Below are 69,169 nucleotides of genomic sequence, written 5' to 3'. Positions count from 1 at the left end.
CAACAGTAGTGACATTGTAAATGCTATTATGAAATAAACAATATAACCATCTAAAAAAGAGGTTCCTTTTTTGGTGTTTCAAAAGGGTTACTTCAGCTTGGTTTGAAATTTGTACTGTTTCAGTCATTAATAAAGTTATGGCTTCTTGTGGGATGAAAAGAAAAATAACAAATGTTGATGAGAGTGTGCAGAAATTGGACCCCTTTGTTTTTCTTTTAACTAATAAAAGTCATACAAATACTTTGTTTTTATCCATTAAATTATAAGTTCCTTGAGTACTGGGACTGGGTCTTATATAAAATTTATCAATCACAAACTTTTTAACAGATTTAAAACTAATATTACTGTATGAAAATTAATCTCACCTAATCACATATGTATACATTTTGCAAGTAATCTGCCTTAGCAGAACCACCACAAACCTGTATTACTCAAACTAGATGTATGTAAGTCTTTTCACTCCCTGGTAGTGGGAGTACAATATTCTAGAGGACATTGTAGCAATACAGTGAGCAGCTGCTTTCTTGCTACTGCAGAGCCAGAGTTCCAGGACAACTGTGGTTGACATATATCTGTCTCCAAGTAGCCTGTCACAGCACTTAAACCACCGGTATGAGCTACATTGTCTATAGACTCACTCAGATCCAAGTAGGAGATTTTATCTTCCAGATTAAATGTCTGAAATACAGTTCACCAGCGAAGAATTTAGAGGAAGCTTGCGCAGCACAGAACTCAGAACTGTGATGACAAAAAAGCAGTCGGAACTTCTACCTCCAGACAACATGGAATAACAGGAACTAGATTTACCTTCTGCCTTCAACAACTAGAAAACAAACAACAGAATATTTAAAACAATGGTTTTCAGACACTAGACAATAGGCAACACAGGACTGTGATCCCTGAGAAGAGAGAAACAAACAATGTGAGCCCTATTTTCGCACTCTTACTGCCTAGAGGCAGCTTCCAGGCTGCAGTGCAGGGAAGGGGAAAGCAAACGTAGCCTAGAAGTCTCTCTGCAATCAGGAAGGCCAAGGTGGATAGCCTGCATGGCCGTGTGTTGGAGAGGAGGAAGATGCACAGAGAAAGAATTTTGGGCCCAGTCTACATGGCTCAGCAGTTGAACCAGGAGGTCACGGTTTAATTCCGGGTCAGGGCACATGCTGGGGTTGCAGACTCAATCTCCAGTAGGGAGTGTGCAGGAGGCAGCCTATCAGTGATTTTCTCTCATCATTGATGTTTCTCTCTCTTCCTCTCCCTTCCTCTCTGAAATCAATAAAAATACAATAAATAAAAAGAAAGAATTAATTTTGGAAATACGAATCTGCCAGAAGCCGTTCCATCCTTGCTGCTTGACACAGTCGCTGCAGGGAAGAAACACCTGCACAGCGTATGTCACAAGGGACCTGGCGTATATGGCATACTGTTCTCCCCTTCTTAGCGCTGAGATACCACTTCACTTGCCGTCGGATGGCTATAAGAAAAAAGGTCATAACCGAGGAACAACCAAGATGGCGGCAGGTAAACACCTGTACTTGCTGCCTCTCACAACCACATCAAAACTACAACTAAAACAAATAACACCCAGAACCATGGGAAAGCTGGCTGAGTGGAAGTTCTACAGCTAGAAGGAAAAAAAAAAGTGCATTAAGACTGGTAGGAGGTGTGGAGGCGCACACGAAAAACGGGCTGGCAACTGGGTGCGCTGTTGTCTTTTTCAATCAGGAGGTAGATACAAGCTCCCGATTGCCCTGAACTCCAGTTCTGGGTGAGACTCTGGGGACCCAGACTCATATGGGGAGAATCTGGACTGTCTGGCATCGGGCCAGAACATGAGGACGGCTTTCTCTCAGAGGTGCTCGCAGCGATCATTGTTCCTGCACGGGGCCGCGGACACAGAGACCCGGGGACCTCTCTGGGGCAGGACTGACTGGTAGACATTGCTGTTTGCTCCACCCTGGTGATTCCCTGAGACCCCGCCCCACCCAATTTACAGCCCCACCCAAGATGTGCGCAGCAGCTTTTGCATATGAATGGCTTGTCCTTTTGCAACCTAAAACATAACAAACTGCAGCTGGGTCAGAGAGCTCCAAAGCTTCCAAAAGAAGGCCTAAGGCCCAGCAGCAGCAGCCTGCATTGCTTCACACCTGGGCCTCATCTGGGCACCTCTAAACCCCAAACAAAGAGGAGGAATCTGCCGAAACCGGTTTGGCTCAGTGGATAGAGCGTCGGCCTGCGGACTGAGGGGTCCCAGGTTCTATTCCGGTCAAGGGCATGTACCTGGGTTGCGGGCATATCCCCAGTAGATGTGCAGGAGGCAGCTGATCGATGTTTCTCTCTCATCGATGTTTCTGACTATCTCTCTCCCTTCCTCTCTGTAAAAAATCAATAAAATATGTTTAAAAAAAAAAAAAGAGGAGGAATCTGCAGATCTCTCTGTAGCTCCTGCTGGGTGGCCTCAGGCAGTGGCTGACTTTGCACCTATTTGGAGATCCAAGAGCCAGTGCACACCCAATAGTCAGAGCGAGACCATATCAGATTACAACTCTTCACATCCATAAGTGACACACTCAAGGGACAGACTCAGTGAGTACCAAAGCTTCACTGAAGCAAGTCCTGCCCCATAAGGGTGTTTCCAGCACAGCACTTCTCCCATCGTAGACACAACTGGTCCTCACAGCCAATTGGCCTGAAGGTCAATTCCTCCCAGTGATACCAACAGCAATCAAGGCTTAACTACAAGATTGTGCATACAGCCCACAAAGGGGTGTGCCAAGAGTGTCCACCTCAGGTAATTGGGGAGGCTGAGCCACTGGGCCCTGTAGGGCACCTAGCACCCAAGACCACTCTATCAACACAGGGAAGCAGCCAAAATGCGGAGACAAAGAAACAGGTCACAATGAAAGAAATGGAGGAAAGCAAACTACTGAATATAGAGTTCAAAACCACGGTTATAAGGTTAGTCAAGAATCTTCTAGAAACCTCCGAGAAATTTAGTGAGACCCTCAAGGATATGAAAAAGAACCAATCAGAAATTAAGCATACACTGACTGAAATAAAGAATAATATACAGAGATCCAACAGCAGACTAGAGGATCCCAAAAATCAATTCAAAGACTTGAAATACAAAGAAGCAAAAAACACCCAACCAGAAAAGCAAAAGGAAAAAAGAATACAAAAATATGAAGATAGTGTAAGGAGCCTCTGGGATAACTTCAAGCATACCAATATCCAAATTATGGGAGTGCCAGAAGAAGAGAGAGAGCAAGATATTGAAAACCTATTTGAAGAAATAATGACAGAAAACTTCCTCTACCTGGTGAAAGAAATGGACTTACAAGTCCAGGAAGCGCAGAGAACCCCAAACAAGAGGAATCCAAAGAGGACCACACCAAGATACATCATAATCAAAATGCCAAGGGCAAAAGACAAAGAGTGAATCTTAAAAGCAGCAAGAGAAAAACAGTTAGTTACCTAAAGGGAGTACCCATACGACTGTCAGCTGATTTCTCAACAGAAACTCTGCAGGCCAGAAGGGAGTGGCAAGAAATATTCAAAGTGATGAATAGCAAGAACCTACAACCAAGATTACTCTACCCAGCAAAGCTATCATTTAGAATTGAAGGTCAGATAAAGAGCTTCACAGACAAGAAAAAGCTAAAGGAGTTCATCACCACCAAACCAGTATTATATGAAATGCTGAAGGGTATTCTTTAAGAAGAGGAAGAAGAAAAAGGAAAGATAAAAATTATGAACAACAAAGTGACAGCAAATACATATCTATCAACAAGTGAATCTAAAAATCAAGTGAAGCCGAAACCGGTTTGGCTCGGTGGATAGAGTGTCAGCCTGCAGACTGAGGGGTCCCGGGTTCGATTCTGGTCAAGGGCATGTACCTTGGTTGCAGGCACATCCCCAGTAGGGGGTGTGCAGGAGGCAGCTGACCGATGTTTTTCTCTCATCGATGTTTCTAACTCGATATATATCCCTCTCCCTTCCTGTCTGTAAAAAATCAATAAAATATATTTAAAACAAATAAAATAAAATAAAATAAATCAAGTGAATAAAAAATCTGATGAACAGAATAAACTTGTTTAATAGAATACAATCAGGAGCATAGAAAGGGAGTGGACTGACAATTCTCGGGGGGAAGGGGGTGTGGGGGGTCGGGAAGAGACTGCACAAAAATCGTACATCTATGGACGAGGACAGTGTGTGGGGGATAAGGGCATGGGTTGGGGTGGGTACTGGATGGAGGGGAGCTATGGGGGGAAAAAGAGGAACAACTGTAATAATCTGAACAATAAGGATTTATTTTTTAAAAATGGTAATTACACATGAAGTGCTATATTATGTGGAGATAGACTTATACTTAAAAATGCATTTTATAAACTCCAGAACAACAACTAAAGAAATAAAGATATAGCCCTAACCTGTTTGGCTCAGTGGATAGAGTGTTGGCCTGCAGACTGAGAGGTCTCAGGTTCGATTCCAGAAAGGGCATGTACCTTGGTTGCGGGCACATCCCCAGTAGCGGGTGTGCAGGAGGCGGCTGATCGATGTTTCTCTCTCATCGATGTTTCTAACTCTCTATCCCTCTCCCTTCCTCTCTGCAAAAAATCAGTAAAATAAAAAAAAGAAATAAAGGTGTAATTAATATGCCAATAGTAGAGACAAAATGAACCATGAAAAACATTTAATACAAAGGAAAGCAGGAAAAGAAGAAAAAAGGAACAAACTATGTATGCTGTTAGGGAGATTCTAGACTTACCAGGGTGATCACTGCATAAGGTATCTAAATGTCTAATCACTTTGCTGTACACCTGAAACTAATATAATATTGTATGTCAACTGTTTAAAAAATCATGTTTTTCCCTGGCTGGGTAGTTCAATTGGTTAGATATTCATCCCCATACGCTAAGGTTGCAGGTTCAGTCCCCTGTCAGGGCACATACAAGAAGCAACCAATGAAGGCATAAATAAGTGGAACAACAAAGCAATGTTTCTCCCTCTTTCTTTCTCTCCATTCCTCTAAAATCAATAAATGAATGAATAAAAATAATTTTAAAAATCATGTTTTTCTCCTTTGTTACTTGGTGATTATATCAAATGGATTTTCCCCCCAGAGTTCAGCTTTTTATTGAATGTGTTACAAAAGAGTTTTAGTCAAAAAGACCAAAGCCTATGTCATCATCAGACTCCTCAGATTCTTTCTTTCTTTCCTTCTACATTCCTCTCCTCAGCTGGGGCAGCAGGTGGAGAGGGCAGGACTTCCTGCTGGGGCAATGCCACCTGCTGGGACAGGTTCACCAGCCCCTACATTGCAGAGGAGGCTCCCAATGTTGGCATTGGCCAAACGTTTTGCAAACAAGCCTGGCCCGAAAAGTTCAACACTTACACCAGCTGCTTTATTGAGGGCATTGATCTTATCCTCTGTCACCGTCACCTCTTCGTCAGGCAGGATAAAGGCCAAGTAGATGTAGGTGAGCTCCGAGATGGAAGCCATCGTGTGGGCAAGTGCTGGGCGGGCACTGCCGGGAGCGGTGCTAGTTGCTGGATAAAGTGAGGATTTCACCCCAACATGGTCTTAGCTTCCTCCGAAGGACGGAGCACTTTAGCCGCAGCTAGAGAGAGGGGCTCAAATGGATTTTGAATGTTAAACAGCTTGTGTCTCTTATAAGCACCATGGAAGTGGGTTTGCTTTTTTGTTTTTTTTATATACAGTCTGATAGTCTTTTTTATTGAAGTGCTTAGACCATTTACATTTAATGTAACTACTGATTTTATAGATGGGCTTAAAACTACCACTTTACTATTTTCAATTTTTTCCACCTGTTCTTTGTTCCTCCTTTCTCATTTGCTTTTGGATTAATAAAGTAATTTTCGCTCCACTTTTTTCCTCCTGTTTGACTTTTTAGTTGTACTTTATTTTAAATATTTTTATTGATTTCAGAGAGGAAGGGAGAGGGAGTGATAGAAACATCAACACTGAGAAAGAATCATTGATCGGCTGCTTCCTGCACGCCCCTTACGAGGCATTGAGCCCACAGCCCGGGCATGTGCCCTTGACCAGAATCGAACCCTGGACCTTTCAGTCCGCAGGCCAACGCTCTATCCACTGAGCCAATCGGCTAGGGCTGTACTTTCTTTTATTATGCGTCTAGTGATTACTTCAAAGATTATAATATGCATCATTACAAGAGCTTACCTGCCTTTATCCCACTTCAATAGTCAATGTTGCCTGGCCAGTTTGGCTCAGTGGTTTAAGCATCAACCTATGGCCTTAACCAGTTTGGCTCAGTGGATAGTGTCAGCCTGTGGACTGAGAGGTCCCAGGTTCGATTCCGGTCGATGGTATGTACCTTGGTTGCGGGCACACTCCCAGTAGGAGGTGTGCAGGAGGTAGCTGATCGATGTTTCTCTCTCATGGATGTTTCTAACTCTCTATCCCTCTCCCTTCCTCTCTGTAAAAAATCAATAAAATATATTTTTACTGGTGCAGCCACTGTGGAGAACAGTATGGAGTTTCCTCAAAAAACTAAAAATGGAACTCCCATTTGACCCAGTGATCCCTCTTCTAGGAATATATCCCAAGAAACTAGAAACACCAATTAGAAAGGATATGTGCACCCCTATGTTCATAGCAGCACAATTCACCATAGCTAAGATCTGGAAACAGCCTAAGTGCCCATCAGCAGATGAGTGGATTAGAAAACTGTAGTACATCTACACAATGGAATACTACACTGCAGTAAAAAAGGAGTTCTTACCATTTGCAACAGCATGGATGGAACTGGAGAGCATTATGCTAAGTGAAATAAGCCAGTCAGAGAAAGATAAATACCACATGATCTCACTCATTTATGGAATATAATGGACAACATAAACTGATGAACAAAAACAGATCCAGAGACAGAGAAGCATCGATCAGACCGTCAAATCTCAGAGGGAAGGTAGGGGGGGTAAGGGGAAGAGATCAACCAAAGGACTTATTTGCAAGCATATAGGCCTAACCAATGGACACAGACAACAGGGGGGTGAGGGCATGAGTGGGAGGGATAGCAGGTAACGTGGGGATGACACATATGTAATAACTTAATCAATAAAAAAAAAAGCATCAACCTATGAACCAGGAGGTCAGGGTTCGATTCCCAGCCAGGGCACATGCCTGAAACCCAAATCTCCAATGGGGGGGGGGGGGCTTGTGTGAGGCAGCTGATTAATGATTCTCTCTCATCATTGATTTTTTAAAAATGTTTTTATCAATTTTTAGATGGAGAGGAAGGGAGAGGAAGAGAGAGAAATATTGATGAGACACATCAACCAGCTGCCTCCTGCACACCCCCGTCCCACCCGGAGATTGAGCCCACATCCTGGGCACGTGTCCTGACCAGGAATTGAACTGTGAGCTCCTGGTTCATAGGTCAACACTCAACCACTGAGCCATGCCAGCTGGAAAAGACCACAATTTTGAAAACATGATTTTTGGCACTTACTAAGAAATCTGCATGCAGGAAGCGGTGAGAGGAACTCCCACCTGTCAGAAGCTGGGCAACTATTTCACCTCACTTCTTTTGTGTGTGTTTTTTACATTTTTTAAAATGTTATTTTACTGTTTAAATATTACAAATAGTAGTACATATGTCTCCTTTTTTTCCCCATTGACCTCCCCCCCCCGCCTCCCATACCCGCTGGCACATGCCCTCATCCCAACCCCCCTCACCTCAGTTCTTAACACATGTTTCTGTGAGTTCTCATACCAAAGTCAACTCAAGACCTGTTGCCTCCCCGATCTTTCCAGAAATCATTTGTCCTTACAAGCAAATTTCAAAAGATTTAAAAGTGATGGCACTATGTATTTGAAAATGGAAGGAGATACTAAGAGTAATTAACATAAAATACACACTTAAAAAATGCTCCAAATGTACATTTTAACAATAAGTGGAATAGGGAGGACAACCAAGATGGCGGCATAGGTAAACACCTGAACTTGCTGCCGTGCACAACTACATTAAAACTACAACTAAAAGACAAAACAAATATCATCCAGAACCACGGGAAGGCTGGCTGAGTGGAAATTCTACAACTAGAAGGAAAGAGAAAAGTGCATTGAGTCCAGTAGGAGGTGCAGAAGTGTGGAAGTTTGGAGGTACGGAGGCACACATGAAGGGGCAGGCAACTGGGTACACTGTTGTCTTTTTCAATTAGGAGGGAGATACAAGCTCCCAACTACTCTGAACTCCAGTTCTGGGCGAGAATCTGGGGACCCAGACTCATACGAAAAGAAACTGGACTGTCTGGCATCGGGCCAGAACACGAGGGTGGCTTTCTCACAGAGGTGCTCGCAGCGTTCATTGTTCCTGCACAGGGCCGCGGGACACAGAGACCCTGGGACCTCTCCAAGGGAGAGCAGATTGGCAGCCATTGCAGTTTGCTTCAACCTGGTGATTCCTTGAGATCCTGCCCCACCCAATTTACAACCCCACCCAAGCTGTGTGCAGAGACTTTTGCATACAAATGGCCTCACCTTTCTCCGCCTAAAAACCTGTCAAACTGCAGCTGGGTCAGAGAATCCCAGAGCTTCCAAAGGAAGGCCTAAGGCCTGGCAGCAGCAGCAGCCTGCATTGCTTCACACCTGGGCCTCATCTGGGCACCTCCAAACCCCAAACAAAGAGGAGGAATCTGCAGATCTCTCTGTAGCTCCTACTGGGTGGCCTCAGGCAGTGGCTGACTTTGCACCTCTTTGGAGATCCAAGAGCCAGTGTACTCAGTGATCAGGGTGAGACCATCCAGATTACAACTCTTCACATCCATAAGGGACACACTTAGGGGGCAGACTCAGTGAGCACCAAAACCCCACTGAAACAAGTCCTGCCATATAAGGGTGTTTCCAGCACAGCAGTTCTCCCATTGTAGACACAACTGGTCCTCACAGCCAATTGGCCTGGAGGTCACTTCCTCCCAGTGATACCAACAGCAATCAAGGCTTAACTACAACAAGACTGTGCACACAGCCCACAAAGGGGTGCACCAAGAGTGTCCACCTCAGGTAGTTGGGGAGGCTGAGCCACTGGGCCCTGTAGGACATCTAGCACCCAAGACCACTCTATCAACACAGGGAAGCAGCCACAATGTGGAGACAAAGAAACAGGTCACAAATTAAAGAAATGGAGGAAAACAAACTACTGAATATAGAGTTCAAAACCACAGTTATAAGATTATTCAAGAATCTTCTAGAAACCTCCGAGAAATATAGTGAGACCCTCAAGGATATGAAAAAGGACCAATCTGAAATTAAGCATACACTGACTGAAATAAAGAATAATATACAGAGATCCAACAGCAGACTAGAGGATCAAGTCAAAGATTTGAAATACAAAGAAGCAAAAAACACCCAACCAGAAAAGCAAAAGGAAAAAAGAATACAAAAATATGATGATAGTGTAAGGAGCCTCTGGGACAACTTCAAGTGTACCAACATCCAAATTATAGGGGTGCCAGAAGAAGAGAGAGGAAGATATTGAAAACCTATTTGAAGAAATAATGACAGAAAACTTCCCCTACCTGGTGAAAAAAGTAGACTTACAAGTCCAGGAAGTGCAGAGAACCCCAAACAAGAGGAATCCAAAGAGGACCACACCAAGATACATCATAATCAAAATGCCAAGGGCAAAAGACAAAGAGTGAATCTTAAAAGCAGCAAGAGAAAAACAGTTAGTTACCTACAAGGGAGTACCCATACGGCTGTCGCTCATTTCTCAACAGAAACTCTGCAGGCAAGAAGGGAGTGGCAAGAAATATTCAAAGTGATGAATAGCAAGAACCTACAACCAAGATTACTCTACCCAGCAAAGCTATCATTTAGAATTGAAGGTCAGATAAAGAGCTTCACAGATAAGAAAAAGCTAAAGGAGTTCATCACCCCCAAACCAGTATTATATGAAATGCTGAAGGGTATTCTTTAAGAAGAGGAAGAAGAAGGAAAAGGTAAAGATAAAAATTATGAACAACCAAGTGACAGCAAATACATATCAACAAGTGAATCTAAAAATCAAGTGAATAAAAAATCTGAGGAACAGAATAAACTGGTGAAAAGAATACAATCAGGGGCATAGAAATGGAGTGGACTGACAATTCTCGGGGGGAAGGTGGTGTGGGGGGTGTGGGAAGAGACTGGACAAAAATCGTACACCTATGGACGAGGACAGTCGGGGGTTAAGGTTATGGGGGGTGGGGGGGGACCGGGTAAAGAGGAGCTATGGGGGGAAAAAGAGGAACAACTGTAATAATCTGAACAATAAAAATTTATTTTTTAAAAAAGGCTTTTAGCCGAAACTGGTTTGCTCAGTGGATAGAGCATCAGCCTGCGGACTGAAAGGTCCCAGGTTCGATTCCGGTCAAGGGCATGTGCCTTGGTTGCGGGCATATCCCCAGTGGCGGATGTGCAGGAGGCAGCTGATTGATGTTTCTCTCTCAACGATGTTTCTGGCTCTCTATCTCTCTCCCTTCCTCTCTGTAAAAAATCAATAAAATTTATAAAAAATTAAAAAAAAGCTTTTATACATGCTATTCCATCTAGCTGGAAAAAACGCACAGGTCTACTCCTTCATCCTCACCACCTTCACCTAAGTAATTCTCACCTTCAAGTCTCACTCAGTAAAGATTTTTATTACTGCAGTGACCATGTCCTGACTTGCCTGGGATAGTCTGTTTACCTCTGTTCATCTTAGCCTAATTACTAACAGCTCTCCCTTTCACTCTCAAAAGCATCCCAGTCTAAATGATAAATTACATGGTTACCCTACCCATGAGGAAGTCCTACCATAACATGAGTCAGTTCCCATGTTACATATTCTCATAGCTCTTTGTACTTTGCCTTCATTGCACTGAAGTTTATATTTCCACTTTATTTCTGAGGATTAATATCTTTGCCCCACATTAGACTAGGTAAACTTTGATCATTGGAACTGTTGTTTTTTTATTCACTCATGATTATGTCTTCAAAGTCTCTGACACAAAATCACATATTATGTACCTGGCACATAGTAAGCACTTATATTTGCTGAATGTATGAATGCGTGTCTGGCAGGCTAATAATTATTGAAATATTGTACTCCTCCCACCGTCCAACCCACTTCCAAGGTGGAAGCCTGGTGTTTATTCTCAATCCTGAGCTCCAAAGGGGATTATGCTGGGAGAGGAGGGGAGAAAGGGAAGATGGAAAAGTGTCCTGGCCTCTGAGCATCCAGACCTAGGAAGGCTCAGGTCTGCAGTGGGGACCTGTGGCTGACCCCCCTGGTGGGAACTCCAGGGCCCTGTAGAACCTGAGAGGAAAGTTGGAGGTTCCATGGTGAACACCCTCTACAAGCCAAGCTCTCATAATCAGAAGGGCCTTTCTCCACTCCAGAACAAGGGTCCTCAAATGAGGGCCTATGTCTTAATTCACCTCATGGCTTGTATCCAAAAACTCGTGGCAGATTCTCTGGGTTTGTTGAATGTAACCGGAATAATGACAATGTAAGGCTTTTTAACTGGTCTAGTTCAGCTCCTTGCAGCGGGCAAAAGCCCCACCTACTGGCCTGCTAAGAAACTGCAGACAACTTAAGCAGGCTCTGCAGTGTGCAGGTGTAAACTCAAGTGATCAGCAGGAACTTTGCTTTCCTGACAGCTGTATTAGCACCAGGAACATTGCATTGGACTATCAATCCCCTAAAGTACCCAGGGGGACAAAATAAAGTACTAATCCCTGCCTTGGCCATGGGTATTGAATCTTCATTGAGTCAGACTTAGCATTACCTTGCCCCTACCTTCTACACACCCTCTTGATCCATCCTAAAAAGGCCTCTTCTCCCACTGAAAAATGTCCTCTTCCTCGCATGGTAAGTGAAGCTGTTCCTCTCCTCAGGATCCTGAACCAAGGTCAGGATTTTCTTGCTTGTCCCCTTTGCGGTGCTAGGTGCTACTCTGGCCCTTGGTGACAGGACTCAGCACACTACACAGAACTGTTCCCATGTCCAACTTCCCCCTTTAGACACTGAGCTCTCTTGGAGCTCTATGGCTGGTACATAGGCAGGCTGATTTTCAGACAGAGACCTGGATTCTTGTCTCCATGTGCCACTAAATTGCAGTTAGCAACCCTAAGCAAATCGCTTTATACTCAGCTATTCCCAGTTCTCAACTAGGTATAATTTGCCTCCAGGGAATATTTGGCAATATCTGCAGCACTTTGGGTATCCACGCTGGGGGATGCTGCTCCACATACAACACACAGGGAAATCCTCCACAAATAAGAATGATCTGGCCCAAAATGGAAATATCGAGGTTGAGAAACCCTGATTTAGTTAATATCCCCCTAAAAAAAGTTGGGTTGCAGTCAGAATATAACCTGTGCAGCACAAAACTATGAGTTGTAGGACAGTATCCTGCTTTGTGGGCATTTTGAGATAGAGAGGCATGAGCCATCAGGTGTGTGACTCTGAAAAAAATCTGTGGATTTCAGCAATAGTGCCAGTACCCATTAGTGGTAGGTGGGAATTTCAGATCCCTCATAAAACTAAAGTTTCTAATAAACAAGATCGATTCTGCATACCAATCCTTGGCATCATGAATAAAGATATTAAACAAATGACAAAAAAAAATTGTCACTAACTCTGTTCCGATTTGAGTCACTGATGAAATGGCATGTTGCACATCACAAGGACACCAAAAAAAGTCATTTCCAAAATCCTCTTTTATTATCCAAGTGATAGTCATGGAGTGCTTACAACGTGCCAGGGACCGTGCTAAATGCTCTAAATTCTCCGTCCTTACAACCCTTCAGAGTAGTCAGATTTTACAGATGAGATAATACTCTCATTTTAAATATGAGAAAGCCAACTCGGAAACGTTAAGTAATTTCCTAGTAAATGCTGTTAGACAATTTGCTAAACTGCTTCATTTGTGTAACACATTAGCTGCATATATGTAGCAGTTTCAGGCCTAAGGGGAAAGGAGATCTGTTAAGTTAAAAAAGCAAACAAGACTGGGAAAGGTGTTTATAAAATGCAAAAGAAAAAAAATAAGCCATAGCTTTAAACAATAAGCAGTACACTTACAAATTATTCATCTAAGTAGAAAAGTTAATGCATATATATTGTATTTCATTTTAAGATATTTATACAGACTTAACAAGGACTTTTGTTAATGGAACCATGAGAGGAAAGAAAAAATATTTTTCAGATACTCTTAGATCAGTGGATTTCAACACTGATTGCTTGTTAGAATCACCTGGGAGCTAACAGGCCTCACCAGAGTACACCAGCATCTGACTCAACCAGTCTGGGAATGGGCCCCTGGATGGCTACCAGTGTTCTTAGAAGTACCCCAGATGACTCTAATTTTCAGCCGATGTTATGAAATCAGATTTATACCAAGGGGTAGCAAACTTTGTCTGTAAAGGACCATATAGTAAATATTGTAGGCTTCGTGGGTCACATGAAGTTTGTCATATTCTTTTTTTTTTAAGCCCTTTAAGTCATACACAAACAAGCCGTGGGCTGGATCTGGCCCATAGGCCATTTTGCCAACCCCAATTTAGACTCCACACTGGCTGGACTACTGCCTGGAGAAGGCACCAAGAGACAAGGTATGGCTAACCCCAAGAAGACTCTAGCGAACTCTAGCGAAGGTCTGGACCCCAGCCCTTTAACTGGCACCCAAGTTGTTTTGGTGTGAATAGGAGGTAGGAGAGCTTTGGACTCACAATAAAACTCCATGACACATTAGAAACCAACCAGTTTATTATTTTGTAGTAAGATGTATAACTTTACCATGCAGACTGAAACACCTATGTCGGCATGAACAGTGCGTTTCCTACCTAGAGGCAGTTACATGGAAAACCAGGTTATTATCAGGTTATTTGGAGAGTATGGAATCCAAAAAAGGGGAGGTTAATTTCAGGACCTATACCTTGCCCAGGAAACAAGCACACCTTCTCACCACAGGGGCAGCCCAGTCTCCAGTTTGTTGACTCTGGCTGAGCACTGGCAGCATGACCTGCAGCTTTACCATCAGCCAGCTTAGCTTACCATAGCGCTGCTCACTGGTTTTTATCGTTCCCTCCACGGTTACGGACAGTTAAGGTTCTGAAAGGGGCACATCACTTGCTCCCATGTAGCAACTACAAGACACATTAATCCTATTCGGATGCTCTCCCAAACCCACTCTATTCAAGTTTTACCAGATAATATGCATTGTAAAGGTGCTTCCCATTTTCATTAGCACATACGTAGGTGACCTATAAATTTACCTAATGTAATCTAATTCCTACTGAGGATTGAGGTTATTTTTCTTCTTTCACTTTCTTGATCAATGATTTCCAACCACACAGGAGTTACTGAAACTAATTTTGTGTCAGTATTGCTACTAAGATAGACATACCAAGTGATATGTACTTTCCAGATTAAATTAATGTTATTTTGTTCTCTAAAATATAAAAAAGTCAGATGATGCAGTTTTCAATTTAGTACTCAACACTGTTAAAGGTCAAGTCATCAAAACAAGTCTTTTGAACAATAGAAAAGTTTATGCTTTCAAATTAAAAAACAGGTATTGCAAATATTCCGTAATAGTGATAAAACTACAGAAAACAAAATATTCAGACTGACTCACAGCATTCACACACCATAATTTTGCCTGTAACAAAACAGTTAATTTTATCCCCCAAAGTAGCTACGTCCATGCTGGCTGAAAACGTCAGTTTTAGACCGCATGAATGAGGAAGAACTACATAGTGCATGCTTAACAGACATATACATTAACCATTCTCAACTGCCCCTCACCAGGGCTGAGTGATAGGAGGGATGAAATGTGGACATGTGCACTCACATAGGCAGAATTCTCCAATTATAAAAATTCACACGTAACCTTTACTATGTCTTGGGCAATAGCTTTTATCTATGGGAACACACCTCTGAAAATCACAACAAAAATCAATAGGAAATGATTCAATAGAAAATATACAAATTTCTCAGCATGAGGACTTCCACAGAACAGGGAGAAGGGGATGACAACTAAAACTAATTTTTATTTAAAAAGAACACTCCCCTTACCTTGTCCTTGCTACTCAACACTCACAAACAAGTCTGTACAAAACTACGAACACAGAAAAGGACCAGAGGATGTTCCGATACAATGTCTTCGGACCTAGTCTAGGCTGCTGTCCTCACCAATACCTCCCCTAAGAGAGCTGAGAGCTCCTAGGTCCACCGGGGAAAGGAAGTAGTCTTGGGTCATCACCCCTGCTTTGCTAGGATCACCGCAGGTCACTCGCTGTCAAACTTAATTGAATTAACCTGGACAGAGATGGAGCCTCCCCTGTAACTGCCCCGCTTCTTCTTGGTCTTCTCATGCCGGAAGGATTTGCCTTTGGTGAACTTCAGGACCTGATTGGCTCGTTCCCCCCAGTCTCCGGCTGCACCGCGCTGGTGAGTAGAGAGAGGTGGTCAACACATAGGACACCAGGGCCCTGTCACGTTCTTGTCCCTTCTCAAGGCAACCTGAACCCAGGGAGTTTCCCACCAATCTGAAGCAAAACTGTCCTCTCTTCCACCCAACACTGCTCAAGAATGGTGACTCCCTCTCCTCACCTTGGCATCAAAGGAGTTGTCTGCCACTCGAGCATCCACCTCAATTTCCTCCTCCCTGATCCTTCGGAATGGGGATGATGCCCTTTTTTCTGCCTGGATAAGAATGAAGTACCAAATTAAAGACCGAGTGGTCAGGTGACAGAAAAGCCCTCCTAAGCTACACACATGTGCACCTTTGCCAGGACAGGCAGAGAGCTATCAAAACGATCCCAGATTCTTCTTTCTACTCTTGAAAGGCTAGCTCCCCATTCTCACTTCTGAAATAGAATACCCCACCCCCCCTTTCTTCTTTGTCCAAATATGGCTTATATACCCAATGTTGCCTCAGTCTTTGAAATTTTCATGCATATGTGAATTGCCCACACATGTATTAAAATTTTATTTCCTCCTGTTAATAATAAAAAAATAAATAAAGGCTAGCTCCCGAGAGGAAAAGAAGACAATTTACTTTCTTCCTTTTCGGAAATGTGTTAGGGGTCTGAGGATTTATCTTCTTGACTGGAGGAGTCTCTGCCTCCGTGGCAGCCTCATTCTGCTTTCGTTTCTTTCCTAAACCTACAAAACAAAAAGCCAGACTCAGACCAGTTTCCTGTTCCTCTGCCCATGTTGCCACACTGAGGGCCTGCAACTGGAACCTTGTCATTCTGCCTCCTCTCTCTATGCCATTCCCCCAAGTTTATCTATCCCATCCTAATTGAGGGGAGGGACCCAAGAGGGCAGCTTCTGTGGATACAGACCTGGCTTAGAAACTGCTACTGCTGCCTTTGTCTTTCCTTCCTCCTCCTTGTTGCTGCTCCTTTCTGCTTTTCCATTCTGGGCGGTCGGTGTAGAGATGCCATTGGTTTTGAGGGCTTGTGGTCTAGGAGTACCCTTGCCCTTGGGCTTCTCCTCCTCCTCCTCCTCCTCCTCCTCCTCTTCACTGGAGTCATCTGAAGAACTGCTGCTGCTCTTGGCCTTCACTGTCTTTGTGGAGGCTGGCTTGGAAGGGGCTATGGCTCCTGCTGTCTTCTGTGGCTTCTTTTTAGCTGGGGGTTTAGATGCCTTTTCTTCCTCCTCTTCCTCACTGCTAGAGCTGTCTGAATCAGAGCTGCTGTCCCCACCACCCTGAGAGGCCTGTTTGGCAGGCAAAGATAGCACTGCTTTGGCCATCACCTTGGCCTTAGGGGTGGCCACTGTCTTCTTCGCCTTCCCCACATCCTCCTCCTCCTCCTCACTAGAACTGCTCTCCTCCTCACTGGAGCTACTATCAGCCTTCCTGGTCAGAGACTTCTGGCCACTGCCTGCAGGCTGCTTGAGAGCTGTGGCTGTCTTAGCTGCAGGCTGCTTGGGAGTGGTAACTGGCCTACTTGAGGGATTTTTGGTGGCACTGGCTGGCTTGGCAGGAGCTTCTTCCTCAGAACTGTCAGAGTCTAGACAAGAAGAGGGTAGAATGAATAGCTCCCCAAATTACAAAGTAGACTGAGAAGAGCCCCTGGAATGCCCCCTACCCAGAGGGCCTCCATATGCCTCACCTGAGCTGTCTGAAGAGCTCTCTGCTGCCTTCTTTGCTGGAGCTGGTTTCGTGGCTGCTTTAGAGATGACTGGCTTAGGTGGCAGTTTCTTTTCTTCTTCAGAGCTGGAATCTGGAGAGAACTTATGGCATTAGGCTGGGCCCAGATTCCAGACCCAAATAGGAGTAATAAAAAGGATGCATAGACCACAGAGCTTTAGTCCTATCTTGCTTCAGTGGAAAGAGCTTTTTCATCTTCCTATTTCTCAAACACTCCCCAGACCCACTCACCACTGGTGATGACTCACCAGATTCATCACTGCTGTCGTCACTGCTCTCTTCAGGCTGTTTCTTCTCTGCAGCTTTCTTGGGAGCCTGGGTTCCCAGGGACTTCTTGGGTGGGGGAGCAGAAGGCGGGGGCACTGAACTATATGGACCTGTTTAAAAAGGAGAGTGTGGTGATTTTAAAATATGTACACAAACTCTTTGATGGAGTTTAACCCCTTCCCTTGAGTGTGGGTTGGAATTAGTGACTCATTTTCCACAAACAGAATATGGCAGGGATGCTGACATGTCATTTTCAAGTCTAGGTTATAAAAGATACAGCGCCTTTCTCCTCTCTCTGGGATAAACTAGCAGACATGTCAAGCAGTTCTTTGTAGAGGTCCACGTGGTGACTACAGAAGTCCTTCTGCATATGGGCCCTGGTAATAATCATGTAGCTTGACTCCCCATATCTGGTCACCTGGTTTTTTCTTCATGGGCTTTTTCTGCTCCTCCTCCTCCTCCTCACTCGAGGAGTCCTCACTGCTGGAACTCTTTTGGGTAGGGGTGGAGGCTGCTTTCACTGGAGCCTTGGCTGCTACTTGCTTTTTAGGCACAGTCTGCATCATACAAGAAAATCAGTTACCACAGGAAAATGTGGACCCAACCAATCCTGCCAGGAAATGGAGACTGCCCCTTTAACCCCCAGACCCCTCTCTTCCCTGGTAGAAGTTATGGTCCAGACCTTCTTAGAGATGGCTGCTGCCTTCTCCTCCTCTGAGTCATCGCTGCTGCTGCTGCTGCTACTACTGCTAGCTGCTTTGCCATTAGCTACTTTAGGTGCTGCCCGAGCAGGAGTGCCTAAGAAAAAAGAAAGTGTTAGAAGTATCAAGAAATTAAAAGGCCATAAAAACCTCCATCCTATTAGCTCAGAACTTGGGAGTCTTATCAATTCTCTTGCCTCTAGAGCAGGCATGAAGGAGACTGCTATGGTTTACTATATCAAGGAGGCCTTTCCTGCCCAACATAAGGAATAAAACTACTCTATGTTTATTTTTTTTTTAAATATATTTTATTGATTTTTTTACAGAGAGGAAGGGAGAGGGATAGAGAGTTAGAAACATCGATGAGAGAGAAACATCGATCAGCTCCCTCCTGCACACTCCCCACTGGGGATGTGCCCGCAACCAAGGTACATGCCCTTGACCGGAATCGAACCTGGAACCCTTGAGTCCACAGGCTGACGCTCTATCCCCCGAGCCAAACCAGTTAGGGCTGTATCATATCACTTTTAAAGATAGAGTAGTTTTGCCCTAACCGGTTTGGCTCAGTGGATAGAGCGTCGGCCTGCAGACCCAAGGGTCCCAAGTTCGATTCTGGTCAAGGGCATGTACCTTGGTTGCGGGCACATCCCCAGTGGGGAGTGTGCAGGAGGCAGCTGATCGATGTTTCTCTCTCATGATGGTTCTAACTCTCTATCCCTCTCCCTTCCTCTCTGTAAAAAAATAAAAAAAAAGTGGTATGATACAAATAATTTAAATATGCCCCTGAAGTCTTTCACTCCAACTTCCAGAGAAGCACCTATAAATCATAACCTAACCTTCACTACAGGAAGATTATAGAATAAAACTTCTCACTTGTCCTATGGAATGAAGGTTTAGGAGGAAAAATGGTAGTGAAAAGAACAAGGAATAGGGGTGTAAGTGGTCATAGTAAAATGGGATTTGTGGGAACATAAAATGTCTATGAAATGCAACTAAAAAATGACAAATTGATACCATTTCTTAAAATACATTTTCCCTTGCCAACAAACTGTTTCTCTAGTTACTAGCCCCTAATTATGAAATATTTTACTCATTAATAGCATCTTTTAAAAAATATACACTAGGTGCTGGCCAGGAAGCTCAGTTGGTTAGAACATCATCCCAATACACCAAGGTTGCGGGTCCAATCTCTGGTCAGAGTATATACAGGAAGCAACCAATGAATGCATAAATAAGTGGAACAACAAATGGATGTTTCTCTCTCTCCCCCTGCCCCCCCCTTAAAATCAATAAAGATATAACACTAATCAATATCTCTGGTCAACCACCAGTACCATTTCACCCTTGTGCTGAATAAGCAATTTAAATACCTATCCACAGAGCAAGCTGGTCCCCGGCCTGGCCTTTTAGAAACAGAAACAGAAATAGTACCTGGTTTGCCTGGGGCTTTAGTCTGAGCTTTAGCTGCCACAGGTGTTGCCTTTGGCTTCTGGTTCTTTGGTGCCTCATCTTCTGAGCTTGAGTCAGAATCAGAATCAGAGCTCTCGGCCTTCTTAGGAGGAGCTTTGACAGCCTTGGTTTGGGGCTTAACTCCCTTCTGTGAGAAAACACACAATGAAGAGACTCAGCAAGAGCTTCTGGGTATCCAGGAGCATCTTAAGGTAAAAAGTTTCATCGGCTTTTACTTTTTAGGGGCTAACAGAGCAGCAGGGGCAAGGGAAAGCTAAGCAGGACTTGACATGAAAAGGACAACAAACTCTTAATAAGAAACACAAAGTTCAGCCACACAACCAACTAGCCCTGTCCCTGCCATTCCCTATCTGGAGCTCCCAACATCTGTATACAAAACACACTCCCTTACCCCTGAAGTTCTAGACAGTGTCCCAGGGAAACCCAATACCTGTGTTGATTTACTCTAGATTCTGAGTCTAACTTCAACCTCACATATACTTTTCAGGCTTCATACTTCTATCACATCTCTGCAAGTCCCCAGATTTTCTGCCCCATAATCACCTGTCCACCACCAGCTCTTGATCACAAGCTAGAAGCCAAGGTTTTAGGTTTCTTCTTCCTGATCCCTTACGCAACCCCGTTCCTTCCCAAGCTGCAAACCTGGACAGGCTTTTTCTTTTTGTCCTCCTCTTCCTCCTCATCATCACTGGATTCTTCACTGCTGCTACTCTCTGATGCATCGGCTGAAGGCTTTCCAGGATGCTGAGGTAGACTGGCACGCTTGGCAGGTACAGCTGAACAAAAGCACAGGTCCCACTAAGAATCAGCTAGGCATATAGGCAGACTACAAATCCTTTTCCTTGAACTGCTAAACCCAACTCCCTCCCCGGTCTTACCAACTTTCTTAGCTGGAGGCCCTTGGGCCTTCTCCTCCTCACTGCTGTCTTCACTGCTGTCACTGGACGAAGTCTTCTTTTTAGCCTTCTTAGTCACTGGTCCATTTGCTTGTAATTTCCGCTTTGGAGCCTTAGTGGACCTACTGAGGTAGACCAGGCTAACTTCTGGGTGACCAGGACCTTCCCAAACCAAGAAACAAAGCCCAGTACACTTGAGGGGAGAAAATAGCCAAAACGGTACAGGAAAGACTTACTTGAGCCAGAAGCTATAGATGTCCAAGAGAGAAGAGGCATTGGCATCCTGCTGGGTCTTTAGGAGAAAAGACAAAGAGCTGGGTAAGAAAAATTTATCCTGGTTATTCTAGGGGAGATCAGGTTTTGTTACTGTCTGGTTAAAAATGACCCGCTTTGCCCTGGCTTGTATGGCTCAATTGGTTAAGCATCGTCCCATGCACAGAAAGGTCACCAGTTTGAATCCCGGTCAGGGCATATACCCAGGTTGTGGATTTGATCCCTGGTCGGGATGCATACAGGAGGCAACCAATTGATGTTTTTGATGACAATAATGTTTCTCTCTCTCAAAACTCAATAAATACATTTTTCTTAAAAGTGACCTGTTTTATTACCTACTAGTTGCCCGGTGAACAAAATTAGTGCACTTGGGGGTGGGGGGTCCCTCAGCCCGGCCTGTGCCCTCTCACAGTCCAGTCCAGGAGCTGTCAGTCGGACATTCTTAGCCAACCACCGCTGCTCGCTAGCCGTGAGCCCAGCTTCTGGCTGAGCGGCACTCCCCCTGTGGGAGCGCACTGACCACCAGGGGGCAGCTCTTGCATTGGGTATTCGGTTGTTCTGCCATTCAGTCAATTTGCATATTAGCTTTTTATTATATAGGATTACTATATTTCATATAAATGTTACAGTTTCAGCCCAGTGGCAGTGGCTCAGTTGGTTGAGCATCGTTCTGTGCACCAAAGGGTTGCCAGTTTGATCTTCAGTTGGGAGTGCACGCCCAGGATGTGGGTGCGATTCCCAGTCAGGGCACGTATGGAAGGCAGCCGTTCAATGATTCTCTCTCTCTCTCTCTCTCTCTCTCTAAGCATGTCCTCAGATGAAGATTTTTAAAAAGTTACAGCTTTCATAACTTCTCTTACTTGCACAAATTAGAAGAAAAATAGCCCTAGATGGTTTAGTTCAGTGGATAGAATGTCAGCCTGTGGACTGAAAGGTCCAGTCATGGGCATGTACCTTGGTTGCAGGCTCAATCCTCAGCCCTGGTCAGGGTGCACGCAGGAGGCAACCAATCGATGTGTCTCTCTCACATAGATGTTTCTCTTCTCTGTTTCTACCTCTCCCTTCCACTCTCTCTGGAAATCAATAGAAAAATATCCTTGTGAGGATTAACAAAAAGAGGAAAAAAAAGGAAAACATTTTACTTATGTATTTCCCAATCAATACTTATCAAAAACTTGGGCTATTCCTATAGTTTCTGACACCATCTATCCACCACCTGTCAATCCTGTTTATCAAAGCCTTTATAAAAATGTGCATTCCTGCCCTAGCTGATTTGTCTCAGTAGATAGAGCATCAGCCTGCGGACCAAAGTGTCATCCCAGGTTCGATTTCGGTCAAGGGCACGTACCCCGATTGCAGTCTCCTCCCTGGCCCGGGCCCTGGTTGGGGCTCATGCAGAAGGCAACCAATTGATGTGTTTCTCTCACATTGATATTTCTGTCTTTCTCTCTCTCTTCCACTTTCTGAAAAAAATCAATGGAAAAATTCCTCTGAAGATTAAAAAAAATAATAAATAAATAAAATGCGCATTCCTTTCACTCTAGCAATGCATTATCTAGGAACTTATCCTTACCCATGGGAGAAGGGCACAAACATTTATACAAGAGAGTGTTTCCTGCAATGTGGTTTATAATACCAAATCACTGGAAACTAGCCTCCAAGAGCAGATTGGTAAAAAGCTATGTCATGTATACAAAACTGCATCCAGCCCTGCTGGTGTGGTTCAGTGGTTGAGTGTCAACCTAAAAATCAGGAGGTCACAGTTCAATGTCTGGTAAGAACACATGCCCGGGTTTCGGGCTCGATCCCCATTAGGGGGTATGCAGGAGGCAGCTGATCAATGATTCTCTCTTATCATTGACTAGGGGCCCCGTGCACAAATTTGTGCACCTTGAAAGGAACTGTGGGCCGCGAGGCTGTGGTGGGCACAGGGGCAGGTCTCGGCCCATCCTCTGCACCCCTGCCTGACCCCTCCTGCCACAGCCCCTGTCCCCTGTCTGCCAGCAGCCCCGCTCCCACTACTACTGCTCCCACTCACACGCGCTGATGGTGCAGAGCAATTGGGGCTAGTGCCAGCAGCAGGTGTGAGTGGGGCCGGCACCTTCAGCGGTGCAAGCAGCTACTGCTGCCCCGAGCACCCCTCAGGGCTTCTCCACCTCCCCTTGCTTCTGAGGGGCGACTGGGGCCTGCAGCCGCCGCTTGCACCTGCTGATGGTGCTGAGCGATCGGGACTGGAGCCGGATGCCGGCAGCGGGTGCAAGCAGCGGCACCAGCGCCAGCAGCAGATGCGAGCACTGGGCAAAGAATTTTCAATAGCCACCAGAGGCTCACCCCAATGACAGCAACCAGCATCCAGTCTTGGTCTGATGCCCCCACTCACCTGCTCCACCATCCCACCACAGCCGCTGTCTGCCATGTTCCACACACGCCCCCTGGTGGTCAGCGCATGTCATAGAGGCCAATTCAGTTCAGCTGTTTGGTCTATTTGCATATTAGGGTTTTATATATATAGATGTTTCTATCTCTCTCCCTCCCCCTTCCTCTCTGAAATCAATCCATATATATATATACACACACACATACATACACACACACGTGTGTGTGTGTGTGTGTGTATATATGGCTAATATGCAAATACTAGAGGCCTGATGCACGAAATTCGTGCAAGGATAGGCCTTCCTTCCCCTGGCTGCCAGCATCGCAGCCCTGGACCCCACCAGCACCCACCTTGGCCTGGCACTGCCCGTGTCCACTGCCACACACCCCCGGTTCCCCGGAGCGCGCCCCCGCTCCCCCCCCCCCCCCCCCATCGATCACTGTGCAGAGGGTGGCCTGGCCTCCCTCTGCGGAGCCATCATGGGGCAATGGAGGGCCCCCCCTGACCAATCGCATCACACCCGCCTTGGCTGGCCTGGCGCCAGTGCGTGTCAGTGTGGTCTTTCTGCTATTCGGCCGTTTGGTTGATTTGCATATTATGCTTTTATATGCAAACATGCTAAATGTCTGTCAGGGTATTGACGTTAAGTAGCAACACCCGGCTTCCTCTCTCTAGCGACTAGCCTCCTTGCAGTTTCTTCAGCCCAGGAACACGACTTGCTTTATAGTGAGGTGCAAACATTATACACTGTAACCAAATGTCTGTGAAGCTTTTTCCCGTGCCTCATCTCATTTGATCCTCACAGAAGTCCCGGAGTAGGTAGACAGGAGACTCGGTGGAAGCCTATTTTTTTTCATTAGACAGAAAACGGAGATTTAGAAAGTTTAGAAACTTGACCCAACTGAAAAGAAGAAATGGTGGACCTTAAAAATGACTTCAGGCTTTCTCACTGCACAGAATATAGTCAAACACTACTGCAGTTAAATATTTTACCCTTTGTTCTCCCGGCACGATCTATAATAATAATCTGCTTCCTGTTGATATTTACTGCTGTGTTGCTGACAATTACCTGAAAGAGAAGTTGGGGTGCTTCACTGGGCTGGGAAAAGTTTAGCTAAATCAGAAAGCAGGTCTAGCCCTAACCGGTTTGGTTCAGTGGATAGAGCGTCGGCCTGCGGACTCAAGGGTCCCGGGCTCGATTCCGGTCAAGGGCACGTACCTTGGTTGCGGGCACATCCCCAATAGGGAGTGTGCAGGAGGCAGCTGATCGATGTTTCTAACTCTCTATCCCTCTCCCTTCCTCTCTGTAAAAAATCAATAAAATATATTTTAAAAAAAGAAAGCAGGTCCAAAGTTTATTCTCTATCTATAAAAGGCTAAGGTAACACTATACATCTTAAATTGTTGAGATAAGAGATAAAGCATATAAAGTGTTTAGAATCTGGAAAAAGCATCTGGCCCTTACTAAGCCCTCCACAAAGATTTTGCTAAGCAAAATAAGCCAATCAGAGAAAGACAAGTATCACATGATCTCACTCATATGTGGAATCTAATGAAAAAAAAAAAAAAAAAGATCCAGAGACACAGAAGCATAGAACAGACTGCAGAATCTCATTAGGAAGGTGGGGGGAGAGTGAGTGGGTGGGAAGAGATCAACCAAAGAACTTGTATACATATATGCATAACCCATGGACACAGACAATAGGGTGGTGAAGGCCTGGGGCAGGGGTGGGGTGGGAAGGTGGAGGTAGGCTAGAAGGGGTCAATGGGGGAGGGAAGGGTGACATATGTAATACAATAAAGATTTAATTAAAAACAAAAAAAATCCTGGTTCTGAGCCCTGGCTCAGTGGATAGAGCATCAGCCTGGGCATGGAAAGGTCCTGGGTTCGATCTCCAGTAGGGGGCGTGCAGGAGGCAGCCAATTAATGATTCTCATCATTGATGTTTCTCTCCCTCTCCCTTCCTCTCTGAAATCAATAAAAGTTAAAAAAAAGAAGAAGAAAAAAGACCTAGACTCCCAAAGACTCTATCTTCCCTCAAGGTGTTTGCCCATGCAATCATGTCTGCTTTTCTTGAGATGTAGATTCCAAACCTTTCACGTTCCTAGTCATCTTCCTTTCACATGTCTTCTGAACATCCTAAGTTCTAACCCAATGATAACAGCTTTCACTCACTGATGAGCACCAGGCACTGGATGGGATTGCCATTTTGTACATATTACTAAAACTCACAAAAATCCTATAAAATGTATTTCCCCATAGAAATAGGAACACTCAGATTAAGCAAGCTGCCCCAGTTATACATCTTTAAATGAATGACAAAGCCTGGTCCCAACCCTATATTTGATTCCACAAGTCAAAGATCCAAGCTCATTGTTATGCCCGCATGGTAGAACTATGATGCTCAATGCTACTTCGGCATAACAGCAGAATCCTGCCTCTACTCTCGTTCATTTTCTTTACTACGGAAAATCCCACCCTTCTAAAGCATTTTATGTATCTCTAACTCCCCAGTAAATTCGATTGAGAGTTAAGGTCCTCACGCTTTCCACCAACTACTAAAGCCAAAAGCAGCAACCAGGGGCTTCCAAAGCCTCCGGTGAGACTGGATACACCCTCTTCGGGTGCTCCCACTCCGCCAGCCACGTGATCTGGACCACGCGGGTCCCACGCTGCTGCCACTGCACCGCTCAACAGAGAAAACGCTACAAGGCTCAGCGCTACCTACTCAAGACCTCGCGGACTCCAGGCTCTCTCCAGTCACCACCGAAAACCCGCACAAAGGCCCCGCAGACACTGGGCTGGCGGACCCCACGGACCTCTCTACCTGGAAACCTAACCATGGCTGGGCCCGGAGCCCTGTGGTCCTCCCACCCCGGCTCGTGAACCAAGTCCGGGACTCACAGCGCCTGTTGCCTTGGCGAACTTATTGGCCACCTCCGAGAGTTGGTTGTCGCGCAGAAAGCCGAGCACGAGGGGATACAGGTCGCTGGGAACCACGCGGGGTAAGCCGGCGGCCGCCATCCTCCGGGCAACACGCGTCACTACCGTTGCCGACGCACACGACTCAGGAACTCAGGGACCCAGAGAAGTCGGGGCGGAGCGCGTTACGTCATCGCGCCGCGCGGGCGCACAGCGGAAGGGGCGGGCGCACTCCGCAGGGATGTCCCGCCTCCACCTCGGAGGCAGGATCTACGCAAAATCTGTAAGCTCTTTCCGTTCCCACGTGTCGCCATCTTGATAAGGGCGGAGCCCGCCGCCCGCCACTTTGCGAAGGCGGAGCCTGACGTCAGGGGTCACGCCCTCGGCAGTGGCGGGAAAACGGCGGACTTCCCCTGTCCTTTATCCCGAGGCACCTTTCCTCCCGCGGCGTTTCCTGCTCCTCGTTCGGGATTAGCCTTTCATGGAAGTGAGTGGACCGGCAGGCTCGAGCTGTCCTGGGACCACCTGGACTTGGTCACAAGATCTCCAGACGCCCCGACCCGCTCTGCCAGTGGATTCCCACCTTCCATCTCACTGCCTCCCACACCCACAGCGACCCTTTCTCAGCTACCACCCCAGCCTGTGGGACTCCCACCTTCACTGCAGAGGTTCCTGCAGATCATCTGTGGGTCAAGATGGGGTGTTGATCCCCCAAACTGAGGCTAGTAAGCCAGAACAAGAATAGGGAAACGGGCTGATCGTGACGTCACCAAGTAGTTTACAGCCATCTAGCAAATGGCAAAATCCTATCTTCACTAAACCAAGGACACTTGACAGGAATGTAATGGTGGCACCTCTCCCCAGCCAGAGGGTAAATAGCCTAAATCACCCTACTCAGGAGATAGGAGATAGATAGCAGAGATCCTATTAGTGCCACTTGTGCCTACTACACCCAAGGGCAGATGAAGTTAATGGGAATAAGTCTAATTTTGGAACATCAGCACAGAACTAATAATCTATTGGGCTCATCCCATCACACCTCCCTAAAACTCCCAGCCTTTAAACACCTTCAAAATGAAGATACCACAGTGCAGTCTCCCTCCACGCAACACACCTCGCCTTCCCCCTCCCTCTTCTTCCCCCACAGGCATGCAGGTCCTAACTAAGGGACTCCCACAAGACTTGCATCCAGGGAGCAATGGGCCCTGAACCTGTCCCAAAGGCCCCCTTTTTTCTGACTTCTTAGTGAGCCAAAGCAGCCCAGTCTAGGCTCATTTCACTGTCTAGTCTCTCCTGTCGTTCTATCCTACACCCTTCCATTTCACTGTTCCCAGTTTCTACAAACATCCTCTAAAACAGCGGTTCTCAACCTGTGGGTCGCGACCCCTTTGGCGGTAGAACGACCCTTTCACAGGGGTCGCCTAAGACCATCCTGCATATCAGATATTTACATTACGATTCATAACAGTAGCAACATTATAGTTATGAAGTAGCAACGAAAATAATTTTATGGTTGGGTCACAATATGAGGAACTGTATTTAAAGGGCCAGGAGGTTGAGAACCACTGCAGTGAATCACCTGGACTTGTGCTGTGAAATCTTTCCTGTACAAAGTCAAGAACCCACATGCTACCAGCTGGCCCAAGGCAGGCAGACTCAAGGCCAGGTCCCCTTTCCAGGAACAAAACTGCCCCACCCCCACCCCCATCATGTCCTGCCCATGAAACCCTATCCTCCACCACTTATTTTTAATGGTATAACTAATATTTTGTTGTCATTTACATTCAGATGGTAGGAGTATATAGTCTCTATGCTTGATCTTTTATGTAAGTAAAAAAAATATCAAAAACTGATAACTGTTTTCAGAAAACATGAATAAACTAATTCATTGATGGTGGCTTCATTTTTCCTTATTAGCTCCAGAAAACTCACCCTTCTGTCCTTTTGTAGTCCTAGATGGTTTGGCTCAGTGGCCTGTGGAATGAAGGGTCTTGGGTTCAATTCCGGTCTAGGGCACATGCCCAGGTTTCAGGCTCGATCCCCAGTAGAGGGCATGCAGGAGGCAGCCCATCAATGATTCTTTTTCATCATTCATGTTTCTATCTCTTCCCCTCTCCCTTCCTCTCTGAAATCAATAAAAATATATTTAAAAAACAAACAGCCCAGCCAGCATGGCTCAGTGGTTGAGTGTGACCTATGGACCAGGAGGTCACGGTTCAATTCCCAGTTGGGGCATATGCCCAGGTTGCAGGCTCAATCCCCAGACAAGAGTGTGCAGGAGGCAGCCGATCAATGATTCTGTCATCATTGATGTGTGTCTCTCTCTCCCTCTCCCTTCCTCTCTTAAATCAATAAAAATATATTTCAAACAAACAAATGAAACTGGAAGGTTAGCTGTGACCAGTTGCTCAGTGGTTAGAGCATCAGCCCATGGACTAAAGGGTTTCAGGTTCGATTCTGGTCAAGGGCACTTACCTCGGTTGCAAGATCAATCCCCGGCACCTTTGAGGCATGTGCGGGAGGCAACCAGTCAATGCATCTTTCTTATATCAATGTTTCTGTCTCACCCCCTCCCTTCCACTCTTGCTAAAAAAAAAAAAAAAAAAAAGGAAAAAGTATCCTCAGGTGAGGATTAACAAGAATTGAAAGGTTGGTATGCATTTGACTTCACACTCTGCAGCAACATCCTAATAGTCATCCACATCTACTTCAAGGAATACCACATTGGAATACTTCAGAGAGGAAATTAAAAAAAGCTTTATCATTTTGCCAAACCCACACCATGCGGCTGAGAAGTCAGCTACTACAAGTTTATCTCCTGCACTGTTCAAGGCTTCCTCAAAAGCATACTTGCTCTTGATCTGCTTCACCATTTTGTCACCTGAGGCCTGATTAGCAACCATTAAAAATCGATGGAAGTGGATGCAAAGCAGCAGACCACGCTTGGAGAGCACACAGCCTGCCTTCAATTTTTTAAAATTATTATTTCTTTAAATATATTTTTTATTGATTTCAGAGAGGAAAGGAGAGGGAGAGATAGAAACATTAACCATGAGAATCATTGATGGGCTGCCTTCCACCATGTCCCACACTGGGGATCAAGCCTGTAACCCAGGCATGTGCCCTTGACTGGAATCGAACCAAGGACCCTTCAGTTTGCAGGTCGATGCTCTATCCACTGAGCCAAACCAGCTAGGGCCTGCCTTTCCTTTATAGCGACAGGGTAGCTGGGCCCCTCACTTACTTATTCAGTCAAGTCAGCTCCATGAAGGTAAAATGGGTTGTGCACCAAACCTGAATGATGCAGCAGCAATCTCTTCAAACCACAGTCCTGACAGTTTATACTGTGAACTCTCCCTATGAGAGAACTGGAAAACTACCCAATTGTTTCCCCCTTTGTCATGAATACTCAAATATTCTAATGCCCAGGCCTGAAAAGTCAATTTCAAACTCTATCATATTTGTTTACATTAGCAACAGACAAGAATCCCTTCAATCCCATACACTATACTTGGACTACTTCCCATTAATGCCCCTCAAAAAGGGTAAGGATGTACTTTTTCAGGGGACACATTTCTTTGTCTTTTTCAAAACAGGCATTCCTCTCTCCTAGATATAACTCCTACATCTCCCTCTTCCCCAGAAGTCGATCCACATGCATGCATTCCTTAAACATCTGAGCAATGCTCTAACCACCTAGCAACACTGACCAGGGTTGAAATGCTGCCCCCACCACCCCACCCTCTGAGAAACTGAGAGGGAACATCCAGTGGCTGCCTCCTGCATGCCCCCTACTGGAGATCAAGTCACAATCCCCAGTATGTGCCCTTGCACTGAATCGGCATCCTTTTGGTGCACAGGACAACCAACTGAGCCACACTGGCCAGGGCTCAAAAGCCCTTTTAAAGTTTGAGAAGCACTGCCCTGATGACTGATTTCACTGTCAAAACACTTGAGGAGCCAAGTTTCAAGTCCAACATGATTTTACACCTGATCAAAGAGGGATCCTAGGAACTCAATGGAGGTAAACGTGACACTGTGTTGAGAGGAAAAGTGAGTATGTTTGGTATTAACACCATAGAAAGAAAGAAGCACAACACATGGATGTTCTCTCTAGTTCGTATTTATTATTAGTCTGCATAGTGACTTTAATCATCCAAACACAGGGGGAATCCCTCAATGTCATCCATCTCAAATAGGAATGCAAATGAACTTGTTTCAATGCCTGTTATAAAAACAAATACCCTTTTAAAAAATCTGATTTAACACATTTTTTTATTTCACTTTTTCCATTTCTTTATAAAACAGTCATCTCCTCACTAGCAGCTCTCTCCCCTAGAGTGGGGAAGGGGGTTGGAGATGGTTGGACACCTCCAAAAAAAGGGGGAAGGGGAGAAGGGCCCAGGGTTACCTCCTGAGGTTCTTCTGGGCCTGTTTCAATAATGTGTCAAAGTCAAGAGAATCAAATTTGCTCTTTACAGGAGCAGGGTCAAAGTCTTCCCAGTTGGAGTCTATAAAGGTAGAGAAAGACAGACAAACATCAAGGTCTCTGACCACACTTCCCAGCCACAGAGTCCTCAGATGGCCAGCCACCTCCCATCCCAATAATGACTTTAAGTCATCCCACCCCTTGGTTCCTTCATGTGTCAGATGAATATAAGTCTGCTGAGCCCACTCTCAAAAGGTTGGGAACCCTTACACCAAAGCCTCAAGGCCTCCCTCCACTCACCAAGATCAGAGTAGCTTCTCTTGCAGAACTGCCTGCGCCCCCCAAAGCAGAGATCAAAGGGTTGCTCATCTGCCTGTCTCAGCTTGTGGCCACTTTCGATGGCTGCAAATGCCTCCTCAGCATAGCGGTAAGTGACGAAGCCATAGTTGTCACTGGTGGGTGAGGCAGAGGCTGGCTATTTGGGCACATGCCATGGAGAAGAAACACCCACCAGGGTACAGAGGACTGGGGTGATTCTTCTCATTCCCCAAATAACCAATCCTCTGAATGAAATGTTGTACAGCACACCAGAGCGAGGGGGAAAGACAAAAAAAGCATAGAAGTACATCCTGACCTTAGGGCCCAAGCTTACCCTTGGACACGGAAGTGGATGGTGCACTCCTCAATCTCTCCGAAAACAGAGAACCTCTGTTTCAGCTCTGACCGAGTCATGCGGCCAGGTATCTTCCCAATGAAGACCACTCTTCTCTCTTCCTATGTTGGGACAAGGGAAATTTACATACCATGAGCCAGGGCCAGAACTACAGAAGGCTCTGAGCTTGTGGCTCAGGGGCAAACTCCCCCCACTCCCATGACCTGTTTCTCTACTCACTATTGCACGCTCCTTCTGCAGCACTCTCTGCCTTTGGTAATGGTCATGTGATCGATAAGAGCTGTACCTGACAAGAGAAGGTGCCATCAGCCACCCAGACATTAGACAGCTTAAGTCTCTGAACTCTCAGGCACTTAACCCCAGATGCACTGACTCCCTGAACACATGCTCACCGCCGTCTCCTGTCACTTCTCCGGCGGGGGGATGGGGAGCGGGACCGGCTTCGGGAACTAGATGATGAGGATGAGGAAGATGAGGAGGAAGATGAGGAAGAGGAAGAGCATCTTCGGGAACATCCAGAGGAACTACAACTGGACCTAGAGAATAAAGGGGCGCATAGGAATGCTGGGAATGGTGCAGGTATATACTACTTACTTCACCTTGGCAGCAGCCCTGCCTCCTTCTCAGGAAGCACAGGACCAAAGGCAAAAGAAAGCTGAAGAGGTCTAGAAAAACTCTTCAAAGATGACCAAACTGAAGCCCTGATGAACTTTAGATGTATCTGGAATGTTTTAGAGTATTTTGGCATAGGTCATATTTCTTTTCAATTATGCAATTTAAGATTAAAAAATATATGCCGAAACCGGTTTGGCTCAGTGGATAGAGCGTCGGCCTGCGGACTGAGGGGTCCCAGGTTCGATTCCGGTCAAGGGCATGTACCTGGGTTGCGGGCATATCCCCAGTGGGAGATGTGCAGGAGGCAGCTGATCGATGTTTCTCTCTCATCGATGTTTCTAACTCTCTATCTCTCTCCCTTTCTCTCTGTAAAAAATAAATAAAATATATTAAAAAAAAAAAAGATTAAAAAATATATAACAAATCAGAAAGAAGAAAAATAAGTGAAGACTAAAAGAGATAAAGGCTACCTTATCTAAATAGAAAATCTGGGTCTCTTACTGAAAAAAAAGTACCGCCAGGAAACAGATGAGGCCACAGGGACACCCAAAAGAACTGCCCAGACTCTTTCCTCAACAGATTAAAAGGACTGTCTGCCATTAACAACCCACAATCCCACCTTCCCACATACTACCAGGAAAATACCAGAAATGAGGACTGATAGAGTATTCAAAGGATTCAACATGGTTAAGATCAAATTCTAACGTTTCCCCAAGGCAGGTCTCAAGGAAGCAGAGACCTCAGGGATACCCCAAACTCCAACAGAGGACAGAAGCTATTTTCTCACAGCTTGCCTCCTTCAACAATCCAGGGAAGGCAGAGAAGACAAAAGCCGAAGACAGAAACAGGAGCCTTAGTGCCTGAAAGTATCAAACTCAATGTGCAAAAAAACTTCCTAAATGGAGAGGACCTAATAGACCATTAGAGCTCACCTTCGCCATCTCTTGTGTGGGGGGGAGAGGGACCTGGACCGGGACCGGGATGAAGACGACGATGAGGATGAGGAAGAAGATGCTTCACTGGTCCGGTTGGACCCAGAGCTGACAGAACTGCTGCGGCCACGGCGGCCCTGCCAGCCCCGGCTTGGGGGGCTGGCTGACCTGCAGGCTTTTCGATAACAGCGCATTGACCGCTTGGCTGAGGGCTCAAGGGGAGTCCTAGTGTTCATGTCATTCCGGCAGGGCGAGGCCTCAGGGGACAGCAAGGCAGATGGCGCAAGGCAAGGGGCTGGGAGATCTGCCTGCTCTTTGCTAGTCCTGTGATCAAGTGGCTCTTGGGAGGCAGCTGTGCCTGGAGGAAGAGGGGAGACTGGGCCCAGGGACAAGACAGGTTTGATGGTGATATCCTGATGGCGTTTGACGTTCCATCGGGAGCCCGCCTCTGGAAAGACTAGAGCAGGAGTCTTTTTTGGGGGGCTCCTACTCCGGACACAATAGTCATGGTCCCCAGAGCCCACATGGACCGGATTAGGGCCATGGACCCCTTCTTGGAGGCGGGCTGCAGCTGGATGTTTGGCCTCTGTAACTCCTTCAGGCTTCAGGGTTCCCTCCTGAACGATGGACTTAGGAGATTTGACTTTGGCCAGCAGGGAAACAGCAGCCAAGGGCTTCCATAACTGGTGGGGAGGGGTAGCTGGAGGGGTGAGCCCTGTGAGGGGAGGGAGGATGGAGATAGCAGGATGAGATCCGATTCTACACTTCCAAACACTGTGTATGTAAGCTCCAGAGACCCCCACCTCATCTCACAAAGTACACCACAATGGTCCACAGCCCAACTTCTCCCATTGTTGCAACTACTCCTTCCCCCAAGTTCCCCATCTTGGGGACCAGCAACAGAAACCCCGCCAGCCAGGGTCTTCCTGAATCCCTCAACCTTTCATTGCCCCAACCTAACTGGTGACCAGGTCCTGCCCAGCCTACCTCTCCATTCCTAGACCCCTCCACCCTAGTCCAGCACTGCCTGACTTCTGGCTGCATCTTGTTGGGACGTGTCATCATCATCTCTAATGATCCCCTACCTTGAGCTTCACACCTGTCCACCTGTCTTCTACATTGTTGCTGGAGGGAGCACCCAAAAACCAATTCAGTAAAGCTTTCTCAATTGCTTCTTCCATGCACAGGATAAAGTCCAAATAGCTTACCATTACAAAGTTCCCATAATCTGACCTACTTACCACTCCAGCTTTTATCTCTTGCTTTAGTTCTGCTCACCACCCTGATCAGCCACTATACCACTATACCACAGCCAAACCTAACCACTTGCAATTCCCCAAAACATATCAGGCTGATTTTATTCCTTCAGTTCTAGATGCTCATCTACAAAATTCTCCATCCCCTAAACCTACCTGATTGGTATCAGTGATTTTCTCAAGCCTCTGCTTTGGAGATTATCTTCCATACAACCCATCCCTGACTGTCCCCCTTCAGACCCCACTTATTTGACATACAACCTCTGATACTAACAAAGTCATTTTGCAACTTGCCCCTGGACTGTGAGGACCTCAATGATGAGGATCAGATCAGGCTCTACAAACATTTACTGCATAAACTAAACAAAGACAGTTCCCCACCCTGAACCCACCTGCCACGTTGGCCAGTTCTGGGGCTTGTAACCGGTCTAGGGGCCTCTTCTCCTGGGGAGGGTCAACGCTGCTGGCAGGGGGAAAAGGGAAAGCCTGGTTCATTGCCTCCTCAACATCTGTACATCTGCTTTCCTCACAAAGCAATGGGAGAGGGGTGTGTGCAGAGGAATGGGATGCACAACCTGCCCCTATCATTCTCCCCCAGCACAAAAATAGTCTTGGTGACTGAACTGTAGGTTGGGTCTTAGCTCAGCTCTGCCCAATGCCAGGAGGCAACTCAACTATAATCTTAAATACCCCCCACCCACCTCCTTCAAGCCAGGAGCTTTACCTGCCCGGCTCAAACCAACCCAAAATCAATGTGGAGAGAAATATGCTTGGCAGAACAGCATGGCATACCATGAACAAGAAAAATTTTAAGAAGTCCTCTCAGTCCTGGAAGACTGGGGAGCAAGGTGTAGGGTGCCTGTATCCTCCAAGGAGTCAGGGAAGCCCTAGCCATCAACATCTTCCCCCACTTATCTTAAATTATCACCAGTGTTGAACAAGTTTAAAACGTGTTAAATGAAAACCCCCCAAAGGCATGACTTGCCAGAAGACAAAAGGCACCTCTAGGACATTTGGAACCCCAGAATGGAATCAACCAAAGTCTTGGTACGCATCCATCCTCCTACCTCACCACCCAAAAACAGTGCCCAGTAGTGATGAGCTGAGCATGGGGATGTGGAAACAGGAAAAGACTCTAGAGCTGACTAAACGTCACTGCAACAGAGGCATCCAATGAATGATCCTGGAGCGCCGGCCGGCTGCTGACCAACAGCTGTAGGGTAACTCGCTCACATGTCTCCATACTTACCCTGAGTTTCCTACAGCCAAGTTGTCAGCAGGAGCCGGGGGAGGGCACTCCTTTTTGGCTGCAAAGAAACCATACTAGTTAAAAGCCCAACCAGATGTTCCAAATTGAGGAGGTATAGAAGGGCTGGCTTTGAGACCCAAAGGAGGAAAATCCACTTTGCCTACATATTCCACTGGGCTCTCACCAGAAAGATCCATTTTTCTCCAGTGTGTGCACAGGTACTATTGTTAATCATGTCTCTTCTCTGCTCAGAAACATCCACACTACCCACTGAATCTGAGATAGAATCAAACTTCTGAGCCTAACATTCAAGGTTCTACATGACCTGCCCAACTTCCTAGCCTTATAGTTTACACTTGTTCTACACTTATATTTTTATTTTGCCTTGAACTATAGGTACCCATTACCAATTTAGGAGTCATTTCTGCAGACTTTTCTTCCCAATTAGGCAAGTTCCTTGAGAACAGGATATAGTATCAACAGCAGCACCCTGCCTTGCAATGAAAAAGCTGAATTATCCATTGCCTTCTAAATACACCACACTCAGTCATTTCTGTATCTCTGCCTTTATTCACCACAAGCATTCTATTAAGGCCTATCTTTCAAGGCCTACCTTGCGAGCTACTTCCCTCTAGAAAACATCTCCCTGTTGGTCTACTCTTTGTAATACTTGCCACGCTGTACCCTCTCCCTGGCTTAGATAGCATCACAGGTGGATCTTGTCTCCCATTCCAATTAGGGGACTGCTTTAGTGGCTCAGACTGTCCTTCCCCCAGTTTAAGTAACTATAAACTGGGCCCAAAGGAAATAGTAACTTTAAAAAGGGGTTGGAGCAAAGCTCCCCAGGTTCCCTCACCTTCTGATTTCTCAAACTGCTCCAGCAGACTGGACAGGTCCGATGCCTCGATTCCTATGGAAGCACACAACACAGGATTGGAAAACAGCTCCTATCAATTGAGTAACACAGGTCCCAGGAAGTCCCAAATCACATCATTTCTCCCTTTATGCTCCCCCTGCTCACTATACTAAGTAAATCAAGACAGGAATACAAAGCAAGAAATAAACAAACCCAGAGCTCTGACTCTCAAGAACCCTCCAAAGAGCCCTAACCGGTTTGGCTCAGTGGATAGAGCGTCCACCTGGGGACTGAAGGGTCCCAGGTTCGATTCTGGTCAAGGGCATGTACCTTGGTTGCGGGCACATCCCCAGTGGGGGGCGTGCAGAAGGCAGCTGATGGATGTTTCTCTCTCATTGATGTTTCTAACTCTCTATCCCTCTCCCTTCCTCTCTGTAAAAAAATCAATAAAATATATTTTTAAAAAAAAACCGTCCAAAGAAATCCAAAGGCCAGCCCCCCAGCCAGGTACTTTATCCTAATCTCTGGAGGACATTCTCCACCCAACCCCAATTCCCTTCTTCACACCAACAGATGGCTTGCCACCAGTTGACCCTGCCTCCGCTAAATTAATACCAGTTGACTCTGATGCCAACTGTGCGGCACTCACCAATCTCACTGATGAAAGCCTGTACCACATCCTCAGGATCCTGGATACGTGGGGTAGGCAGGAAGGACAGTTTCCTTAGACGGGCTGGGTGGACAGCAGGCAACTTAGTGACAGTGCTCTGCTTTGGTGTGGGAGCAGCCTTGGCAACAGGAGAGGGGGTCTTCTCCCTGGACTTGGTCTCCTGGGTCTCAAGTTTTAACCTCTCTGATACAGGCTCCTCAATAGCCACACGCTCAGCAGACAGATATGGTGAAACCTTATTCTGTGGACTTTGCACTGGGGAGGACACCTTGTGTTTCAGATGGGGAGATGCAGGGACTGGTTTGACCTCCACCTTGGTGGGCTCTATCTGTGGAGCTCCCTGGCCAGTTGATCCCAGAGTGAGGGGAGGAGCCATCGGTATAGGCGGTAAACTTTCAGGAGGGCCAGCTGGGATGCCACTGGGCTCCACCTTGGGTGGGGGAACAGCTCTCCCAACAGAGGCTACAGGCAAAGGTGGTGGGGGCACAGTAGGCCAGAATGGAGGGTGTTGCAGCCCTGTACCCCACCCCATGGGCCCATAAGTACAGCTAGAGTTGTAAGGCGGGACTGGGGCAGGAGGAGGTACCCAAGGCACATTGCAAGTGGGGGGAACAGCATAGGTGCCAGGGGTACCAGACACTAAGGGCACTGTTGGTGGGGGCGGCAAACAAGGATAGCCAGAAGGAGACACTGGGGGATAACAAGGCCAGGGTGGCATGGGAGCATAGTGAGTATAGGGATCAGGTGGCACTGGCCCCACAGACATTGGAAGACTAGGAGGCTGCAAGGTTGGTGGGGGCAGCATGGGAGTCATGCCCAGCCCACCCGGTGGAAAAGGCACAGCAGTGGGCATTGTGGGGGGCATGGACTGCACAGCAGGAGGTGGAGGTTTCACTAGCAGTGGCATCTCTTGGGATGGCACCTGCTCAGTGGGAGTTGAGGCCACAGATTTGCTTGTAGGTGGCTCAGGACTAGGAGAAGCAGGACTGGGACCACCCACAGGCACAAAGCAAGTCTCCGGGCTTCTCTGCAGAGGTGTCTTCTTGGCTGGGGCTGGTGGGATGACAAGACAAGGGATGTCTGCTAGCCCTGTGGGGGTTTCTGGGAGGCTGGGCCACTTCCCAGATGGGAGCTGGGAACTCCTTTCTTCTGCCTCTGCTTGGCGCTGCTGCCTTCGTCGCCGGTACTCAGATAGACTAAGAGGCCGAGGTCTGGTTTCCTGGGTTGTGGCATTAGTATCGCCTTCCACCTTCAGAGGACCCACGCTCTCCTTGACTTCAGAGATGATGACCTTTGGGGGGTCCAAGGACTCTGACTCTAGAAGGAGCTGGGGGGCTGGACTTCCCTGGGCTGATGACATTGCACCACGTCTGGGGTCAGTTGGCCTAGACTTAACTAGCACAGGCTTAACTGGAGCCAGGTCATTGGGAACAGAGTCAACTGGTGCTAAGTTGGTGGAGACAGGGTCAACTGGTGGCAAGTCATCTGAGACAGGAACAACCACTGCAGGGTCAACTGCTGGAGAGTCAGCCAGGACTGGCTCAGTCAACACTGGGTCAGCTGGAAGAGGGTCAACCAGCCCTGAGTTGGCTGAAGCAAGGTCAACCAATGCAGGGTCAATAGATACAGGGTCACCTAGAACAGGATCAATTGCAGAGGGATCAGTTTCAACAGAATCAAGTGGCATGGGGTCGGCATGAGCAGAATCAACCAATGTGATATGGGTTAGAACAGGGTTAACTTCGATGGTGTCACCCAGGTTGGGGTAGAGGTCGAGAGGACCTTCTTCAGCAGGACTAGCTTGTCCAGCATCACTCTCCAAGTTCCCAGAGCTAGGCTTCTCCAAGGTACCTGCCCAGGCCCGAGCCCAAGCCCGGGGCTTCCCTCTACCATGGGGAGGCCCAACCTCTCTTTGAAGTTCCTCCTGAGGCAAAGTGCCTGCTTGAGAGATCACCCCTGTAGCCACAGTAGGCTGCCCACAAGAGGATGACCTCAGTCTCCTGGCATAGCCTTCTGTACTGGCTGCTGGCTGTTTCTTGTTCTTCTTTCTCCTGCCCTTTCGAGCTCTCTGGGAACTCAGCGCTGCATTGGCTGGTGGGTTCTGAGGCCCCTTGGGCACCATTGGCTCCATGATTTCCTTGGGCTCCAACAAGGCTGACTCCAGCTTTTCCCCTGAGTCCAGTGACAACCCCTCTTTCTCAAGGCAGAGGGCTTCCTTGGCCACAGCAGCCTCTGTCTCTGACTCAAGTGTAGGCAGGAGCAGCTGCAAGGCAGGACTGGCCTCTAGTGAGTCATCCAGGAGCACAGGCTGGGGTCCAGTAGGGATCTGCCGCACCACAACTGGGATCTCCAGGTCATTGCCAGCTGTGGCTGCCTGGCCCACAATCTCCAGCACCACACAATCCTCAGGCAGTGTCAAATCATCCGGCTGCTCCTGAAGTTCATTGTTGAGTGATGTCAGGTGGGTGAAGTTGGGCAGGCAGTATGGGTGCATGGCCCGCACCAACTCACTCAGGGAAGAGATGCTCTCATCACCAGCTGCCTGCACTGCCATACCTGCGGCTGCTGTTTTATCTTCCTCCTCAGGGCAGGCCAGGTGCATGGGAAAGTCTGGGATGCTGCTCATTGAGTTGCCATGTTCCACAGCAAGCATCTGGCCACTGAAGCTGGCCACCTCCTCCTCTTCTTCCCCATCACTACGCTGTTGGGGAAAAGGGGACTGGCTTCTGCGGGGTCTGGATCTTGGGGGTCTCCAGCTAGAAAGTTTGGGGGAGGAGGTCTCCAAGAAGGAAGAAGGGGAGAAGTCCCAAGGGGGATCTGCGAGAGACATCTCAACCTACAAGAGAGAAGAGAAGCCACAGGAGTTTTTCCAGGAACATCTTTTTCCAGACCTGTACCCACACACTCCTCCCCTCCTGGGATTCCCTGAGACTCCTTAGGTCAGGCTTACCCCACTCACTCTACTACTGCCTGAACTGGGCCCCAGAGGATCAACTGACGTGATGAGGTCACGTTCTGAGGGTGTCCGAGAGAGAGTGAGCAGCTTGTGCAGCTAGGAGAAAGAAAGAACCTGAGATGAGTTTGTGCTTCAGAATACGTGAGTAGGCCCACAGACATGGTTCTAACCTTTGCACCAAACCACACAACCCCTTCCCCTGGTCCCACACTCACAGAGGAGCCCTCCCGAGGTGAGGCAAGCAGCTCAGAGTCAGGAATGCTGTCAAATGGAGACAGGTTCTCGGAATCTGCATTGTCCAAGATCTCCGTCAGAGCTGTGAGTAGTGACACTTCATTCTGGTCCTCCAGAGATAACCTGCTCTGCTCCAGAAAGACAACAGGAAAGTTCTACATCATCATCCCAAATGACCTCCCGAGCCACTAAGAGCTGAATGCCAGGAGAATCAGTCTCCCAGGCTCTCAGTTCAGTTCAATTTGCCAAGGACAAAGTTGAGTACCAGGAGACATGAGTTCCAATCCCATTTACTACCATCTACCACCTCTGTAGTGTCAACAGAGACCTGTCAAAACTGAGTCATAAACTTACGTTTCAAACACTCCCTTCACCCTCAAGCTAAGTGGAATGCTTAGCAGACAACCTTTGGTGAGGCTGGAATTGGGCTCAAAACAGGGATCAGAACCCTCTACACATGTAAGGGGCCAAGGCAGGAGAAAGGAAAGTCTAAGCCTGCCAGGTCATTCTTAAATGGAACATAATCTGACAGCCTGCAGCCCAATTCTCACCTAGAGACAAAAAATGGACTTCAGGTTGGGTATTCAGGAACCAAGGTTTTGGGAGAACAGAGCCACTAAGCCATAACCTCTCATGCAAACTGCCTGTCTAAAGACCTCTAGGCCCAGCTCTAGCTCACCTCTCCAAGGCTCCCAAAATCTTCAATGAGGGAGATGAGGGAGGCATCCATGTAGCTCTGCATGGTTCCCAGCAGTGTTTCATCCTGCAGCATCAGCTCCTCCATCTCCAGGTCCTTGTCCTTTAGACAGGGGCCCAGCCGAGACAGACTGACAATTCCAGAATCATCCACCTCTTCATGCAGCAGCACCTGGGGGGAAAGAGGGGATGTCAGAAGAGCATGGTGAAGGCTACGGGTAACTTACTGATATGCTCTGTAAACTAAGTGCCCAGCCTTCCACAATGGCCCCAGACTCAGCAGGAGCCCCACCACAGTCAAACCTCCAGACTTGCTGGCAGAGAGAAGTAGAGCTAGTGAGCCAAAGCCCCTACCCAGATGGCAGTGCTCAGGGACCTTCTAGGCAAAAAAAAGTTTGGACTCCATCCAGAAAGAGCTGGAGCCACAAGAGATTATTAAACTGGAGAGTCAAAATATCAAGACTGTTCAGAAGAGATGTCTGATGGCAGTGTGAAGGCAAACTGAAGGGCACACCAAAGGAGAGGAGATCAGCAAGCAGGCAATTTCAACTACCACCACCTCACCTCCCTCATCCCTCTTAGGCCTCTCTTCCCGTTTAATCCCATCTTCTTCAAGAAGACACCTTCAAGATGATCTCCCCGCTGAATTCACACACTTCTGTACCACTCACTTTTCTGGCAAGCACATCCTGTCCCCTCCCCAGCCCATAACATTCTTTACATCAATACTAAAACTGGATTCCAAGTTCCTTTGGGGCAAGTAACCTTCGTATCCTATAATTTTTATGTTCTTCTTGGTTCTTATAAGGGTTTAAACTATACACATAGTTCCTGGTCATCCTAGGTGCCTGGTACAGTGTCTTATATACACTTACTTCATACTTTTATTATGAAGGCCTACAGTGTGCCACCGAATCTCTCAATGGTGTCCCAAGGAAAAAGTCTCTTCCCTAACCCTATCAGGTGAGCGCTAAAGATGAGAAAGCTTGATTCTGTAGATGGAAAAGCCCCACCCCACTACTTCCCTGAGAACTAGCAATGTCTTCAGCCTTGTTAGGCAGGGAGCCACCCGTCCAGGCCTGTCAAGCATGTGGGTGTGGGCTGGGCCAGAAGTGGCTGGAATGGAGAGAGCAAGGCCAGAGGCCAGAGCCATGGGTATCTATACTATAGGAAACATATGATGCAAAGGCCGGAGAATAGGAACAAACATGGATAAACCAGTTCCCCCTCTCCTTCTGCAGCAAAGGGAAATTGCATCTCTTCCAAGAGAAAAAAAAAAAAAGCAACATGTGTAACCATACCCCATACCCACCCTCCTACCAAGTTGAGGATAACCTGGGAGAGGAAAGGCTAGATAGGAACACTTTAGGAGGTCAGGGACAGAGATGAAGTTAAAGGTGGCAGGTTTTAGGCACTAACTCCTCCCACGCCTTCACAATCCTGTAATTACAACCAGCAGCTGAATAGCACCTGGCTCAGCAAACACTCCTGGGTGAGCAAGGAGGCTGCATCTCAACTTGTCCTGCCACCTATCTGGCCTAGCCACTGGGCCAGAATCTCAAGACAATGCCCAGCTCTCCAAAGATTCATCACCTCCATCAGACCAGTACTGGAGCCCAAGTCAGAGACACCCCCCTCTCCACCTTACCTCACCCATCATTCAATCCCCAAATAGGACAGCTCCTAAAGTACCAACATCATCTAGGGCAGGGGTGGGGAACGTCTGGCCTCAACTGTATAAGGCCTGCATACTCATTTGGTCTGGCCCTGCCAAGGCATTAGGGGTGAGTTAATTAAATGTTTGACCAAATATAGCAGGCTAATTTTTAAACTGACAACTCTGTATGGCCCACAAATGATGTTATCAATATACAAATGGCCCTTGCCAGAAAAAAGCTTCCCCACCCCTGATCTAGGGGCTAAACCCAGGCTAAAAGTGAACCCATATCCAGTCCTGTCCCTGCATGGCTCAAAACCAGCTACAAACTTTAAAAATAAGTCAGATCACTTCCAGAAACAGTCCCTAAATCCCTCCAATAGCATCTTACTGCCCTTGGCATTAGGTTTGCACTCCTTAATATGGCTTAAAGGGGTCATGGTCTTCCCCACCAGACTCTTTTGCTCCAGCCTGTCCTCTCACCACCCTGCCTGTCTCTCTACACACCAGCCACACAAATCTGTTTCTCCAATAAGTCATGTTCTCTCCCACCTCAAGGCCTTCACATACTATTTCCTCTGATGTTTGTTTGTGGGGTTTTTTGTTGTTGTTGTTAATCCTCATCCGAGGATATTTTCCCACTGATTTTTAGAGAGAGTGGAAGGGAGAGGGAGAGACAGAGAGAAACATCAATGTGAGGAAGACACATCGATTGGTTGCCTCCTGCACACACCCCGACCAGGGCCTTGACCAAAATTGAACCCGGGACCCTTCAGTCTGAGGGCCAACACTCTACCCACTGAGCAAACCAGCTAGGGCATATTACCTCTGATGAAAGTGTCTCCTACCTACACACATAGCCTTATTAGAGTCTCAGCTTAAAATGGTCTTTCCCAGACACTGCAAAGTAGATTACTACTGCTGATTATATAATCTCAAATATGCACTTTCCTTATTATCTGTCTAGCCTGATAAAAACATAAGATCCTATTGGCAGGGAAAGGAGATCCTAAAGGACAGGAGTGGTTTACCACAGTATTCCCTGTGTCTGAACATAATGCTTTCTCAGTAAGTAGCTGGTTGACTGGATTCCAAATACCCAGGGTTTTTCTGTATTTGGTGGCGAGGGGGAAGGGGTAATCTCTTCATGAGACCTCGCCGACCCCAAATGACCACCCAACTTAGATGACAGCTAGATCATGAATCCTTCTTGCCTCTCCCCCAAAGGGTGACCTCTGGAAAAATTAAGGAAGAGGGTGTGACAGCGCCCAAGTTAGGGACCCAGAAGCCATTCTCCCTTAGGCAAGGGCCTGGATTGGTCTGCTGGAACTGACACTACCTGGTAGCCTGCAGCCCAACTCCCACCTGGAGAACAACAAAAAAAGCTTTCAAGGACTCAACTTAATTGCTTAAGAGAGATAACAGTTCAAACTAAGTCCTGCACAACCTCCACTCTGGGTGAGAACTTATAAGAAGTCCTGTGCTGAGGAATAAAAAGATAATAACACTTTAGAAGTATGGAGAGCTGAAGGCCAAGAAAATAATAATCTGACAGGAAGGAATCCCCCCAACCAATAAATGTTCATCTAGTGTTGTTCTCAAATCGCCTCCAACTTTTCTCATCCCCAGCAAAAATTCCAAACAGCCTTAAACACAGAACACCCCAATTTGTCAGTTCACAGCAGACCGTAGCTGTCTCCTCAAAGGAGATGCTGGAGGAAAAAAAGTGAAAGGTTCGAGGATTCTTTCCTTTCCTTAAGCTTGTCCCATGTATATGCTGACATTCCCCATTCCCCTTGAATCAAGAATGAGGCAGGACTGCAGGCAACCCAAACACCGGTGCCCGTGACTCACAATCCACCCCAAGCCGGTCAGGCAGAAGCCGCCACCAGCTCACCCCACAGCCCTTCAACCTCAGCCCTCTCCCCGCCCAGCACACTCCGCCATCCGCAGGGAACAGACTTCCCGCACATCGGGGAAGTCCTTCCCCAGACGCCGTCGAGAGGTTCCGAGGACCAAAGCAGGAGGAAAAGGAACTCCAAGCCTCCGAGCAAAGTTGACTCTAGCAGCCCCTACCTTCCCTCCCGGCCGGGGCCCCCAGGCCCCTCGGAGATGGCGGGACCTGCGGAGACACACCCAGTTCCCGGCAGTGCGGCTCTAGCGCCGATACCAGGGCGCCGGGCAGCCGGAGGCGGGAGCCACGTGGACACCCCCTCCCCGCCCCCACGTGGACCCGCGGCCCCCCTAACCCTGAGCCCAGTCCACGTGGGTGCCGAGGCCGTCTAGAGGGGGAGGGGAAGCAGACAAGTTCTCTGGGGGAAATCGCTCCCCCCCATCCCACGTGGCTCCGAAAAGGCACTGCGGCGCGGGGATAGAGGCACCCCACACACACACTCGGCATCCTTAGATGGAGATCTTAGCCCTTAACTCCAAGTCCAAATTCCCCCTTCCTCCCTCCAATCATGGGCCGGGTTTCCGACTCCAGACTGTGCCCCTCCGGCGTTCCAGAGGAATGGCCATAGGGACCCGCCTCTGCCTGCGTCCCACCAGCAAAAGGCTCAGGTCCACTCGGCCCAACCTGCCTCCCACAGCACCCGGCATCGACTCCGGAGCGCTTCCTCCCTTTCCTGTAGCGTCCACGTGTCACCGCCCGGCACACGCCGCTTTGCTGCCAGCCGCGGGCCGCCCGCCAGCTTCTCACCTGCTCCCCGCCGCTCACAGTGCCCACAGTCTCATACGGCGCTAGGCTCCGACCCCCCCTACTGCTGCCGCGGACTCCACCGCCAGGGTCTGGGCCGGGGCCCCCACTCGGAGGCGGCACCACTCGGTCTCTCCGTCCCCGGCGCGCCGCCATCTTGGCCCTAAACGCCTAGCGCAGCTCTGATAGCCGGCACCGCCTCCGAGTCTCCAGCCTCGCCCAGCCGATTGTAGGGAGAGAACTACAACTCCCAGAAGACACTGCAATACTACAAATCCCAGAAGACGATGCGGCAAGCCCCCCCCCCCACCCCCACCCCCCTCCGGACCCCCGGAAAGAGGGCACTGGCCTCGCAAGGGAGTGTGGGAATAGTAGTCGCTTTAATCGGAGCTCGGGTGGTACTTGCTATACGCATACTGCAATGCTTTAGTTTTTTGTTGTGTGGGAGACCCAGTTGGGGAGCAAGAGATAATAAGGGCAGAGTTAACATTTGCGCATCTTTTTTGTTTTCCCAATTTTTTCAACTGTGGGAACACCCTCTTTGTTGTTTTACCTGCTATACCTTACATTCCGTTCACCTACCAGCGGTTCTCAACCTGTGGGTTGAGACCCCTTTGGCGGTCTAACGACCCTTTCATAGGGGTCGCCTAAGACCATCCTGCATATCAGATATTTACATTATGATTCATCACAGTAGCAACATTACAGTTATGAGGTAGTAACGAAAATAATTTTATGGTTGGGTCACAACATGAGGAACTGTATTTAAAGGGCCAGAAGGTTGAGAACCACTGATTGGGCCTATGTTTTGAAACAGCATCCCCTAGTGGGCACACATACTCCTGGCTCTACCCTTACCTAATCTACTACGCACTGTTGTGAGTTTAATCCTAAAACAATGCATTCTCAGCATCTATGTGGACGCTCAGAAATCCGGGTTGCCATCTCATTACCAAATGTCCTGCTAATGCAGACAGATACCCTTACTGTCCTCCAAAGATAATAGGTGTTCTTCTGCCATGATTTTTCTCTCTGGAATACCCAAACCTTCAAACATCTTTCATATCCTACTTCAGGAAAACGTTTTATATCATCCCAGCCAACCACATTCCCTTTGTATTTCTATATGCCATCATTATCTCTACTCTTCACTTGCCATTTAGAAGATACTTCATATTGTTTTCCTAACTTTAAAAAAGTTTTTAATCATTTCAAAGAGTACAAAACTACATAAAATAAAAAATATACTTAACCTACAAATTCCAGTTCTCCCCAGATTTAACCCTTGTCTCCTTCAGTGTGTATTCATCCATACTTTTTCTATGAATTTAAAAATCTAGCCCTAGCTGCTTTGGCTCAGTGGATAGAGCGTCCGCCTGTGGACTGAAGGGTCCCAGGTTTGATTCTAGTCTGGGCATGTGCCTTGGTTGCGGGCACGTCCCCAGTGGGGGGTGTGCAGGAGGCAGCTGATGGATGTTTCTCTCTCTTCGATGTTTCTGACTCTCTATCCCTCTCCTTTCCTCTCTGTAAAAAATCAATAAAAAAATATATGCTTAAAAAAATAAATAAATAAAAATAAAAATCTAGTACTGGCTGGTGTGATTGGTTGGGCTTCCTCCCCTGCACTGAGAGGTCCCCTGTTTGAATCCCAGTCAGGGTAAATGCCTGGGTTTCGGGCTCCATCCCAAGTAGGAGCCACGCAGCAGGCAGCCAATAGATGTTTCTCTCATCAATGTTTCTCTCTCTTTCTCCCTCTCATTTTCTCTCTAAAATCCATAGGGTTTAAAAATCTACAGTTTTGCACATTTTTGATAGTTTGAAAATAAGGCCATTCCTGCCCTAGCCAGTTTGGCTCAGTTGGCCCATGGACTGAAGGGTCTGGGGTTTGATCTCAGTCAAGTGCACATACCTTGGTTGTAGGCTCCATCCCTGATCCCTGGCCCTGGGCAGAGTGCGTGCAGGGTGCAATCAATGTGTTTCTCTCACATTGATGTTTCTCTCTTTGTGTCTCTCCCCATCCCATGCACTCTCTCTAAAAAGCAATGGAAAAAATATCATCGGCTGAGGATTAACAAAACAAAACAAAAAGGGCCATTCCAGCCCTGGCCGGTGTGGCTTAGTTGGTTGGACTAAAGGTTGACAGTTCCATTCCCGGTCAGGGCACATGCCTGGGTTTGGGCTTAATCCTGAGTAGGAGGCCTGCATAAATGTATCTCACTCTCTCTCTAAAAATCAATAAAAATACATATTTTTTAAAAATAGGGCCATTCCAGTGCAGCTGGTGTTGCTCAGTGGTTGAGTGTTGACCTATGAACCAGGAGGTCACGGTTCCATACCAGGTCAGGGCACATGCCCAGGTTGCGGGCTCAATCCCATGTGGGGCTTGCAAGAGGCAGGTGATTGATGTTTCTATCTCATCATTCTCTCTCATCATTGATATTTCTATCTCTCCCTTTCCCTTCTTCTCTGAAATCAATGAAAATATACTTTTAAAAAAAATAGGGACATTCCACATGTATGGTTCTACATCTTGCTTTTTTTCATGTAACAATATGCTAGTTTATTCATTAACCAAATATTTACTGAGATCTTAGTGAGTAGAGTTCCATTATATAGATATATCATTGTTTAAATTATATTTATTTCCAGTTTTTCACTATTATAAATTAAATTACAGTGAACATTCTTACACGTGTGTACATGTATATTTGTACTTTTATACACTCTATGGAATAGTTTCCTTGAAATGAGATTGCTGAGTTAAAGATGTATACATTTGAAATTTTGGCAAATAATGCCAAATTGCCCTTGAGAAAAATTACATCAATATACGTTCCCACAAAAATTAATGAGGGAAGAAAACCTCTGCTGTGGACTGAATTGTGCCCACCTCCACACCTGCACCAGGCAAAATTCTTATGTTAAAGGGCTCTACCCCCAATATGACTGTATTTAGAGATAGAGGATTTAAGGATGTGAAGTTAAATGACATCATAAAAATGGGGCCCTAATCCAATAAGGCAGGTGTCAGAAGAGGAAGAGGCACATGCAGGGAAAGAGGTCTCACCAAAAACCAGCCCTGCCAGCACCTTGATCTTAGATTTCCACCCTCCAGAACTGTGAGAAAATAAATTCCTGTTGTTTAAATCACTTAGTCTGTGGTACTCTATTATGGCACAAATTATGGTCATAATTATGGTGATTAGGCTTTGGGAAGAAGATTAATGTCAAAGAAAGCAGAAAGTAGTGCTATTTTTGCTTTGTTCAGCATCTGAAAAAACAATTTATTCATCTAAATATGGTGTCTACATGGAATCTACTCAAAAAAATAATATATTTCTGTGTCTTAGTGCTACTGAGACAGGGGTGGTGTTATGCCTACTACTAGGGGTGGTGCATGACAGATACATTCCTAAGGGCCATGAAGGAAAACCTCAGAGACATAGGCCACCAAATATTGGAATCTCTGCCTGACTGGCATGACTCATTGTTTGAGCATTGACCTATGAACCAGGAGGTCACAGTTCAATTCCCGGTCAGGGCACATACCTGAGTTGTGGGCTCAATCCCCAATGTGGGGCTTGCAGGAGGCAGCTGATCAATGATTCTCTCTCATCATTGATGCTTCTCTCTCTCTCCCTCTCCCTTCCCCTCTCAAATAAAATATATTTAAAAAAATTGGACCCTCCAATCACATGTCCTTACTCCATGCTCACCAAAGACTTACCTGATTATAACAACTGACTACCTATATAATTTTTTTATTGATTTGAGAGAGAGGGGAAGGGAGAGAAAGAAACACTGATTTGTTCCATTTATGTATACACTCATTGGTTGATTCTGGTATGTGTCCTGACCAGGGTGGAACCTGCAACCTTGGTGTACCAGGATAATGCTCTGACCAACTGAGTGAGCTACCCCACCAGGACTGATGCTTTTTTTTCTTTTTTCCTTTGTTTTTGATATTTGCTGGGGTCCAACCCCAGCAGGTCCAGGGGTCCCCAAAGGTGTGGACGGAGTCGGCGAAGAAGGAACAACACAGAGGCAGCGTTCAGTTGATCAGCAGCCTAGCCAGGATCTCTAGCCAGGTTCTGGTTAGGATCTCCAGCCAGGTTCTGTGTCCATGTTCTCTTGCTAGGTTCTCCAGGTTCTCCAGCCAGGTTCTGTAGCCATGTTCCCTCGCTAGCTTCTCCAGCCAGGTTCTGGCCAGGTTCTCCAGCCAGGTTCAGTCACCAGGTTCTAGTCAGGTTCTCTTGCCATGTTCTAGCCACGTTCTGTAGCCAGATTCTGTCTCTAGGTTCTTCAGCCAGGTTCTCTTGCTAGGTTCTGTCTCTAGGTTCTGTGGCCAGTTTCTGTCCAGGATCTTTTGCCATGTTCTCTCCAGTGAAGTTCTTCTGTCTCTAGGTTCTGTGTAGGTCCTGTGTCTAGGTTCTGTGTCCTATTGTCTTGTTACATCTGTATTTATACCAGTTGATTCCAATCCTATCAATCTCTATTCCAAAGGTTAGGGCTTTTTTTATCTCCATTCCAGGGAGTAAAGATTATGTAGCTTAAGCATGATTGTTCGTAGTTAAAGTGATTAATTACCTGCCTGGCACTTAGTTAAGGGGTTTTATTCCCTCCCTAACTTCAGGGGAAAATCCCTACCTGGGGAAACAACCTTTCTCAGAGAGGTGACCTTGGTTAAAATACATAGTGCCAAGAAGGTGAGCAAACATATTAAGAACAGTATGCCATATATGCCAGGTCCCTTGAAACAGCAAGGATGTACGGGCTCTCAGCAGATATTTTCTTTTCTTTATTAAATATATTTTTATTGATTTCAGAGAGGAAGGGAGAGGGAAAGAGAGATAGAAACATCAATGATGAGAAAGAATCATTGATTGGTTGCCTCCCCACTGGGGATTGAGTCTACAACCCAGACATGTGCCTCTGACTAGAATTGAATTTGGGACCCTTCAGTCCACAGGCCATCACTCTATCCACTGAGCCAAACCAGCTAGGGGATATTTTCTTTAAAAAAAAAAAAAAGGTTTTGTTGATTTTAGAGAGTGAGGAAGAGAGACAGATAGAAACCTGGATGAGTTCTAGCCGGTTTGGCTCAGTGGATAGAGCATCGGCCTGCAGACTGAAGGGTCCCAGGTTCGATTCCGGCCAAGGGTACATGCCTGAGTTTCGGGCTCGATCCCCAGTGAGGGAGGTGCAGGAGGCGGCTGATCAATGATTCTCTCTTATCATTGATGTTTCTCTCCCTCTCTCTCTCGCTCTTATCATTGATGTTTCTCTCCCTCTCTCTCTCGCTCTCCCCCCCCCCTTCCTCTCTGAAATCAATAAAGAAATATATTTTTTTAAAAAGAAAAAGAAACCTGGATGAGTGAAAAACATCCATTGGCTGCCTCCTGCAAGCCCCTTACTGGGGATGGAGCCACAACCAGGGCATGTGCCCTGACCAGGAACCAGTGAATTTTGGGCCCACTGGCTGAGGCTCAACCAATGAACACCACAAGCTGGGCTGAGAAGGTATTTTCTTTTCTTTTCTTTTTGATGGTATTTTCTTTAAAACCAATAGGACCACTAGATCTGCTGGGATGGGAGTGAGAGGGGTAACTTCCTAGAGGAGCTGGAGCTGGAGCTGGAACTGGAACTGAAATTTAAATGAGGCAGTAACAGCCCTTTGGTGTGGCTTAGTATTTGAGCACAAACCTATGAACCAACCACAAGGTCACAGGGACCTGCCCGGGGGTGTGGGCTGGACCTCCAGTAGGGGGTATGCAGGAGGCAGCCAATCAATGATTCTTTTTTTTTTTTTTAATATATTTTATTGATTTTTTACAGAGAGGAAGGGAGAGAGATAGAGAGCCAGAAACATGGATGAGAGAGAAACATCGATCAGCCGCCTCCCGCACATCTCCCACTGGGGATGTGCCCGCAACCCAGGTACATGCCCCCGACCGGAATGGAACCCGGGACCCTTCAGTCCGCAGGCCGACGCTCCATCCACGGAGCCAAACCGGTTTCGGGGAATGATTCTTTCTCATCATTGATGTTTCTTTCTCTCTCCCTCTCTAAAATCAATTAAAAATAGTTAAAAGTAAATAAAAAATTTAAATGAGGCATTCACTAATTAGTAGGCAAAGAGGAATCAGAATGGTTTACAGATAAATCATATACATTAACCTCTAAACCTCCATCTTCTTGCTTCTTCCATGAAGGTAACAGCACCTTTCTCCAAAGGCTGTCATCAACAGTGAGGGAGGTCTCAGGTGTGAAACACCTAGCACGTGCCTGGCACATAGTTTACGCTCAAAAAATGCTGCTTTTCTTCTTTGCCTTCCACCTTCCATATATGTCATCTAGGAGTCCCTTCAGGTTCAGAGGAAGCAAAGTGCCCTACAGGGTGGGTTGTAAATCCCTTTGTCTACCCAGGTCATTGGTGATTACTATGGAATCTGGCCAAGCGAGTTGTTTGGAATGAGTGACCTTAGGGGAAAAGTGGTCACAGGATTGGGGGAACACAAATGCAAATTCACGAACAGTAGAGAGTGAAAGCCATCAAGGCAGGAGCCCCTCTCCTCCACACTATCTCTAATCCTCCAGCTAATCCAGGCCACTCCTGACACTCTTGAAATAACAGATAATTTCGAAGAAATCAGACAGGGGCTAATGTATATTGAGTACTGACTACATGGCTGGCACTGGGCTAAGTGACTGGGCATATATTGCCTAGTTCAGTGGTCGGCAAACTGCGGCCCCTTGAGTGTGGCTCTTCCACAAAATACCACGTGCGGGCAGGCACGTATGTACAGTGCGATGGAAACTTCGTGGCAACCCTCAAGGGGCCAAAGAGCCGCATGTGGCTCAAGAGCCGCAGTTTCCCGACCACTGGACCACTGGCCTAGTTGATTCTCACCAATTACAGAGAATAAAGCTTGAGGGTAAAGCTCAGAGCGAGGAAGTCAACTGTCTCAGGTCATTTGCTAGTGAGGGACAAGGATGGAATTCAACCCCAGGCATCCAAAGTCCAAGTCAGTGTTCTGTTGCTTGAGGTTCCCTTTACCTCTCTAGTGAGGACCTCTGCCTGGGGGGTGTAGGGAGGAGGGAGACACAGGAAGGGGATGCTGTCAAGGATACCTGTAGAGCTGTGGATGAGCCCCTCGCCGCTCCCTTGACGGTGGAAATAGGAAGAGCTGGGGTGGAGAAATCAAATGGGTACATGAGAATGGGGGAGGGAGTATATGGCGGTGCTCACAGCTCCCCTCTCCAACACTTTCCTAAGCACATGGGAGGGGTTCCCAAACCTAGGAAGGCCCTCTTCTCAACCCCAGATCCTCACCCTACCATAATTTCCTGCTCCCTCAGCGGAAGCAAAGGTGGAGAGAAGGGGTCCCATAAACACTTAAATCTCCACATCTGTAACCCACCCTCAGCCAAACCAGCTGTGCAGACTGGGCAGGAGAGAACCTTCACTATCAGCCCCCCTCTAGGTAACAGAGGGAAAGAGGACCCACCCCCCCCCCCCTCTCTCAGTCCCAACCAGATGCCTTAGGGAGCAGCCCAGAGCCCGGCATCTACTCCTGCAGCCCACCCTGAAGCTTAAGGAAGAGAAACTGGCAGCTGGGGACCCCCCAGAAGGGAGGGGGGGACCAACTCTCTTTTCCAGACGGCTCCCCTCCCTCCCCCTGCTAATAGGTATTTCCTGTTTATGAGGCAGCTAAGGCTAGGCTTTTGGGAAAGGATGGAGATGCAGGAGATGGAGCAGCCCCTCCTACGGCTGGGTGGGGGAGTCCTTGAGGAGTGCCTGAAGGTTGGGAGGCTCCTCCCTAGGGAAGGAGTGTTCCTTACACTGACCATCCAGATCCCCCTCCCTCCCACCCCACTCCCACCGTGGCCAAAGCCCCTGCGGGCAGGGGACACTGCGGGGGGGAGGGGGGGTTCTCCCACGTCTCCAGACCCAGAAAGGCGAGAGCAGCTTTCAGGGGAGGAATGGGGGACGGGAGGTGGGGTGGGGTGGGGGAGGCGGAGACTGGAGGGAGAGGGGGAAGGGAGGAGAGTGTCTTGACGGATGAGTCAGAGAGCCTGCTAGAGGGAAGGGCAGTCTGCCGATTCCCACTCCCCAGTCCAGCCAAGCGGTCAAGCCTCTGCCCCCTCCCCCCAGGAAAACGCTGATCCCAGGCTCGCCGGCGGGGGAGGGCGGGGACCCCACTTAATTAACCCTTTCAGCTCTAGTCCCAACTGGTTTAGCAGGCGAGGGAGGGTGGTTAATTTAGGGAGGAGGCGAGTGGAAGAGTGGCCACAAGAATTAGGATAAAGCTTCTTTTCTTCACCCAGGTTGAATGGGGGCGCTTCGCAAGGGGCCCCCAGAGTAGGACTGGGGTCTCAGCGGGGAGCAGCGGGAAGGGGGGTCAGCAGTCTCCGTTCCCTCCCGGGTGGAGAAAGAGCTACACCTCGCAGCCCGCCCTGGCTCCGCCTTCCCCGTCCCTGCTCCCGCTCCGGCTCGTCACGGCGCCCACCTCGGCGGTGCGCCGGGAGGACCGACACCGAGGGTGAAGCTTCGCCTCCAGTCCCGCCCCCTCGCCCTCCCTCTCCGGGGTCTCTGCCTCCGTCTCCTTTTTTAAAAGCTGCGTCACATGCTCGCCTTCCCCGAACGCTCCGGGCCCCTAGCCGCCCGCCCGCCGCCCGCCGCCCGCCGCGCGGCGCACGCACGTCGCCGCTCGCTGCGCCCGTCGGGTCACTTTGACACGGCTCGCCCCGCCCACCAGCAGGCAATTAGCATATTAATAAAGCCCGGCCCGGCCCGGCCCGCGCCGGGGAGCGGGCGCCGGAGATAGCGGGAGGGCGGAGCGGGAGAGGGAGCGGGGGGCGAGCGGCGGCGGCGGCGCGGGCGGCGGGAGCGCACAGACACGCACCCGCGCGCGCACGGACACACACTCGGAGGACGCACACCCGCGCGCGCACACGCAGGGGCAGCTCGCCTTCCCGCCGGGCTTCCTTCCTGTCTGCTCCGCGCCTGACAGGCTCCTCGCTGCAGCCAGGGCCCGCCCGCACCGGGCCGAGGCCGGGCCTGGCTGGGCCGGCGGCGAGGGCAGCAGGGGCCGCGGGCGGCGGCGGCGGCTCATGCCCGGCCTGTCCCCACGCGGGGCGGGCACCGTGACTCGGCTGGGCTCCCAGCGGCGGGCGATGTGAAGATGTCAGTGGGCTGTGCCTGTCCTGGTGAGTGAGACGCACGGCCGCCCGGCCCCTCCCTCCCTCCCTCCCCCTCTGCGGACCCCTCACCCCTTGTTTGGCGAGAACTTGTGTGGGGGGCGTCGGTGGCATGGCGGAGGTAGGGGCTGTGAGGGGGATGCGGGGCCTCGGTCCCGGGGAGGGGTTTCCCCAACGGGGTAAATGCGCAGCAGCCGGGAGGCGCGGGGAGGGGGTGCTGGGGTAGCTTGTGTTCGGGTTTTTTTTTTTTTTTTTGCGGGTGGGGGAGAGATTACTTGGGGAGGGATTGGGGGGGCTGAAATTCCCAGAATTCCAGGGTGTTAGCCAATCAGAAGTGAGTCTGGACTTTTGACCCCCCCCTCAGGTCATCATAGAGTTGCGATTGGCTGGTTTGGGTTGTCCCCCCCCTTTCCCTGCTGCCTATTCCCTCTTAAGATCCTGTGACACCCCCTCCAGGCAGTTTCTGAGGACCGAGTTTGGGTGGAGGGATTAGTTGGGGCCCCCCTTCCCCCCTTCCAATGTCCCTGCCTGTTGCCAGGGAAGGCTGGCCATCCTGAGGGACGGGAGGTATTCCTGGGGGGAGAGGGGCAGATAATTGGGCCCTGGGGCCTGGCATGCCCGCCCTCGTGAGAGGGGGAATGTGGAGCCCCAGGCAAAATAGGAGCTGGAGTGATTTGTGAGAGCTGAGTTTCGGGGAGCAATGCTTGAACCCAAAATAAGAATTTGAGAGAGAACTTAGGCTCAGATCCCTGCCTCCCCAAAACGCTGCTCTTGCCAGTGACAGCCTGGATCTTAGTTCTTTCGTGGGGAGGGAAGGCTCCCCTTCACTGTCTGGGGGGAGAGGCGATGTCCCTGGAGAGGTAGTCCTCAGGGGGCCTCAGAACGCCGTCGCCCCACCTCCCCAGGACTCCCCAGGCCCCCCTCCTGTCCCAGATTGGAGTTAGCTTTCTTCTGAAAGTCAGGTTTCCCTGAATCTAGCCTGGTTTGGGTCCTTTGCTCCTGGGATGCTCTGTTTTGTGGGAGGCCCATACCCCACAACTGCCCCTCCCCCCCCCCCCCATCCCCAAGGGAAGCTGCCAGTGAGGAAGCTTCCTTGAAAATCATGTGACCCTGGCCAAACTGGGTTGGGCACACACTTACAGTGCCTGCTGAGGCTGGTGTTTAAGGGGCCCGGGGCCCAGGAGGAGGGCTAGGAGAGAGCCTGAGAGTCCTGGAATATGCGGGTGTGGGGGACCCCTGGCTCCTGCTGCAGAGGGTGAGGAAGAGGAGAGGAAAGAGCTTACGAAGCTGGAATCCTGCCCAGTCCCATCATTCTTCCTCCTACCAGCTTGGTGTGCATATTTATGCGTGTATTTTCTTTATAAATTGCTCCATGCTGGGTGCCTTGTTCGGATCCATTCATGCTCTGAGTCCACCCCATGGCCTTGATTCTCCGTTGCCACACACGAGCATAGCAGAAACTAAGGCTCTGGACAAATTAGAGGACTGAGTCTTATATTTTGATTCTGAGTTCCTACAAATGGTGGGTAGGAGTGGGTATGGAGGGGTTGTCAGGCTGAGGGTAGATGGGAGGTTGGCCCTGAAGTTGAGGCAGGGGGCTTGGGTCCAGTAGAGAAGGGAGAAGGCTTCCCCCTCAGCCTGTAGTGTAGCAGCATGGGGACAGGAAGAGGACTCAAGCACCAAGAGGTGGGAATGGGGGGGGAGGGGCATATTCAGTCAGCGCCCCCAAAGGCATGTTCCTTTCTTGTGTCTTGACCTGGTTGTGGGAGAGGGGGCAAAAGATGGCTAAGATTGGGGAATCATTTACCAAATGTGAAGAAGTCTTACGGATTGATGTCACAGAGGGTGGATGGAGGTTAAAGGAGAACCACATGAAGAAGGGCTTGAGAGGGCCCTGGAGGTGGGGAATGGTAGGAGTTGGGGTAAGAGAGGGGACCAGGCTTGCATGGGTGGGTGGGAGCACATGGCTGAACACAAGGACATTGTGGCAGCACGTACAGCCCAGGCCCAAAGACACCCCCACCCCCACCCCCACCCAACCTGAGCAGCCCTAGGGTGGGGGTTGAGGCGCCCTGGCAGGCCGCCCGCCTGCTGCCTGCCTGCCTGAGTCTCTCCTTTGTGCTCTGCTGTCTCCCAGCTCCTCCTCCTCCCCGAGCCCAGCAGAGACAGCACATGCCCCACACATGTGACTGAGGGAAGCCAGAGCACACGCAGACCCACACACATGCACACCACAAGATACACATACACACACACTCAGCTCCCATAGTGCTCCTGGGGTGGGGACTAGCTTCTGGGTCTTTGGTCAGGGACAGGTAGAACCTCTGCTGAGGGGCATCACCCTGGGCAGGGCAGGTTGCTGAAGGGGCCAGGGCCTGTCTGGGGCAGCATGTGGCTCAGAAGGGTTAAGGCAAGGAGGAGTAGGGGGAGGGGAGGAGGCAGCAGTGGTGGCGGCTGGGAGCCAGGAGAGAAGGATGGCAGAGCGCCAGGCCAACGGGAGGCCGGGCACAGACAAAGGAAGGGGGGCAGGCACACTGGAGGCCTGGGTCAGGGAGCCCCAGGGGCCCGGGCAGGGGGCAGTGCTGGTACATTATCCTGTGGGCTGGGGCAGGCTGCTGCCCTTCAGAGTTCTCACCTCCAGGAGGGGTGCTCTCCCTCTACTCTTTCCTCATCACCTTTGTCATTCTTTGCTGCTCCCTGCTCATTCCCACCCCAAATTTTAGGGCCTTCTAAATCAGACTTGTTCTCTTTAGCTGGACCTCTCCTGCCCCTGTGCAAGTGAGAGAATTAAGTCAGAACATAGGGAGGAGTAGACTTGCTCGAGAAGGAACTGAGAGTGGGCCTGTTTTGGATGATATGCCAGAGCCTTGGTATGTCTTGGTATATAGGGGCCCTTCTCCCCAAAATTTGAGGAGACAGACTGGGTCAGGGTTCTGAGCTCTGAACTGGAGCAGAAGCCAGAGCATATACCTATACCCCTTCCCATGGACTAGCAGACATGCATTTGGGGCCTAGAATGGACATTCCTTGGAGGGGGAAGAGAGTAGGAATGGCTGCAATGCCCTAGGACTGGGCTTGGATGAGTGAGGTTAGAAACCCAGGATTCCAGGCTCAGGCCCCTCTGTCTTATTATAGTCTGTTCTAGTGAGGGTAATATTTGGCTCTGTGTGCTGTAAGGATTTCTTAAGGTACTGCCTATGAATGCACTTTGGAAAGTTTAAAGGCACTAAACAAATGACAGGAATTGTCAGTGGGGGAGGAGTGTGGTTATCCCAGAGTTGAACTGTAAATTTGGGAGTCGGTGGGAATGTCGCAAGTCCTGGTGTAGGCAATATTTTGCAGGGTCTGGCTGAATGTCATAGATTTCGATGTTTGTGAAAGCTGGGGTGTGTTGTGGCCAGGCTGTGATGGAGAATGCCGTGCAGGTTTCAGGAAGTGTGGTTTATGGGGTTCAATTCTGGATAACCAATGGTCAGTATGTATAATAGTCTGTCACAAGTTCAGGAGGTATATAATGCACTTTCGGTGTGTATATTAGGGTTAGGGAATGTGTGTCACTAGTCACAGTGTGTATGGAAGTCAGGGTCTTTAATAGACTGTGCATGTGCATCTTGGGTTTGGGTTTATTTAGGGTTTGAGGTTTATCACTGGTTAAAAGTGTGTATCAGGTACTGATTTATGTGAAAGTGAGATGTGTTATTTATGTATGGAGGATGTTCACAGAGCCGGGTGCAATATTATTTCTGCACAGTCAACTGGTGTGTATGTCGTGGGACTATGTGTGAATATGGTGGGGGTGGGTAGGAAGTAGGGAGCAGCAACTCCGCCTTCAATGAAGTAGGAGGTCATACGCTGCCCCCTCTAGCGTGTGTGTGTGTGTGTGTGTGTGTGTGTGTGTGTGTGTGTTTCTTTTTTCCTATCTGTCCAGGGAGTAGGGTCTGGACCACTACCCAAGTTTTAGAAACACCTCCTCTCTTGGGGTTACCCTTGGCATTGGAGAACAGGTTCTGCTCCAGTAACTACATATCTTTTTTACTGGGGTGTTGGGGAGGATTCAGCCTCAGACTAAGCCCCTTCTGTAGACCCTTGCTTGGGCAAGCGTGGCTTTGCGCCTCTTTCCCCTGCACCCACGTGTCTCTGATGGTGGTGGTGGTGGTGGTGGTGGTGGAGGAAGGGGCCTCCTCCTGCTAAGGCAGATCTAAGTCAGGGCTTGGAACTTAGCTGGGTTGGCGGCCCAGGAGCCTGGAGTGTCCCCCTCCCTCCAATCAGTGTTTACAGGCTGAAGTCAGAGTCTATCTCTGTCAAAAATAACCCCCTGGAGAGTCCCCCCAGCTAGCTGCTCTGGGATTTCACCAGGGGTGGCAGCCCAGACCAGTGTTCAACCCAAGAGATCACAGAGGAGAGGCAGAGGGACTTGGGGCACCTTTGGGAGGCAGTTTGAAGATACTGGGAGTCTCCAGAGGGGAGGGCACCCTCCTGCATCCCTGCCTGTGGCTTGGCTCCCCTGCTCACTCCTGAGCGCCTCCTGTGAGTTGGGGAGGGGTCGGTGAAGCATCTCAGTTCCTGGCCCCCACAGGCCTCCCTTCCATCCAGGTCTCTGCAGCCCCGTCTGTTCTGTTTCCATCTCTCCATCCCAGTCTCTTCCAGTCTGTCTCTCTTTGTTTTTCTCAGCAGTCCTCCAGGCCTGCCTGCCTGCCTCCCTGCCTCCCTCCCTCTCTCCCTCCCTCCCTCTCGCTCTCCCTCTTCCTCTTCCCCGGCTGGGAGGGGGCGGGGCCGGTGGGGGCAGCTCCACCCTCTGCCCGCCCTGGGGCCTCATTCTGAGAGAGGCTCCGAGAGCGAGCTGGGAGGGAGGGAAAGAAAGGAGGAAAGGCTGTGAGCTGGTGGGCGCTGTGTGTCTGTGCGTGTGCGATTGTGAGTGAGTGTGAGTGCGAGTGCCGGGCACTGCCGCTCCTGGTGCCCCCGCAGTGGGGCCTGGTGGCCTGGGGAGGGCGGGTGGGCTGCTTGGAGGCAGAGGCTGCGAGAGGCGGCGGCGGGGAGAGCCGAGGAGGAGGAGGAGAGAGGAGAGAGCGGAGCAGCCATTGTTGAGGGAAACCTCGCAAACAAAGAAGGCTTCGGACTCCCCGCCGCCCCCCGCCCCCCAGGCCGGCCCCCTGGCCCCCGGCCCCCGGCCCAGTGGCCATTATAACTTTCCCCCGGGGCTGTGGCCGCCACGGGGCAGGCCAAGGCAGTGCGTGCGAGTCTTTGTGCGGCCCGCAGAGTGGAGCTCCCAGCCAGGCCTGCCCGTCCCACTCGGGACATGAGCGGCTGAAGTTGGCCCCCCTTCAGTCCTCACCCCTGCCAGGGCCCTGGTGGGCTGCCAGTTGCTCCCCGCACCTCTCTTGGGCCCCTCAGTTCTCCCAGGTAAGTCTGAGCACCCTGCAAGCCTGTAGGGGGTGGGTAGAAGGTGCTGGGTCTAGCCCTGGCCTGGTATGCTGGCTGGGGGAGAGGTGCCTCAACTCAGAGAGGCCAGGACTCCCAGGCCTGCTGACCTCTGGTCAGCCCCAAAGGGAGGGAGCCTGCCCTCAAGTCAGGCTGGTTACCATGGAAATGCCCAGCTGGAGGTGCCCCCCTCCCCCTAGGATGCAGCTTGCATCCTGAGAAAACTTTACTAGTTCTGGGCTCTCTCTTTTCCTTCCTTCCTAAAGGTTTCCCAGATTGCTAGAGATTGGAAGGGGGCTCTGTTTGACTCCAAGTCTGGATGACACATCCCTTTCATCCCCACCCCCACTTTGCTCCCTCTACCCCTGCTGCAGGGGACAGGCAGCAATAGGGACAGATGGTCTGGGTGATGTTCCCTCCCCTTCTCTTCTCACTCCCAAGCCCTTGTGCTGGGGCTACTGGGAGTTGCTATGCCTCTGGAGAGGTGCTGAGTTTTTGTGTCCATTCACTGGAGGTGTAAATAGAGTCCACAGAGCTTTGAATTTTTCCTCTTCAGAACTGTTACCCAACCCCAGACAATGCCTGTCAGTTTGCTAGTGAGAGAAATTGAAGTTCTAAAACTTTTTTCAGAATTAAAGAGGAACCCAGGTGTCCTGCCTCCCTTCATTTTAGGATGTTGAGCTGACACATTTCTCCAAGTAGCCCTGAAACTAAGGGCAAGGGCAGTGATGCTTTTAGGGGAAGGATGGCCTAGTTGAGGCCAGGCCTGGCCTGTGGTGAGCTGTGTGAGTTTGGGCTTCCTAGGTGGCTTTCGTCTACCTGTCTGTGGAGTGGGGAGACTTGGGGCTGGGTGGGACTGTCCCTTTTCCTGAGGACACAGGCTCCTCATTCAGTTCAGACAGGCATGTGAAGGCTGTGTGTGCTGTGCTGGGAACATGGACGGGGCCTGTGTGAGCTCATGCATGGGGCGAGGGCCTGTTTTGGGCATTCTGATCCTGCCTGGGGCTGCTGGGTTCCAGCCCTTGGTAGGCATGTTGGGGCGAGCTGAGGGTAGAAGCCTGCTAGGCAAGATGAGGCACACATGTGTGCAGGCACACACAGGCTCTGACTCTTGGCTTCTTCAGGGACTGTATAGTGTAGGCCCTGCTGGGACCCTCCTTTTGCCTGTGTTGTGAGGAAGGTCCCTGGGGAGAGAATTAAATGACACATTGGCACAGGGTCTTCCTTTGTCTCTTCCCCCTAAGGACAAAGTAGATTTTGTGTCTAAATTGAGGAGGAGGCTCAGACACAACCAATACAGCTACCCTTCCAAGTGTAATCAAGTTTGGGGACGAGGAAGCACCTGTAACTGGGGTTGGGACCTTTGGAATGGTGCCTCAGTTTCCCCTCATCTTGTAGGGAGAGGGAAAATAGCATTACGGGGTACCTGGCTCATACCCAGCTATGCATATAACACTCCTTCCAGTCAGGTACTATAGGACACTAGGAACTGAGTGTTGCTGGGTGAGGTGAGGTAGAGAGGAGCGCTGATACAAGGAGAGATCCCCGTCTAGTTACCGCCTGCCTCTTAGATGGAGCCTCCGGGAAGCTAGTCTCCTTCCCAGGCCTCCTCTTTCCTTTTGTAAGTAGAGCACGATCCAGTGACTGTCAGTCTCAAAGACAAAATGGGTTGAGGCTTTGGGTTTCTGGTTTGGAGACAATACTAGATTGGTGGTAGGTGTGAGGGAGGGGGCTGGCTGATAAGGGAGTGGCCGTTGGAGGGGGGTTGCAGGGGGGCGGGACAGAAGGCCCAAGTGGTTATCTGGTCTGCAGCACCCAGCAGGCACCCACCCCCCTTTATCTTTCCATCCCCTGCCCTCCTGAGACCCTGGGTGTGGAGGAGGGGCAGGGAGTTGTCCAAATTCCCTTTCTTTCTCCCATGACTTGATCTTCAGAGGGAACAGAAAGGTAGAAATCCTGCAGGATATGGGAATAATCAGAAGATCTGGGCTCAAATCCTAGCTTTATGATCTTGGCAAGTCCCCTTGAGCTTTCAATTGGCTAATCTGTAAAATTGGAATGTTACAGTTGACCCTGCTCACACCGTGGTTGTGATGATTGAACAAAATAATGTAGTTGAAAAGGGGGTTTGTCAAAATTAGATTATAATGCTTAGATATTTATTTATCCTATGGTATTGACATTTCTTCCAGTTTCAATTTTATCATCCAGGCCTCAGCCACATGAAGAAATAAGGTCTTGGGTATTGGGCCTGGGTACTTCTAGTTTCTTAATAAAACAAGATTGGAGCCAGATTTAAAAGCAGAGATAGGTACTCCCTAGGGTAGTTCCCCTCCCCTAGTTCACTGTCCACACAGTCTAGCAAACTTTAGGAGAGCTCCTAAGAGGGACTCAGGATGCCCCTTCTTCATTTCCGTTCCAGGTTGTTCCTCAAAGTCATTCAAGCTGTACTCACCGAAGGAGCCCCCGAACGGCAACGCCTTCCCTCCCTTCCATCCCGGCACCATGCTAGATCGGGATGTGGGGTGAGTCTTGTTCACTTCTCATCCCTTTTCCAGATGGGATCCTGCCTGAAAAGGGGAGGGAGTGACATCTCCCAATAATTCCTGTCTTCCACCCCCATTCTCATAGCCTCTTCCCTTATACAGCCCAACTCCCATGTACCCGCCTACATACCTGGAGCCTGGGATTGGGTAAGTGGAGGCCAATGGGGTGGGAGGTATTTTCTATTACATGGGTGAAGGCAGAAGTGGGGGTGGGGAGGAGGCTCTGCTCCTACTAACTTCCTTCTACACTTACCCCAGAAGGCACACACCATATGGCAACCAAACTGACTACAGAATATTCGAGCTTAACAAACGGCTTCAAAACTGGACAGAGGTATCCAGGGGAAAGAGGAGGGTGAGGGCCATCTGGGCACCCCTGTGGGATATCTTCTGATATACACACAAATACCTCTCCTTGTGCTCTTAGGAGTGTGACAATCTCTGGTGGGATGCTTTCACAACTGAGTTCTTTGAGGATGATGCCATGTTAACCATCACTTTCTGTCTGGAGGATGGACCAAAGAGATACAGTGAGTGGCCTCCGGGGGTTCTGACAGTTCTGCTGTGGGAGTGTATACCTCCTATGTCCTTCTAAGGCAGTGGTTCTCAACCTTCCTAATGCCGTGACCCTTTAGTACAGTTCCTCATGTTGTGGTGACCCCCAACCATAAAATTATTTTCATTGCTACTTCATAACTGTAATTTTGCTACTGTTATGAATCGTAATGTAAATATCTGATATGCAGGATGTATTTATGCGACCCCTGTGAAAGGGTCGTTTGATCCCCAAAGGGGTCGCGACCCACAGGTTGAGAATCTAAGGTCTGGGAGTGGGTATTTGTCTCAGGGTATCTGTTTTGGCAGGGATGGCATCTGCCTGACCCCTTTTGAGATCCTTTTGTTCTAAAGAGTTTTTCCCATCTCTACAGCCATTGGCCGGACCCTGATCCCACGCTACTTCCGCAGCATCTTTGAGGGTGGTGCTACAGAGCTGTACTATGTGCTTAAGCACCCCAAGGAGGCATTCCACAGCAACTTCGTGTCCCTCGACTGTGACCAGGGCAGCATGGTGACCCAGCACGGCAAACCCATGTTCACCCAGGTCAGCAATCCAGCTGGATGTGGAATGCTGAAGCACCTGAGTTTGATTCCCTTCCTCTTTCCCAAAATGTACTCAGCTGTTCCCCAAGGAGGCATAATGGGAAGTTATCAGACAAGAAGGGAGAACAGGTGTGCTGCAGCATTCAGCAGGCATTTACTGAGCTTGTACAGGACTGTATTCTAGGCCACGGGGGTATGTACACCAGTGAACAAGAGCCTGCCCAGTAGAAAGCTCATAGCAGATGAGTGTATCACTAGCTGCATTGGAGAAGACAGGATCAGTTAAGCATTTCTATGTGTATGTGTGTGTGTGTAAGGGTCAAGGGTGTGACAGGTATGTGAGGAGATAGTCCATGTCAGTTACATACCCAGATTTAGGTGCAGGGAGCAGAAGTATATGCAGTTGGGGGAGTTGTGAGCAAATGGGAGAACAGGTATACTGTCAGGTAAGGGGCGGGGGCAGAGCTGTGACAACCTTGTCTCCAGGTATGTGTGGAGGGGCGGTTGTACCTGGAGTTCATGTTTGATGACATGATGCGGATAAAGACATGGCACTTCAGCATCCGGCAGCACCGGGAGCTCATCCCCCGCAGCATCCTTGCCATGCATGTGAGTGTGGGCAGAACCCAAGACACAAGGGGGAGGGCACACAGTGGGAAGGATGGAATAAGGTCTGCCATTTCTTGACAGTGAACTTAGAGGACTAGGGTTTCTCCACCGAAAACATGATTGAATACTAGCCCCTCTTCTCTTTCAGGAGTGTCACAGGCTCAGGTGACAGGGCAGATGAGCAGTTGCACCCCAAGTGCTAGTATTCTTTCTCCCCCTCTAGGCCCAGGACCCCCAGATGTTGGATCAGCTCTCCAAAAATATCACACGCTGTGGGCTGTCCAATTCCACTCTCAACTACCTCCGAGTGAGTCTGATCACCCAGTCTCTGGCCCATTCCATTTGGTCTCAGTTCCATGTCTCTCCCCTGAAAAGCCCCCTTCTGGTCTCCCTACAGCTCTGTGTGATACTCGAGCCCATGCAGGAGCTCATGTCCCGCCACAAGACCTACAGCCTCAGCCCTCGTGACTGCCTCAAGACCTGCCTTTTCCAGAAGTGGCAGCGTATGGTAGCACCCCCCGGTGAGTGCCTTGCACCTGCACCTGTTCTTACCGGGATCTGATGCCATCCCCCAAGGCTGTTTCTTCTCCTGAAGCCCTTTTCTTGTCCCTCGGTCTGCAAGATTGGGATCAGGGTAGGCTCAGGCTCCTGAGGAGCCAGAATAGGGAGCCAGGGCCCCAGGACCCTGCCCCACCTCAGTTTCCTTTTTCTGGCACAGCGGAGCCCGCCCGGCAGCAGCCCAGCAAACGGCGGAAACGGAAGATGTCAGGGGGCAGCACCATGAGTTCGGGGGGTGGCAACACCAACAACAGCAACAGCAAGAAGAAAAGCCCAGCCAGCACCTTCGCCCTCTCCAGCCAGGTACCTGTAAGCATCTCGGCTTTCTTCTCTCTTCTGGGCTGCCCCACTGCTGACCCCTGACCCTTGACCCTGTCCCATTGTGAGCTCACTAGCAGGCATAGAAGCACAGACGGTTTTTACCAATGTACTCTGCCAGTATGGGCTGACTCTTATCACTGATGAGTCCTTAGTAGTCACATGCACAGTTGTGGTCACACAGACTCAGACATAGCAATATAGATACAAAGGGACAGAGTCAGACATGATAACATACGGACGTTCAGGACAGACAGCTTAGGGGCACACAGACCATCAGAGACATTCACATTGATAGAGGGCCATGCAGCCTCAATATGTGTGAATCTACAATACACCGACATGCACATGCACATACTTTCCCCATTGGTGTTTTTTATCTGCTCCCTCTCTTACATGTGGACAGAAGTTTAGGAGCCACCTAAAATTTGGGGGAGATGGAATAGGGAGCTAGGGGAGTAAATTGACTTCCCAGATTCTAGTGGATGTGGGTTAAAGGGTATGATGTTCTGCAGTCCTTCAGTGGGAAGGATTCAGGGACTAGAGGAGTCGATGTTTGAAATTGGGATATGAGAAGGGGGAGGGGGTGTTGAGTTTCTTGGGTGGGTATTGGGGCTCTGGGGGGTTTCTGCTGCCCTGGGCCGGGCGAGCCCCTGCCCCGATTATGTTTGGGGACCTCCGCCACTCTCAGGATGTGATGGTGGTGGGGGAGCCCACCCTGATGGGCGGGGAGTTCGGGGACGAGGACGAGAGGCTCATCACCCGGCTGGAGAATACCCAGTTTGACGCGGCCAACGGCATTGACGACGAGGACAGCTTTAACAACTCCCCTGCCCTGGGCGCCAACAGCCCCTGGAACAGCAAGCCTCCATCCAGCCAAGAAAGCAAATCGGAGAACCCCACATCACAAGCCTCCCAGTAAAGGCCTCACCAGGGCCACACAGCGCTCTGCCTACCTGCCCCACCCCTCGAAGCCCCAGGGAGCAGAAGACAGAATGAAGAGACTGAGCATCTGAAATGGGCAGCCTCCATCCACCCACTTCAGGGAGGAACTGGACTCACTGGGGGCAGGTGCCAAGCTTTGCCCCGCAGTGGCCCTGGGCTGGGCCTGGCCTCTGCAGAGCCTTTTGGGGGAAGGGGGTACTCATGTGGATGCCTACATGGACCCTGGGCCTCTGAGAAATGTTCTGACCACCCCCAGAGCATTTGCCTCCATCTTCACCCCAGGTTCTGGGTTCCCCATCCTCCTGACTCTGCCCCCTTCAAGCCTGGGGTTGTCTATACCCACAGCTCCTAGGGACTTAAATTTGTGGGGCTTGGTTGAGCACTCCTCCCCCAGGCCCTTCACCTAGGTGGCTGGTAATAGAGGGGTAAAACTCTGGGCTCCTCCCTTTTACCACCTCCCAGCTTCACGTTTTTTTAAAAAATAATATTATTAAAAATGTAAGTTTAAAAAAAATCACTCATGTCCCCCCTCTTCCCCTTATTAAAAGTCCAGCTACCTCCCTATTCCTGGCAGATGGGGGGCTTAGGGTCCAGGTGGAGGTGAGTGTGGAGGTAAGGTAGGGGGGTTACACATCATTTTATATAGTTTGAGAGCTTCAGACCAAGGAGACACTTTGCCATCTCTCTTCCCTTTTCCTCGGGGGTGACTGGAGTTGGGGAAGGCATACCATGGGGCAGGGGGCCATTGATGGCCTCACCTTTGTAACAGCTCCCAGCTGTTGTCTGTCTCCCCATCCTCCAAGGAGTCTGGCCTGCCCTCCTAGTGCTTGTGACTCCTTCAAACCCAGCGACTTCTCCCCCCATGATGTGTATATTCTTTACAAGCCCTACACTAGAGCAGCTGCCTTGGATGGGAGGAGGGGGAGGCTCCCTCCCTTAGGGAGTCTGGAGGGAAGGGAGCAGCCTTGTTTGTCACTGTGTTTTGTTTTGTCTCAGTTGGGCAGGCATGAGATGGGGGAGGGGTTCATCCATATTCTCCAGTACTCTCTTCCTCCAATCCCTCAAATTTTGTATCTAGTCCTCCCTGCCCTCCATAGAGGAGGCACTGAGGATGTCCCAGCTCTAAGCTCACCAGGGAGGAGTAGGCCTCTGTTCGCCAGCTGAAGTAGAGGACCTTCATCTCCCAATACCCTCCAGTTCTTGGTCTTGTAGAAGGAAGGGGAAGGCAGCCAGGATCCTCAGCTCTTTTTCAGTTGGACAGGTGGAAGCTCTGAGCCCAGGTTGAGGCCAAAAGCCGGATCCTATGAGTCTGGGCCCAGCTCTGGTTTCTCTGCCTTTTCCCGATGCCAGTTCCGGAAGTGTTAGGACCACCTCTCTTCCCACTCTTCCTTTTGGATTCTGGGGCCCTCTACACCCTGATTCCTTCACTCTAGCTGCCACTGTTGGAAGGGTACTGTGCCAGGAGCTGAGAGAAGGGAAGGGGGTGGGGAAGATGGATGTCCCACCTTAACTGTAATGCCTTTTTTTTTTTCTTTTTTTTTTTTTTTGGCCATTTGAGTCATGTATGGTACAGATCAATAAAGCAACTTTTGGGTTTGAGCGTGTCTTGGTTGGTCATTGGTGCCCAATGATGACTGCCCAAGGCAGTCTTCCCCTCCTTCCTGCAGTCCTAAGACCAGTCATTTGGGGAGGAGGTATGGATTGACTGTGGATTTCCTTTTACTCCCGTCTCACATTTTCCCTCATCATTCTGGTGTTGCTTCTAATGTATCCCAATCTGTCCGCTTGTCCCTCAAAAGTTGATTCCCCACCTCCCCTCCCCCCCAACTGTTCCTCACTCCTGTCTTAGGGCTGCCAGAAAGGTGGCCCTGAGGCAGGGCTCCTGGGATATCCTCCCCTGGGTTAGGCTGGTGGGGGTGGGGGTGGGGTGGAGAACAGGGTCTCTGAAGGAGTTTTGGGTGGTTAGAGTGCCTGGGAGGCTCAGTCGGTGAGATTCAGGCCACTACTAGGGAGGCCAACCAGCCCAGTTGCCTAGGTCTCAAGTCAGAGCGGGATTGTTTATCTCCTTGCTGGCTTTGGGTGGGGCATGGAGGGAAAGAGGAGAATGCTTAAGCGGTGTTGCTACGGAGCAGCCAGACGCTCCATAGAAGGATGGAAAGAGGAATAGGACGCTTCTTAAACTTCTTTCTAGGTAGTAACTCCCCACCTCTAGTCCCCTCTTCCCCCACCATTAAAAAAGATTGTCAAGCCCTAGCTCGTTTGGCTCAGGGGACTGAGCGTCAGCCTGCGGATCCAAGGGTCCCAGGTTCGATTCCGGTTAAGGGCACATTCCTGGGTTGTGGGCTCGGTCCAACGTGCAGGGGGCAGCCAATCAATGATTCCCTCTGATCATTGATGTTTCTATCTCTTCCTCTCCCTTCCTCTCTGAAATAAAAATATTAAAAAAAAAAAAAAAGATTGTCAAGACAGGGACACTGTACTGTGGATTGGGAATGGAGTCTCAGCACCTACAAAGTACCCCCCCCCCCCCCCAGTCTCCCTCATTTTCATCCCAGACAGGGGAAACAGGCCTCAGACTATTCCCCCACTAAGGTCTCTCTGGACCTGAAGTAAGACCTCATGGACCTGTGTCTCTACCCTCACCTCCCAGCTAGCAGAACAGCACTATGGCCTACCCCGCCCCCTCTCCAATTTAGGAGGGATCTTGGCCCTGCCTGCCGCCAGCCCAGCTCCTTGTTGCCCAGTGCCTCAGGACCCCAAAGCCTGCGTTTTCATACACACAAATGCACCACTCCTCTTCTGCAGGCCTGACCTGACTGAAGGACATTGGCCAGACAGCTGCTACCACCAACTCACCCTGGGAGTGCTAGGTAACACCTTGCAGCGTGTCTGTCTGGTACTAGGTGTACATTTAACATTTTTGCCTGAGTGTGTGTCATTGTATGTGTATATGTGACTGATGTGGGAGAGGACTTAGATATGTGTATGTAATGGAACGGATGCATGTGTGAATATTTATGTGGGGTAGTATATGCATTTGTTTATGGTATGTGTCTTAGTGGATTCATTCATTCAGCTAATATTTATTGAGCTCTCTCCAGGTTCCAGGAACAACTCTAGGTGCTAGGGCTATGGTTCTGAACAAGGCAGAGAAAGCATGACTGCTGAGTGTGAATGGGAGGCTACAAATACAGAAATGAGAATGCATTCAAATACAGAAATGAATACATGGCTTAGCAGTATGTGTTGAGTTTGGGGGGCTGTTGAAGCAGCAGTTGTGTGACTGGGTTGGGCATATGAAGGTTCATTGTGTGTGTGTGTGTGTGTGTGTGTGTGTGTTGGAGGAGGTGGGGAGATTTAAAAAAAAGGTGAATTGCCAGGCTTGGACTCTGCCCTGCTTGGAGGAAGGGAGTGTGTCAGAGAGACTGGGGGACCCACTTTTGAACTCAGGAAACAGTGGCCAGCAGACTTCC

General features: G+C 49.0%; 3 protein-coding genes and 2 pseudogenes across 12 annotated transcripts in view; 2 read left to right on the top strand and 3 right to left on the bottom strand.

The window, feature by feature from the left end:
* The window catches only part of LOC308529226 (nascent polypeptide-associated complex subunit alpha-like), an 869-nt pseudogene extending 832 nt beyond the window's left edge, over positions 1 to 37 (top strand). The window contains exon 2 of the transcript in view: positions 1 to 37. This exon is cut by the window's left edge and continues 20 nt beyond it. The product of the transcript in view is annotated as a nascent polypeptide-associated complex subunit alpha-like (transcript).
* Positions 38 to 13,755: 13,718 nt separating this feature from the next.
* NOLC1 (nucleolar and coiled-body phosphoprotein 1) lies at positions 13,756 to 26,242 on the bottom strand. 4 transcript variants are annotated; one of them, XM_081104818.1, is made up of 13 exons: positions 26,062 to 26,211; positions 20,743 to 20,798; positions 20,489 to 20,631; positions 20,253 to 20,386; positions 19,572 to 19,737; positions 18,122 to 18,237; positions 17,858 to 17,996; positions 17,421 to 17,549; positions 17,135 to 17,245; positions 16,361 to 17,032; positions 16,072 to 16,178; positions 15,624 to 15,716; positions 13,756 to 15,458 (listed from the first exon to the last, which is right to left on the bottom strand). In XM_081104818.1, exons 1-13 carry the CDS (start codon positions 26,179 to 26,181, stop codon positions 15,300 to 15,302), a joined length of 2,145 nt encoding a protein of 714 aa, XP_080960944.1. In that variant the 5' UTR covers positions 26,182 to 26,211; the 3' UTR covers positions 13,756 to 15,299. The 4 variants fall into 4 exon arrangements, with proteins under 4 accessions (XP_080960944.1, XP_080960945.1, XP_080960946.1 ...); XM_081104819.1 differs by having other exon boundaries at positions 20,489 to 20,628; XM_081104820.1 differs by lacking the exon at positions 16,072 to 16,178 and having other exon boundaries at positions 26,062 to 26,242.
* A 1,679-nt stretch (positions 26,243 to 27,921) lies between these two features.
* LOC308529225 (thioredoxin-like) lies at positions 27,922 to 28,952 on the bottom strand (annotated as a pseudogene). The gene is made up of 2 exons: positions 28,717 to 28,952; positions 27,922 to 28,031 (listed from the first exon to the last, which is right to left on the bottom strand). The product of its transcript is annotated as a thioredoxin-like (transcript).
* Positions 28,953 to 30,182: 1,230 nt separating this feature from the next.
* Positions 30,183 to 45,156, bottom strand: PPRC1 (PPARG related coactivator 1; the record flags this gene model as incomplete). Of its 4 annotated transcripts, none has more annotated exons than XM_081104619.1 (14): positions 30,183 to 30,590; positions 30,809 to 30,960; positions 31,161 to 31,282; positions 31,401 to 31,467; positions 31,574 to 31,717; positions 32,729 to 33,443; positions 34,377 to 34,447; positions 35,234 to 35,291; positions 36,090 to 36,143; positions 36,739 to 39,595; positions 39,710 to 39,811; positions 39,931 to 40,077; positions 40,629 to 40,817; positions 45,004 to 45,156. In XM_081104619.1, the coding sequence occupies 14 exons, from the start codon at positions 45,154 to 45,156 to the stop codon at positions 30,487 to 30,489; spliced, it is 4,935 nt and encodes a 1,644-aa protein (XP_080960745.1). In that variant the 3' UTR covers positions 30,183 to 30,486. The 4 variants fall into 4 exon arrangements, with proteins under 4 accessions (XP_080960745.1, XP_080960746.1, XP_080960747.1 ...); XM_081104620.1 differs by having other exon boundaries at positions 34,377 to 34,444; XM_081104621.1 differs by lacking the exon at positions 45,004 to 45,156 and having other exon boundaries at positions 31,401 to 31,461; positions 39,931 to 39,976; positions 40,629 to 40,711.
* An 8,879-nt stretch (positions 45,157 to 54,035) lies between these two features.
* LDB1 (LIM domain binding 1) lies at positions 54,036 to 67,300 on the top strand. 2 transcript variants are annotated; one of them, XM_081104733.1, is made up of 11 exons: positions 54,036 to 54,210; positions 62,042 to 62,144; positions 62,268 to 62,312; positions 62,424 to 62,499; positions 62,593 to 62,695; positions 63,095 to 63,267; positions 63,753 to 63,875; positions 64,099 to 64,182; positions 64,273 to 64,396; positions 64,594 to 64,742; positions 65,443 to 67,300. In XM_081104733.1, the coding sequence occupies exons 1-11, from the start codon at positions 54,186 to 54,188 to the stop codon at positions 65,671 to 65,673; spliced, it is 1,236 nt and encodes a 411-aa protein (XP_080960859.1). In that variant the 5' UTR covers positions 54,036 to 54,185; the 3' UTR covers positions 65,674 to 67,300. The 2 variants fall into 2 exon arrangements, with proteins under 2 accessions (XP_080960859.1, XP_080960858.1); XM_081104732.1 differs by having other exon boundaries at positions 54,061 to 54,210; positions 64,594 to 64,736.
* Positions 67,301 to 69,169: the final 1,869 nt, after the last annotated feature.

This window comes from Myotis nattereri (assembly GCF_964212035.1).
Source record: "Myotis nattereri genome assembly, chromosome: 13".
Taxonomy (NCBI): Eukaryota; Metazoa; Chordata; class Mammalia; order Chiroptera; family Vespertilionidae; genus Myotis; species Myotis nattereri.
This window is presented reverse-complemented; position numbering and strand designations above follow the sequence as displayed.

Coding starts and splice junctions, on each gene's coding strand:
- LDB1 (XM_081104733.1), top strand. CDS start 54,186: ATGTCAGTGGGCTGTGCCTGTCCTG. Junction 63,268..63,752: donor GCAAACCCATGTTCACCCAG/GTCAGCAATCCA, acceptor CCTTGTCTCCAG/GTATGTGTGGAGGGGCGGTT. Junction 64,183..64,272: donor CCACTCTCAACTACCTCCGA/GTGAGTCTGATC, acceptor GTCTCCCTACAG/CTCTGTGTGATACTCGAGCC.
- NOLC1 (XM_081104818.1), bottom strand. CDS start 26,181: ATGGCGGCCGCCGGCTTACCCCGCGTGGTTCCCAGCGACCTGTATCCC. Junction 17,997..18,121: donor CAGCAGCCATCTCTAAGAAG/GTCTGGACCATA, acceptor TGTATGATGCAG/ACTGTGCCTAAAAAGCAAGT. Junction 17,550..17,857: donor GCCCATGAAGAAAAAACCAG/GTGACCAGATAT, acceptor CTTTTTAAACAG/GTCCATATAGTTCAGTGCCC.